This window comes from Ovis aries, chromosome 13 (genome assembly GCF_016772045.2).
Source record: "Ovis aries strain OAR_USU_Benz2616 breed Rambouillet chromosome 13, ARS-UI_Ramb_v3.0, whole genome shotgun sequence".
Classification (NCBI taxonomy): Eukaryota; Metazoa; Chordata; class Mammalia; order Artiodactyla; family Bovidae; genus Ovis; species Ovis aries.
In genome coordinates this window covers 3,055,681-3,127,769 of record NC_056066.1, presented here as the reverse complement: position 1 = coordinate 3,127,769, position 72,089 = coordinate 3,055,681, and the positions used below count along the sequence as shown (strand labels likewise).

The window sequence follows — 72,089 nt, the reverse complement described above, 5'->3', positions numbered from 1 at the left end:
GTTTATAACCCACCATGTCCACTGACAAGTGGCTGTGGGCCCTGTTCCATCAGCTGATGACAGAGTAGTCAGCAGCAAAGAGGAAACCTTGAGAGTCGCAAACCTGTAGCCAGCAAATTTCACTTCTGCTCCCAACTCATTGCTCAGAACTAATCAACTGGCACCGCCCAACCACAAGGGGGCAGGGCAGGGAGTTCAACCCCATGGTGTATCCAGAAGTACTGGGAATAGGAAGTATTTGAAAATGAAAGTGAAGGTCACTCAGTCATGTCCGACCCTTTGTGACCCCATGGACTATACAGTCCATGAAATTCTCCAGGCCAGAATACTGGAGTGGGTAGCCATTACCTTCTCCAGGGGATCTTCCCAACCCAGGGATTGAACTGGGGTCTGTTGCATTGTAGACTGATTCTTTATCAACTGAGCTATGAGGGAAGCCAGAGTGTTTGGTGGATAGTATAACAATAATCGGGCTGCCCTGATGGCTCAGTGGTGAAGAATCTGCCTGCAGTGCAGAAGACACAGGAGATGGCACGGTCCAGTCCCTGGGTGGGGAAGATCCCCTGAGAAGGAAATGGCAACCCACTGCAGTATTCTTGCCTGAAAACATCTGATAGGCAGAGGAGCCAGGCGCTCTGCAGTTCAAAGGGCTGCAAAGAGGAGGACAGAACAGAGCACCAGCACAAAGAAGATAACAATAATCACTACGATGGTACATGTGTGCCCCTATTTTACACAAGGAAGCAGAAGAAAGTCAAGCAACTTGCCAAATCACATAGCTCCTAAGTAAAAGAGCTAAGATGCTATTATTAAAGAATCAAGCATGAAGTGAACAATATGTTTATGGCAAATTCTAAGTCTGTCAATTCTATGTCACCTAGAAAGACACAGGAATATTAGAGAATGAACAGGGATTAGTAGATGTCCCTTGGTTTCACTTTTGTGAACCTGAAATCCTTTGCCTGTATTTCTAGCTGCCTACCTCAAAAGCCAGAGATTTAAAATATTGCTTTTTTTGGTACCAGAGCTGAGTTCCTTATAAAATTGGTATAGCCCTTGGAGTTCTTGGGATAGTTTATTGAAGATAAAAAATGTGACTTTCAAACACTTGGAAAATGTTAGCAATGTGAAGCCAAATAACCTTCAAGAAGAGGCAGTACTCTCAATCCAACTTGCCTCCATGGTGTGCATTTTTCATGAAGATGAATTATAGACATGGCTGACGCATGAATAACTGCAGGGGGTACTCCTAACATAGTATCTTACGTTGATGGTGCCTCCTGGATCTGTAAATGCATCGGCCAAAGAAAATCTTTCCTTCTAGGAGACGAGTATCATACTTTCCCTCCATTTTAGCCCCTCTCTTCAATAGTATTTCACTTCTTATGAGTAGGGTTTGGAAGGGAAATTATCATTAAAACCTTGAGGAATTTACAAAATGTGTACTTCCATTGAGGGTTTGGACTTCCCTGGTGGCTCAGACGGTAAAGCGTCTGTCTACAATGCTGGAGACCTGGGTTCAATCCCTGGGTTGGGAAGATCCCTTGGAGAAGGAAATGGCAATCCACTCCAGTACTCTTGCTTGGAAAATCCCACGGACAGAGGAGCCTGGTAGGCTACAGTCCATGGGGTCGCAAAGAGTTGGACATGACTGAGCGACTTCACTTCACTTTGAGGGTTCAGACGATGGAAGCTCTTCCTGACATTCCCCTTTTAGCATTTGATATCTTGTGGTCTACAGCTCTTGCTCACGGGTACTGAAGAATCTCTACTTCCCTATATATTCTAGCACCCAGTGAATAGCAAATTTACATTGCTTCTACCCAACACTCAGAAATGGTCTTCACCTTGCTGTACATTATTACTCTGGGGTGCTTTCAAACAGTCTGCTTGCCCATTTCCCTCCTTAGGATCTGATTTAATTAATATGGGATAGGGACAGTCTGAGAATATTTTATAAAGCTCCCCAGATGATTCTAATAGTAGCCTAGGACAAGAACCTAGGCTTCCCTGGTGGCTCAAATGGTAAGGAATCTGCCTGCAATGCGAGAGACCTGGGTTCAGTCCTTGGGATGGGAAGATCCCCTGGAGAAGGGAATGGCTAACCATTCCAATATTCTTGCTCAGAGAATTCCATGGACTGAGGAGTCTGGTGGGTTATAGTCCATAGGGTCGTAAAGAGTCAGACATGACTGAGCAACCATCATAACAGGTTGAAAACCACAGATCTAGGAAATAGTTAAAATGCGTCCTAAGACAGGGTCTGTCTAGTCAAGGCTATGGTTTTTCCAGTGGTCATGTATGGATGTGAGAGTTGGACTGTGAAGAAAGCTGAGTGCCAAAGAATTGATGCTTTTGAACTGTGGTGTTGGAGAAGACTCTTGAGAGTCGCTTGGACTGCAAGGAGATCCAGCCAGTCCATTCTGAAGGAGATTAGTTCGAGGTGTTCATTGGAAGGACTAATGCTAAAGCTGAAACTCCAATACTTTGGCCACCTCATGAGAAGAGTTGACTCATTGGAAAAGACTCTGATGCTGGGAAGGATTGGGGGCAGGAGGAGAAGAGGACGATAGAGGATGAGATGGCTGGATGGCATCACCGACTCCGTGGACATGAGTTTGAGTGAACTCCAGGAGTTGGTGATGGACAGGGTGGCCTGGCGTGCTGCGATTCATGGGGTCACAAAGAGTCAGATATGACTGGGCAACTGAACTGAGGTGAACTGAACTAAAGACAAGGTTATTAGCAAAAAGTTCAGTTGATTAGATTAGAAACATGGGAAAACTATAACACTGCTCTATAAAAAGAACCGAAAAAGGTAAATTACAATAGATGATTTGATTCCTCAACCTATGAAATTTGGCTTCTAGCCCACAGTTCTGCCAAGATCTACAAGTATGCCATATCACCAAATCCATCTGATCACTGGTTCTCCATCTTGGACATAAGAATGCCTTGGAAAACTTCTAAAATCCAGACAGTCCATATGCAAGCCCAATTAAGTCAAAAAATTTGGGGGTGGATACCAAAAAATTCAAAAACCAAAAAAAATTCCTGTTTTAGAAAACTTTCTCCAGTTAATTCCAAAATGCAGCCAAAGTTAATAATGACTGTACCAGTTTCTTTTCAGTCAATACTGTACTGAACTTCTCAGTAACTTTTGACAGCAGCTTCTTCCTCCTTCTTGGGAAGCTATTGTCTTGGTTTCTCTGACTCCACGCTTTCTCATTTTCTTCTTTTATTCCAACTTTTCTGGCCATTTTACCCCTCATTCATGTGCGTCCCCTCCTCTTCTAGATTTCTGTCTTCAACAGCTCTTCAGACTTCAGCTCTTGAGGCAGAATCATCATCCTGGTCCAGTGGCTATAATTCTACTCTGATGATTCTAAATACCAGCATGAAGCCCCAAATCCCCAAACTTATATCTCTGGCCTAGATTTTTCTCTCAGCTTGTTTATCCTCTTGCGTGTTTTACAGGCATCTTTGCTGTGCTTAGTCACTCAGTCATGTCTGGCCCCATGGACTGTAGCTAACCTCTGTCCTTGGGGATTCTCCAGGCAAGAATACTGGAGTGGGTTGCCACGCCCTCCTTCAGGAGATCTTCCCAACCCAGGGATCAAACCCAGGTCTCCCACATTGCAGGTGGATTCTTTACAAGCTGAGCCACCAGGGAAGCCCAAGAATATTGGAGTGGGGTAGCCTATCCCTTCTCCAGCAGATCTTCCAGACCCAGGAATCAAACTGGGGTCACCTGCATTGTAGGTAGATTCTTTACCAGGTGAGCTACATACACAGGAGGCCCCTACAGTCTTCTTTACACACTTTCAAAATGGGACTTTTGATCTCAAATGTGTTCCTTTTTAATGCCTTCCTCACTGACAATACAATGCAATCTCTCCAATTTGTACAAGCCAGAAATCTGGGAAGTGTTTTCCATGCTCAAACCCCACCCACAAATCCAAGCCTTACTCACATCTCATCTAGTCTGCCTCCAAATACACTTCAAATCCACCCTCTCCCTTATGTATCCATAACAATTAATAAATTAGTCGTTTCTTGTTGTGTCATGCATGGCCCTAAAACTTAATGCCTTAAAATAATGATGAAGATTTTATATCTCATATAAATTTTATGAATCTAGATTATAGGAGTGGTGTAGCTACACAATTCTGAGTAGGGGTCTCTCTGAGAGTTCACGAACTATGGGCCAGGGCTATAGCAATCTGAAAGCTTAACCAGGGCTGCCAGATCTGTTTCCAACGTGGCTCACTCACACGTGTGGAGAGTTTGCCCTGGTTGTTGGTAGGAGACTTCAGTTCTTCCCTGGAAGGAATTCTCCAGAGGGCTGCTTGAGCATCCTCGCACCATGGCAGCTGCTACCCCATGAGAGTAGTCCATGAGAGAGAAAATAGGAGGCTGCACTCTCCCTTTGGCTTACCTTTGGAAGACACACAGCATCATTTTTGTATGACCTTATCGATTACACAGATCAGCCCTATTTAATGTCGGAGGAAGCTACACCAGGATGTGAAAACCAGGTGGAGAGGCTCAGTGGGGCAAATTTGGAGACTGGTGGACACAACTGCTGCTGCTGCTGCTGCTGCTGCTGCTGCTGCTGCTAAGTCGCGTCAGTCGTGTCCAACTCTGTGCGACCCCATAGACAGCAGCCCACCAGGCTCCCGCATCCCGGGGATTCTCCAGGCAAGAACACTGGAGTGGGTTGCCGTTTCCTTCTCCAATGCATGAAAGTGAAAAGTGAAAAGTGAAAGTGAAGTCTTTCAATCGTGTCTGACTCTTAGCGACCTCATGGACTGCAACCTACCAGTCTCCTCTGCCCATGGGATTTTCCAGACACAACAGACAACACTAAATACACCACAATGATTTCTCACCTAGAATATTACAGCATGCTGGTTAATAACTTCACTTCTAACTCTGTTCTTATCTCAGCCTTTTCCACAAAGCTGTCAGAATGATCTTTTAATAAAGAGAAATGTATCATGTCATTTTTCAGCTTCAATCCTTTTAATGTCATGATATTGGCCTTAGATAGAAATTCACACTCTTTATCCATCTAGACAAGATCTTCGAAAGCTAGTCTCAGCCTCCCGTTCAGCTATCTCCCCCTAGCTGCTTTCTTTGTTCAAGCTACTTCAGTCGCACCAAGCCAGGTTCTTTCCCACTAAAGGGTTTTTGCAGGGTTTTTCCTACTTCTTTGTGTGAAAATTGCATCCCTCCACTCCATCCTTCAGTCTGGAAGTTTCTGCTCATTCTTTAGGTCTTTGACTAGTTACTTCCTCAGAGAGGCCCTCCCAGCCTCCCAAACTAAAACTTCACCCTGTATTTTTCCATGATATTTCATCACAATTTATAGTGAAATTTTGCATTTGTTTTATTACTGTCTGATCACTATGGTGGAAAAGGAAATGGCAACCCACTCCAGTACTCTTGCCTGGAAAATTCCATGGATGGAGGAGCCTGGTAAGGCTACAAGTCCATGGGGTCACAAAGAGTCCGACATGACTGAGCTATTTCACTTTCTTTCTTTCTTTCTATAATTCCTTTTGGAGAAGGACATGGCAACCCGCTCCAATGTTCTTGCCTGGAGAATCCCATGGACAGAGGGTCCTGATGGGCTATGGTCTATGGGGTTGCAAACAGTTGGACGTGTCTAAGCAATTAACACACACACACACACACACACACACACACACACACACACACACCACTGTGGTGGCAAGAGCCAAGGAAACAGCAGCTCTGCTTTGTTTAGCATTCTCCACCAAGCACCTAGGACGCTGATGGGAAGGTAGTAGATCCTCAATATTTATTGAATAAAATGAATGAATGGATGGGTACATGGGTGGATGAATAACAGTCTTTAAGAGGATTTCACTTGAGCTCCCCAAATTTTAATGTATGTTTCTCTTCTTTTAAGCTTTCCAACACTCCCAATGCTAGAGATGAGAAAGCCAGAAACAACCAAAAAAGTTTAGTTTAAAATAGAACTATTTCTTATTGTGTGACATCCCTTATATGTGGAATCTAAAAAGAAATGATACAAATGAATTTACTTACAAAAGAGAGACAGACAGAGAGAGAGGGAACTTATGGTTTCTCGGGGGTGGGAGCAAAAAACTGGTGGAAAGGATAGTTAGGGAGTTTGGGACCCACATGTGCACACTGCTGTATTTAAAATGGATAACCGACAAGGACCAGCTCTATAGCGCAGGTAGCTCTGCTCAATGTTATGTAACAACGTGGATGGGAGATGAGTTTGCAGGAGAATTGACACACGTATATGTATGGCTGAGTCCCTTCACTGTTCACCTAAAACTATCACAGCATTGTTAATTGGTTATACCACAATTCAAAATAAAAGTTTTTGAAAAGTGGAAGTATTTCTCCTCTCTATTCTGATCATTTTTTTCCCAAAAAAAATTTGAAAAGGATTAAATTTTCTGGACTATTGATTTTTAGAATGAGGTTTAAAAATTTAAGAACATTTAGGGTCGCGAGGAGTTGGAAATGACTGAGCAACTTCACTTTCACTTTTCACTTTCATGCATTGGAGAAGGCAATGGCAACCCACTCCAGTGTTCTTGCCTGGAGAATCCCAGAGACAGGGGAGCCTGGTGGGCTGCCGTCTATGGGGTCGCACAGTCAGACACGACTGAAGCGACTTAGCAGCAGCAGTAGCAGCAGCAGCTCTATTCCTATAAGCAGAGAAGATGATATAGAAAACCACCAAATTAATGACTGCTTTGCATCGATAAATATATTTTATATTTTTTGTCGGACATTTCTTACTGATTTATTTGACTGAACAGCTTAGATAATATCATCTGCTCTTGTTTTTTTGTGTGTGTGCATTTCTACTCAGACACATCAAATGAAAATCCCAAGGCCTCACAAAGCAAAGAAGGAATTTTGTTGTCAGCCAGTTTGTGCTACTGCAGTTCTATGGGTCCATGACCCAGAGTAAGATATAAGGCAATGCGCTCTCATTTGCATCACAAAACACATGGTACATTTAGAAATTAGCACAGCAAGGGTAACTTTAATGCTCCAGAACACATTTATTTGCTGTTGTGTGGTCTATGCGTACAGTATTTTCATCCTGTCTGCTCTACATCCCATCTTACCTTCTAAACAGAAAAACTCTTGCAGGGTCATTTGCGAAGAGTTTTTGAGACTATTTGCTTCTTGCTTATTTGACACTAATTCTGAAAAAGTAATGGGATTGCAATTTTTATGAATCCTGGGCCTGAAATGAAGTTGAGACTCAACTAGGAACCAATGGGGTAAGGGAGCCCTGCTACCAGTGAGAACTGATTAGAAGCTTCACACAAATAGCTATGTTTTGAGTGGCAAAATAGAAAGCTAATATAGCCTAGTAGAAAGAAACATTCTAAAGAACAGATGCGACAACTCAGAAGTATAATTGTCAGGGACGAATTAGCACAAGAACAAACCTCTCTCTACATGTGACTGGGCACTAAGATAGCACATGCACACTTTTTAGTCTGTACGATGACTAATTTTAAAACAATTTAAGTTTAGATAATGTTATATTTCAACACAGCAGGAAAATCCCTGAAGGGATTGTTAAGATAATCATATGGATTTCGGGAACTGATGGTCTTCTACTTGATTCTGCTGATTCCTCCACCATCCTAGGAATTTCCTTGACTTCAGTAATGCTACAGTTCCTGGTAATTCTCAATATCCTTTGTAGGTCTTTTCTTTTTGTATTAGGACATTTAATGTAATAGGAAGAACAGATTTGATTCCAGATTAGATCTGTTTTGGAGAAGGGAATGGCAAATCACTTCAGTATTCTTGCCTTGAGAACCCCATGAACAGTATGAAAAGGCAAAAATATAGGACACTGAAAGATGAACTCCCCAGGTGGGTAGGTGCCTAATATGCTACTGGAGATCAGTGGAGAAATAACTCCGGAAAGAATGAAGAGACTGAGCCAAAGTAAGTTTTGCCAAGAGAACGCACTGGTCTTGGCAAATACCCTCTTCCAACAACACAAGAGAAGACTCTACATATGGACATCACCAGATGGTCAATACTGAAATCAGATTGATTTTATTCTTTGCAGCCAAAGATGGAGAAGCTCTATACAGTCAGCATAAATAAGACTGAGAGCTGAATGTGGCTCAGATCACGAACTCCTTATTGCCAAATTAAAACTTAAATTGAAGAAAGTAGGGAAAATCGCTAGACCATTCAGTTCAGTTCAGTCGCTCAGTCATGTCCAGCTCTTTGTAACCCCTTGGACAGCAGCAGGCCAGGCCTCCCTGTCCATAAACAACTTTGGGAGTTTACTCAAACCCATGTCCATCGAGTTGGTGATGCCATCCAACCATCTCATCCTCTCCTGTCCCCTTCTCCTCCTGCCGTCATCTTTCACAGCATCAGCGTCTTTTCAAATGAGTCAGCTCTTCGCATCAGGTATGACCTAAATCAGGCACAGACCATTCAGGTATGACCTAAATCAAATCCTTTACGATTATACAATAGAAGTGACAAATAGATTCAAGGGACTAGATCTGATAGACAGAGTGCCTGATGAACTATGGATGGAGTTTCGTGACATTGTAAGGAATCAAGACCATCCCCAAGAAAAACAAATGCAAAAAAAGCAAAATGGCTGTCTGAGGAGGCCTTACAAATAGCTGTGAAGAGAAGCCAAAAGCAAAGGTGAAAAGGAAAGATATACCCATTTGAATGCTGAGTTCCAAAGAATAGAACAGAGAGATAAGAAAGCCTTCCTCAGTGATCAATGCAAGGAAATAGAGGAAAACAATAGAATGGGAAAGACTAGAGATCTCTTCAAGAAAATTAGAGACACCAAGGGAACATTTCATGAAAAGATGGGATCAATAAAGGATAGAAATGGTATGGACCTAACAGAAGCAGAAAATTTTAAGAAGATGTGGCAAGAATACACAGAAGAACTGTACAAAAAAGATCTTCATGACCCAGATAATCATGATGGTGTAATCACTCATCTAGAGCCAGACATCCTGGAATCTGAAGTCAAGTGGGCCTTAGGAAGAATCACTATGAACAAAGCTAGTGGAGATGATGGAATTCCAGTTGAGCTATTTCAAATCCTGAAAGACGATGCTGTGAAAATGCTGCACTCAATATGCCAGCAAATTCGGAAAACTCTGCAGTGGCCACAGGACTGGAAAAGGTTAGCTTTCATCCCAATCCTAAAGAAAGGCAATGCCAAAGAATGCTCAAACTACTGCACAATTGCACTCATCTCACATGCTAGTAAAGTAATGCTCAAAATTCTCCAAGCCAGGCTTCAACAATACGTGAACCATGAACTTCCAGATGTTCAAGCTGGTTTTAGAAAAGGCAGAGGAACCATAGATCAATTTGCCCACATCTGCTGGATCATCAGAAAAGCAAGAGAGTTCCAGGAAAACATCTATTTCTGCTTTATTGACTATGCCAAAGCCTTTGACTGCGTGGATCACAATAAACTGTGGAAAATTCTGAGAGAGATGGGAATACCAGACCACCTGATCTGCCTCCTGAGAAATCTGTATGCAGGTCAAGAAGCAACAGTTAGAACTGGTCATGGAACAACAGACTGGTTCCAAATCAGGAAAGGAGTACATCGAGGCTGTATATTGTCACCCTGCTTATTTAACTTATATACAGAGTACATCATGAGAAACGCTGGGCTGGATGAAGAGCAAGCTGAAATCAAGATTGGAGAGAGAAATATCAATAACCTCATATGTAGATGACACCACCCTTATGGCAAAAAGTGAAGAAGAACTGAAGAGTCTCTTGATGAAAGTGAAAGAGAAGAGTGAAAAAGTTGGCTTAAATCTCAACATTCAGCAACCTAAGATCATGGCATCTGATCCCATCACTTCATGGAAAATAGATGGGGAAACAGTGGAAACAGTGTAGACTTTATTTTAGGGGGCTCCAAAATCACTGCTGGAGAAGGAAATGGCAACCTACTCCAGTACTCTTGCCTGGAAAATCCCATGGACAGAGGAGCCAGGTAGGCTGCAGTCCATGGGGTCGCAAAGAGTCGGACACGACTGAGCGATTTCACTTCACTTCACTTCAAAATCACTGCAGATGGTGATTGCAGCCATGAAATTTAAAGATGCTTACTCCTTGGAAGAAAAGTTATGACCAACCTAGATAGCATATTGAAAAGCAGAGACATTACTTTGCCAATAAAATTTCATTTGGTCAAGGGTTTGGTTTTTCCAGTAGTCATGTATGGATGTGAGAGTTGGACTATAAAGAAAGCTGAATGCCAAAGAATTGATGCTTTTGAACTGTGGAGAAGACCCTTGCAAGTCCCTTGGACTGCAAGGAGATCCAACCAATCCATCCTAAAGCAAATCAGTCCTGAATATTCGTTGGAAGAACTGATATTGAAGTTGAAACTCCAATCTTTGGCCACCTGATGGGAAAATCTGACTCATTTGAAAAGACTTTAATGCTGGGAAAGATTGAAGGCAGGAGCAGAAGGGGATATCAGAGGATAAGATGGTTGGATGGCATCACTGACTCAATGGACATGAGTTTGTGTAAACTCTAGGAGTTGGTGATGGACAGGGAGGCCTGGTGTGCTGTGATTCATGGGGTCACAAAGAGTCAGACATGACTGAGCAGCTGAACTGAACGGACTAGATCTGTTTGCCATTCCCTTCTCCAGGGGATTTTCCTGACCTGGGGATCGAACCTAGGTCTCCCTCATTGCAAGTAGATTCTCTACCATCTGAGCCACCAGGGAAGCCCTCTGTTGCTTTAACTTTTGTATTCTGCTGCTTTTGCTACAAGTCAAGAATGTTTCCTGTAGCCTGAAATATACAGTATAGCCCATTCTTTAGGCTCCGACCTTTAAGGGTATAGCATTTTCCCATCCAAATAGAGATTTAAAGTTGCAGAAGAGAATAACACTTGTGTTGCTGGAGGTTTATAGGAACTGTGTAACCTGACCTAGGTGGATAGCTACAAGAACAAAGGATTCCTACACCAATAAGTTTGCAATAATCAACCATCACTTACCTTGACTTTAAAAAGGACTTGCTGTATCCTTTTGGGAAATCTGGGGCTTTTGGAGGGCATAAGCCACCTGCTCTCCTTGCTTGGCCCTACAATAAAGCTTCCTCTGCTCCAAACTCCAATATTCTTGTATTGTTTGGCTTTACTCTGCATCAGGCACAGAAACTTGCATTCATTAACAGTAACAAAAACCAATTTAATAAAAAGGTAATGTGATGACTCCTAAAGCTTAGAATTTCAGGAGGTGGACTGAGCAAGCTTGGATCTGAGACAGAACTGTTCTCTCTGCTGTGCTTTCTGGCGTTCTCCTCCAGCTCCTTGCTCTATCAGCTCTGCTGTCATTTGTGTGAACTGGAGTTTCCCCATAAAGTAGAAAAGCTGTCCACCAGCAGCTCCAGTCTTATATCCTGCTGAAATCCCAAACAAAGAGTGAATCGCCTCTCTGATTGGTCCAGTAAGAACTCTACTAGAACTCTCAGTGGACCTAGCTTTGACCTCTTCCCCTGCCAAAATTTCTATTTACTGTTTTAATCACACTACATTTTTTCCATTTGTTGGATTGGGTCTTTCCTGAAAAATGCTGTTCTTTCCACTAGACTCTTCCCTTCCATCAGGGCCAATTTAATTTTTTCCTCATCCTTCAGATCTCTGCTAAAATGCTATTGCATTTCCCTGATTCTGGAGCACACACTGTAAGTTTACACGTTGTGTAAGGAAAGGGTTAATCTTGCAGCTATACAGGGTAACTCTGTACTTATCTGCTGGGATGTCTACAAGTCTCATCAAGGGAAGAATGAAATATACTAGCTACAACTTTATAGTGTGTGTTTAAAGTCTGAAATTCCCCTAGAGGCAACCTGTATTAGTTTGTCTGCACGTTTTAGGGATGCGCAGATTGGCAGTTTGTATCTGGTTTGGCAGGTGATCCAGCCTGGGTTTTTACAGAGCCAGTGCTATAAAATAGCCCTCAACAAATGTGCATCTGGGCTCAGAGTTATCTTGCTGGTGTATAATCTGAAGATGAAGTGTGCCCTGTTCTGAGAAATAAGAAATGACCTCGGGGAGTTATACCTAGAAGTCTTAGACCCAAATATACCCTCTGTCCTATTGTATCATTTACTTGTATTAGAGACTTCCTTAACTATATTCTATGGAATCTTTTGAATCTTGTGATAATCTTCAATTATCTAAATGTGTGATAGTCACATATGTATTTTGTGATTATTCTATTAATCATTATTTATAAAGGATGAGATGATTGGATGGCATCACCAATGCAATGGATACGAACTTGGGCAAATTGTGGGAGATGGTGAGGGACAGGGAAGCCTGGCATGCTTCAGTCTATGGGGTCATGAAGAGTTGGACATTACTTGGCAACTGAACAACAAAATCAGGGTCCAACCAGGGAAGCAAAAACCACTCTGAATTCTTCAGAAGGGAAGTTAATGCAAGGATTTGGTGTACAGATGATAGAAGAGTTTGAGGAGTCAACCAGGGCACAGTGAGGTGGCCCAGACATTAACAAAAACAAAGGAAGTTGGTATCACCCCCAGGCTAAAGTGACATAGGGAGGAGGTGGTGCCACCAGAGCAGAGGGGCCAGAGTCAGACAGCGGGAGCTGGAACCAGGGCAGGATAGTCAGTTGGCAACTGGACCCACGGGGGAGACAGACACAGCAATCACCTGGGATGCTGTCAAGGCAAAGAGGGAAAAGAAGAACTAGCCTGGCTTCTCTTCTTACTAAGAACAAAGCTGGTGGAGGTGATGGAATTCCAGGTGAGCTATTTCAAATCCTAAAAGATGATGCTGTTAAAGTACTGCACTCAGCATGCCAGCAAATATGGAAAACTCAGCAGTGGCCACAACACTGGAAAAGGTCAGTTTTCATTCCAATCCCAAAGAAGGATAGTGCCAAAGAATATTCAAACTACCGCACAATTGTATTCATTTTACATGCTAGCAAGGTAATGCTCAAAATCCTTCAAGTTAGGCTTCAACAGTATGTGAACCAAGAACTTTCAGATGTTCAAGTTGGATTTAGAAAAGGCAGAGGAACCTGAGATCAAATTGCCAACATTTATTGGATCACAGAAAAAACAGGGGAATTTCAGGGAAACATCTGCTTCACTGACTACACTAAAGCCTTTGACTGTGTGGATCACAACAAAATGTGGAAAATTATTAAAGACATGGGAATACCAGACTATCTTACTTGCCTCCTTAGAAACCTGTATGCAGGTCAAGAAGCAACAATTAGAACTGGACATGGAATAACAGACTGGTTGAAAATTGGGAAAGGAGTATGTCAAGGCTGTATATTGTCACCCTGCTTATTTAACTTTTATGTAGAGTACATCATGCGAAATGCTGGGCTGGATGAAGTTCAAACTGGAGTCTAGATTCCCAGGAGGAATCCCAGCAACCCCAGATAGGCAGATTACAACATCCTATGGCAGAAAGTGAAGAGGAACTAAAGAACCTATTGATGAAAGTGAAAGAAGAGAGTAAAAAAAGCTGGCTTAAAACTCCACACACACAAAAAATAAGATCATGGCATCTGGTCCCATCACTTCATGGCAAATAGATGGGGAAAAATGGAAACAGTGAGAGACTTTATCTTCTTGCACTCCAAAATCACTGCAGATGGTGACTGCAGCCGTGAAATTAAAAGATGCTTGCTCCTTGGAAGAAAAGCTATGACAAACCTAGACAGCATATTAAAAGCAGACACATTACTTTGCCGACAAAGGTCTATCTAGTCAAAGCTATGGTTTTTCCAGTAGTCATGTATGGATGTGAGAGTTGGACCATAAAGATGGCTAAGTGCTGAAGAATTGATGCTTTCAAACTGTGGTGCTGAAGCATATTCTTGAGAGTCCCTTGGACTGCAAGGAGATCAAACCAGTCAATCCTAAAGGAAATCAAACTTGAATATTCATTGAAAGGGCTGATGAAGCTGAAGCCCCAATACTTTGGCCACCTGATGTGAAGAACTGACTCATTGGAAAAGACCCTGATGCTGGGAAAGATTGAGGGCAGGAGGAGAAGGGGAGGACAGAGGATGCGATGGTTGGATGGCATCACCGACTCAATGGACATGAGTTTGAGCAAGCTCTGAGAGATAGTGAAGGGCAGGGAAGCCCGGTGTGCTGCAGTCCATGGGGTCACAAAGAGTCAGATACGACTGAGCAGCTGAACGACTCCTCTCCTTCCTCTCCATTCCAGCATCTGCCATTGTCCTTAATCTACCTGGAAGCCAGATTATCCTGAAAACATGGAAAGACAATCTGAATGGGTCACAGTCCAGGGAGACACCACAGAAGAAGAGCAAGGAACAACCCCAGGATCATCATTATCAGTGCTCAACAGATACACACTGCATGAATAAAACCAAACTATGTACAGGACGAGTATCACTGGTTGATTCAAAATTGTGGTGGTACCAGCCTGGGAAGGTCTAGATCTATAACAAAACGCATGTGTTACATAGACCAGAGGTCCCTGCCCAGAGGAGAACCTGGAGAGACACAGTCAGTTGGCCTGGCTTCTGTCATTTAGGGATGATTCTGTTGCTGATCAATTCTCCTCCAGGTTAAGCCTTTCCTTAGCTATGCAACACACTGCCTTAGCTAGGGATGAATTACTGGTAAATCTTTATCAGTGATCCTGTCTATTGGCCATTTCATTTGTTCTGTGTTGATTTCAGAATTTACTTTTTATGAGGTGAGGAAAACACTTATCTTACTCCCAACTCTCTTAGGAGGGAAACACACTGGAGCCTGTGTGACCCAATAACAAAGAATATAATAATCTCCCAAATGTAAAGAATACATGGATATTTCACCTCATCTTGTAAAAAACTAAATCTATGTAAATTAAATTGTCTTTTGTGTATTAGTTCTTCTTCAGAGCCTTTTTTGCTGAAGATACAGAGGAAAGACAATTATTCTAAATTCTAAATAAAACACATACACCACACAATACTCAACTACTTATCTAGGATAAAAAATCTTCAGTGACTTCTACAATGTTAACAGAATATTAAGTTCTTCCTTATTGCCCAGATAAAATTCATGATATGGTAACAGTTACCTAATGATCTAAGTATATTAGCATGAGCTTATTTGATTTTCACAAATGCCCCATCTACCTTCATTTGTAAATTTCCCCCAGGATCCATTGTTACATAAATACAATTTCAGGAAAAATATATACCTTAGGCAAATATATACCTTAGGAAAATAATAATGCAGTACAGATGACTATTTACTTCAAATTTATGCCTTTTTGTAGAAGCCTGAATTCTCTTTTCATACTGCTTTCTTAAAAACAGACTGTTGGCTGAGTGGTTCTCTTGGGGACCTTCATGCTTATAGTGAATCTGCCTAGTTGTGAATTCAGTAAAAACTGCTAAGCTAACAGCACTGGGGTTGGTTCATTTGTACCAGTTAGACATGACCATATCCTGAGCATGAGGTTGAATACATTCTTCTGTCTCTCCTGTTTATAATTTTCAGTGACTGATAACACCAATTCAAGTGTGAAGAATGAGACACTGCCTGTGGGATATGTGAGCTTTCTCTTTTTAAGTTGCTGCTGAATTGGCTCTCACTGCTATTCTTCCTTGTTCTTTGTAATTAAGGATGATTTAGACAAGTTTTCTCCTTTCTTTTCAAGGAGAAAGCATGTAGTACAAAATGAACCTCAAGGCATCACCATCTAAAACTTTGCAGACAAAAGCATGCCATTTACAGCAGATGCTACAGAGCTACCCAGATTTCCTCTGACTCCTGGAGTAACCATTGCTCAGCTCCTGTGGTTGGTGGCTGCTTTTAGCTCAGAGTTACCCTCTCCTCTGGAGGACTGCCCTTGGTTGATTCGAGGCAACTTGTCAGTGAGCAAGGTGAAAGATCTGAGGTTTCTAATAGCTAGCCTCCTTCCTTCTGGGCAGGGCAAACTCTGTGCTACAATTCATCCTCCAGAGTGCTCTATGGAATCAGGCTAGGGCTAGCTTTCTGTTTTTTAGGTTCTCCTTCTGGTTTATCCTGCTCCCATCATCTCTTACAAGTTTCTCGGGAACACTCCCTCAATAAGACACATACAAGAGTCTTCAGCTCCCTGTTTCTAGGGAGCTCAGCCTAAGACACTACTTGCATTAGCTAATTCTTTAGACTCTATAAAAATTCAATTAGGCTCTGTAAACCAAAAAAGTGAACACTGGCTCACTATCCACTAGAATGACTATGACTAAGAATTAGTAACTATTTCTATAGCAAATGTGCACTGCTCATCTTTGTCTGATTATCAAAAACTAAACAAAAGGTCTACGGGTTTAAGTCACTTTAGTCGACAGCCTGAAAGTGAATCTTTCACTCTTCTGATTGCCTAGGTTGGAATCCACATCCCTGTGCCTCCTTTTGTTTACTTTGCAGCCAAGATTGAAAGAAATTTAAAAACAAATCATTTACGGAGCATGAACCATGCCGAGGCACAGAACTAGAAACCTTATCGATGTTATTCCATTTGATTCTCACAACAGTTTATTAAGGGGCATATAATTATCCTTTCTTCGTAGATGATGAAATTGAGGCTCAGAGACAATTTGTAACTTGATCCAAAGACATGACACTAGTAAATGGCAGAGTGAGGATTCACACATACTGACCACAAAACCACGCTCTTAACCAGTTCAGTCAAGTGTACATTTAAAGGTCAGCAGAGAGGAGGGTGAGCTTCCCAGGTGGCGTTAGTGGTAAAGAACCCACCTGCCAATGCAGGAGACGCAAGAGACCCAGGTTCAGACTTTGGGTTGGGAACATCCGCTGGAGTAGAAAGGGGTAACCCATTCTAGTATTCTTGCCTGGAAGATTTCACAGACAGAGGAGCCTGGCAGGCTACAGTCCATGGGCTGGCAAAGACTTGGACATGACCGACTGACTGGGCACATAAGAAGAGGGCATAGAGAACGGTATTTTCCCCTCAATTTCGGCTGCTGTGTATACATTCCTGGAGCACATTCTGTTGGTGACCACCTGGAAGCCTGGGGTTTCCTTTCCTGTGTTGTGTACCCAATCCAGCTACTTCCCACTTTCCAGCCAGTCGTTCACACCGTGACCCACCAACTCAATTGGTGGGGCTGCCCTTGAGCACTGGAATAGCCTCACAGGCACTCCCTCTAGGCTGCAACTGATTGGCCTGGGAATCCAAAAGCCCGGCGCCTTTCCCTGGCGCTCCGCAGCTCCCCGAGGGCTCCAAGGAAGTTGGGATTTCATCAGAAAGCTCCCTCCTGCTTGGCTTCTTTTCCCTTCCTGGCCCGCTTCCCTCATCTGGCCCCCCAGGAACCATTTCCTTAACAAACCGCCTGTATCTAAATTCTTGGCTCAGTGTTTCTTTTTTAAAAAGTTTCATTTTATTTTTTTTAGGGTATAGTTGCTTTACAATGTTGCATTAGTTTCTGCTGTACAGCAAAGTGAATCAGCTGTATATAGAGATAGCCCCTGTTTTGGGGACTTCCTTCCCATTCAGGTCGCTACAGAGCATTAAGGAGAGTTTTCCTGTGCTTGAAATAGGTTATTCGTTTTATACACACTAGCGTATACATGTCAATCGCAATCACCCAGTTTATTCCACCTCTCCTTTCCCTTCTTGGTGTCCTTTTGTTCCTCTATGCCTGTCTCTCTATTTTTGCCTCACCAACAGGTTCAGCCATAACATTTTTGTAGATTCCACATATATGCCTTAATATACATCTGTTTTTCTCTTTCTGACTTACTTCACGCTGTATGACAATCTCTAGGTTCTGAGAGAATCTTAACTAAGTTAATATATATACATATATGTATACTTAATAGGAATAAAAGAGGCAAATACTACTGATAAAATCACTTGCATATGCTGGACTTCTGGATCAGATTTTTTTTTAATTTTGTTGTTGTTTTATTGTAAATTAATGCATATCTTTTGTAAGAATGAAAAATAAAAAACGGATGAACTACATAGACAACCAATGCATAATTCTAAAACCCAGAAAATTGCTATTTTACATGTTGCATATTTACAAGTTTTACATCACTGTTCATACTATTTATAATACTTTAATATTTTTAAGTTTGACAGATGGTCTTTCTAAGTCAGCAAAATGTCCTCTACAAAATATTTTATGCTTATATGGAATTCTATACGATAATTTGGTAGGAGTGGGGCCAAGCTCCCAGGTGATATTGATGCTGCTGATCAATGGACCACTCTTTGAAGAGCACTGATGGCCTTATGGGACATCAAAGACCTTTGGCTTTGCTCTGTTTGAGTTTAGAGTTAAACTCAAAATAAACTACGCCACTTGAATGTCCCCTCACACAAGTCCCATTCAAACATGTTGGTGAGTCGTTTGAGTATAAACAGTTCATATATACAAGAGAGAATTAATAGGATGTGACATTAACACATTCTCACAATTTACATTTGCAAACGGTTGAGGGTGATCACAGAACAGCACTATCTGTGAAACTGGCATTGGGAAACTGTTGTATTCACCAGAGTGATCGCAGAGAATGAAAGACTCTGAAAATCTGTTGCAGGCTTATTTTTCTTGTTCTTGAATGAAACCATGGATAGGCATCTCCCTTTACATTCAAGAAAGAAAAAACCCTCCAGTTACTGTGGGAAATAAAATGTCATGTCTTCAAGAGCTAGCTCGAAGGAGCTTTCACTGACCAACTCAAGAACAATTTGAGCACCAAGATACACAATAACAGTACAGGATTATAACCTTTTGAGTGAAAAAGCAAAGCATGAGTTCAGACCGATTACATAATCAACACATAAACTAATGAGGAAGAAGAGAAAGCTCTGACCAGCAATACAGAACCAACTAATAAATGCAGAAAAAATCATAGGATTAGAAAATAATCTTATGGCAACCATCACTGTAACAATTATTCCAGGCAAAAGTCATCCATGCATGCTAAAATCATTGGAATAACAGGAAATTTATGTAGTTTCAAAGGATATATCCATAAGATTCTTATTAAGTACAAAAGTAAAAAGAAGAACTCTACAGAGGAGAAACAAGGTAGGTACCATTTTTAACCAAGGGATGCAAGTTGACTGTTTACAGCATCAGCATCATGGACCTCATGATGCGATGTACTGAAAAGAACACAGTATTACTTCTGTGGTACTCCTGCCTAAGGTGCATCACTTAAATCTATTCTAGAGGAGATAAAAGACAAATCAAAATCAGTTAAGGACCAATTTTACAAAATAACTAGCCTGTTTTCTTCTAATATACCAATGCCATTAAAAAAAGAAAGAAAGATAGAGAAACAGTTCTAAGCCAAAAGAAACCAAAGAGATGTGACAACTGAATATAGCCCATGATCTGGTACTTTTTTTCTAGAAAGGATCGTAGTGGGACAAACAACAAAATATGAATAGGGCACTTATATTAAATAGTTTATTGAAATTTTAATTTCCTAATTTTGGCAATTACAGCATGGCTATGTAAACAATGTTCTTGTTATTCTGGGAAATACATATTGAAGTATTTATAGGTACAGGCATCATGTCTTCAACTGACAAATAGTTCAGAAAAAAAATTACACACACATATACACATCGCAAAAGGAGATAAAGCAATATGATAAATAACATTTAGGTAGTTTGGGTGAAGAATATTCAGGAATTTTGGTAAAATTCTTGCAACTTTCCTCTAAGACTCACGTTAAATCAAAATGTTTAAATGAAAAAACAAATTCTCCCAAAAAACTCATAAAACAAACAAAATTTAGTTCTGCCTAAGAACAAATATCTAGGCTCCATATTATAAAACTTGTAAGTAACCAGCTCAAGCTGCCTCAGGGAAGGTGGGCCTGGTTAGCTACTTCACTCCCCCATCCTGCCTCCTCCCTGACTCTCCAGCTATTGTTTGAAGATTTTCCACCTGCAGAAAGTGAGCGATTGGACTGAAGGAGAGGGGGCTGCATGGCGTACATATATTTATGTATGCACACACACACGTGTGTAAGTATGTGTGGGTGACGGAGTTATAGACTAGAATTGGTGTCCTCTGTTACGGCAGATTCTAAAATAGACTCTGTCAATGGGGCTTTTGTGTATATTTTTGGAGTTCCTGCCCAGCACCCATTGCATTTCCTGGTGCAGATAATGCTTCCACTAGTTTTTTTTTTTTTTTTTTTTACCTGGTAGAATGCTTCTAGCAATGGTCAGTTTTATGTCTTAATTATGAGAACCAGGTTACTTAATCATACACTAATTGTAGGTGTTGCTGTAAAGGAACTGGGTAGGTGCAATTAATATCTACAGTTAGTTGACTTTACATAAAGATTATTTTCAATAGTCTGGGTGAGTCTGATGCTATTGGTTGAAAGACCTTAAGAGCAGAATTTAGATTTTCCTGAGGAAGAAATTCCACAGTGAACTTCAAGGGTGACTCTCGCCCAGGACTATCCAGCCTGCCTTTCCTGATGACGGGCTGCCATGTCAGCCCCATAATCATGTAAGTCAACTCCTTGCACAAATCTCTTTATCTACCCCCCTACCTGTCTATGCCACCTATCCATCTACACTACTCCTATTTCTCTGCTAGAATCCTGACATACCTTTTTTCCAAGTATGAGTAAGGCCCCAGACCCAGATCTCAGTGGACATTTGTGAAGTTTCCCGGTAGGTCCCTATATCCACCCTCCCCTTTGCCCCATACATACTTGCCTTAAGGAAAAGTCACATACGGTATCTAGTCCTCTGTCACATATATGTTTTTATCTGGCATCTGGAAATTTTGTCCAGAGTATCGGCTACTGCATGAATACCACTTGAACTGCTTCTCAATTGCACAAGACACTGGGGGCAAATCCCCCTTGCTGGGGAAATGTTTATTTTGTAGCAAACAGAATACAAGTGAGTGCCCTCTTAAATGTTTTGCTAGAGGACTCAGTCATAGATATTACCTTCGTTTTGGTCCTTCTGGAAGCAACCTCGGACCAGGATTTTGGCGTAAGTTTCTGGGAGGTAACCCAGAAAAGGCCAGGGTGAGTGAGGGCAGGTGAGAGCACAGGGAAGGGGCGGTGCCCAGTGAAGGGCACATTATCAAATTACCACCATGGGCAACTTGATCCTCATCTCTCTGGGGAGCTCTAGCTGACAGTGAGAATGTGCACCAGAATAATCTCGCCAGAATGATGAGGGAGCTGGGGTGTTGATGCACTGAATCTGTTTGGTCATTGAGGGCTGCTTCCAAGGAAGTACTAATTCTCACGTACTTCAGCCCTATGGTACAAGTTGAAGTGTCAGAGGCATCTTACAGCATCCGGAAGTCATGCCTGAGAGTGCTATGATTCCAAAACAGAGGAGAAATGGGCGAAGTGCCAACAGTGTCTACTGGAGGCATCAGTGTTTATTTGACCCAAAGTATCTAATGCATATCATTTACGATGATGTGTGAGAAGACAACTGCTTCCTTAGTGTATTAAAAAGGGCTTCTCTTCCCTAGTATTAAATAGCTTTCATTCAGTTCCAGTAAAAGGATATCTTTAACAAACATAATGATGTACATCTTGTAAATTCTTTGATGATGACACTATTTATAACCAAATATGCCATTGTTCTAAAACATTCTTGAAGAAGATTGAGGAATTTATCCAGAATGACATGCAATTCATTGCAAAATAAAACATGACTTCTCTAGACAGCTCAGAATATTTATAGTTGTTAAAGCAAAGACAAATATTTTGTTACAGTGCTTAACTTGTGAGTTGCTTTGACTTTGATGGGAATCTACTTTCTCCAACATTTGGTCCCTGGGCCTCAAAATGTTTATTCTGAGATGCAACCGCTGTGATTTACGTCTTGAAGCTAGCTTCCACTGCTTGTGCTCTCTCTGTGATGTGCTTCTGAAAGGGCATCATGAAGTCCTCAAAATCTACCTCATATGTGAATCTCTCCCGGCGCAGTTCCCGCATTCTGATCAGCTCTGCTGTCGTGGCCTCGGGACTCCAGATCTTAAACAAACAACCACATCCAGAGTGAACGTTAGCATGGCAGCCAATAAACATGCCAATATCCAGACAACCTTCAATCTGGTCAGTTTAAAACTATCCGATTTACTTCTGGCAAGAGGAGAAGGGACGACAGAGGATGAGCTGCTTGGATGGCATCACCGACTCAATGGGCATGAGTCTGAGCAAGCTCCGGGAGATGGTGAAGGACAGGGAAGCCTGGCGTGCTGCAGCCCTTGGGGTCACAAAGAGTCGGACACAGCTCAGCAACTGAACAACAACAACAAATTTACTTCTAAGTCTATTTTAACTTTTATCTCTTACGTGACATTAGTGGTTACATGGGCATCACTATTTCTGATGGTGACTATTTGAACAACTGAAATACCCTTCAATGACCTCTCTGATGGCCCTGAGGCCAGCTGTTGTTCATTCTCAGGATGTCAAAACCAGGAAGCAATGGAATTAATAGACAGCCTTTACGTCTTGTGGGGAAGTCAAAATTATTTTCACAGTACTGGGCAGAAAGAGCTGGTGGTCTATTATTCAGCATGGTTTGATGAGCATTAGAAGACCACTCTTGTTCTCCAAATATGTCTTCATCTCTTTACTTGTAGATGTTTAAGGAAGCTATTTAATAAATCCAGTCCTGATCAGTATAAAACTCCCAAGTAAGATGGCGATAGTGTGTACAAAGAGGAAGGGTCGGACTTTAAGAACCGATGGTTCCAGAGGAACCATCTATAAAATTCAGTGACTACATGGCTACAGGGAATGGCACTGACCAAAGACAACTTCAACTGTTCAAGGAAAATTAAGAAGTCACTATAGAAAGTAAAAATACAAGATAGTGGAAGCCTTACAAATTGGACTGACTTAGTTGTAAGCAGCAGGATCTAGAAAAAGGACAACTTCAAATAACAACTTATCAAGAACAAAGCTTATCAAAAGATAAGCTTTGGACAGTTGTTTGAGTGCTCTGCATAAAAAGTATTTGAAAAAAGCTGTTAGGAGTTTATACCATGTTACGATCTTTCTAAAGTACTTACCCTCTGTGGGATAAATGTGATATCCACTTTCTTGGTATAACCACTGGTAATCAATGAATTGAGATAAACTACATTATCTTTACGCATCTTCTTGTCCTCCACTATGGCTGGTACAGTGTACATTGCTGAAAGTGTTTCCTGGAAATGAGCAAAACCCCAAAAAACAACTATCAATTTCAAAAACCTGTGTATACTTTCTAATATTCTGAAGTTGAAAAAATGCTACTATACAAATTATAATTTGAAATGAAATAGAATATTATTATAACTTTGGGTGGGGTGAGATAACTCTTTTGCCTTGTTTAACTTAATTAGTATTAGTGACAGATCACAAAAGTCTTCAAGATCCATCCTTGATCTGTGGCCGTTATTAATAAGAAGGATGTATTGCTACTAAAATGATAATGGTGCCTGTGTTAGGAGCTGTAACTGATCAATCTTCCTTCACATCTGGCTATCCTTACTCTCTTCCTTCATGCTTGCTACTCTCTACCGTCTGCCGATCATCCCTCCAACTGTTTGCTTCCTATCACCTCTAACCATTTCCAATTTGATAATGTTAAAACTTTTCCTTCCTGAACTTCATCCCCTATCCTGTGTCAGCCAAAGATCTTGAGGGATCCATCTGTTTCCCTAAAAGAAGCTTCTAGCTTAGAAATGTACTTAGAGCTTCCTGCTAAGGACAAATTCTTGATGTCTGGGAAACCCCCATAAACAACAATCTTCTGCTGATAATTTAGAGGGACCCAAACCACTCCAGATTACCAGGAACAATCTGGCATGTTTAAAGCCTTCTAGAGTCATTTTTCAGGAGTATCCAAGTTACATATCCTAGGGTTCATAATAAAAAAATTCCTTGGGAGTTGGGTGGTAAGGTGGATAGTGAAAGATTATGAAATCAAAATGAATGAAAATCATGCTTTACTTCTTTTCTCATAAATGTTACCCTACACTTCCCTTTTGGGATATCTCATCAAATCTGTATAATTCAGGTCTATGTGTGTACACTTCTAATATAAGTCCTTTCTTCAACATTCTGACAGTGTTTGGTTCAACCAACTTGTTTTTTGTGTGGATTCTGTTTGCAATGACAACTTTTAGACTTTTTAGTAATAGTAAATTTCTTGCTAGGTATTTCTTAGAACTATTGGTACTGAAAACATGGACTGCATATTATTTGCCCATGAACTGTGACAATAAGTAAGTGGTGCTGCAGCCCCACCCGGCACTCATGAGGGGCCAATTGCTCTTCATACCTCTTCCTTCTTAATCTCGGGGCCTTCAGTCTTTGCTTTGGGTGGTGGCTTGCCTTTTGGTTTTTGATTTTCTGCTGGTTTGGGCAAGTTATCCAGCTTTTCTTTAATCAAACCAATTATTCTACTGTCAGCATAAGCTTTTGCAACATCCATGGCACTATGCCCTGTTTAAAACATAAATTTAGAGTTTCATTAAACAGATTAATAATAAACCAGGTAGCAAAATCTCAGCTCATCAGCTCTAAGCATATGGAACTAAGGGTGATTAATGAAGCCAGTGCTACGTATAAAAGTCACAGATCAGTTCAGATATTCTCTAAAGTGGTCCCAGCTCTACAATTTTATCATTTAAAGTGTCATTTACGAGCAAATCCATTTCTTCTTGTTAATTATTCTGAGCGTGTCTGATAGGAAAGAGTGCTAGATCGCACATTGAATACCTGAGTGCTAGTTCTCTTCCCAGAGTGAGCACATTCCTCCATGCGTGACAGTTTTATGCTTTCCCCCTTCCTGTGACGGAAGGAGGTACATTCAAAAAGTCTGGGGAAGCTGGAAGTCACAAGTACTCTATGCAGATGGCTGGCTATTATGACCCCTGTAACATTCGCAGGCAAGCCTAACAATACTACCTGTGGCTCAGAGGCAGCCTGAAGCAGCCAAAGCTATTAAAGCTCCTTCAGATCAAAAAGCAGTGAGTCCCACTCTTAAAGCACCTCTACTTTTTCATGCAGAAAATTTATGACATAAAGTAGGCTTCCCATTTACTTCCTAGAAGGAGTCTTATTTCAGGAATTACTGTTTAGCTGTAGAAGGGATCTAAAGTCTACAGGGGCTTCAAACTATGCCAATTATTAGAAACTGCCAGCTAAAACACTGTGATGGCTCAAAATGTGATCTGCATACTGATGTCAGTCTACATATTAATGGTATGGGCTCACAGTGAAGTAAGTACAGGAATTCAAGGGTAAATGTTTAGAAATATTTATAGCAATTTTATAGAATTTTTGTCATTTGAATCCAAAGATTTTAAAAAGCTTGGGTTTGTATTTCATAGGGTTCTTTTTCCTCTTCATCTTTCTAGTAAATAATTTTCCATTGTATTTTACAAAAGTCTCAGTCTACAATGAATTACCAACATAGAGAACTGATTCTTTAACACTAGTGATTCGAGAAGCGCTATGTACAAGACAAAGCTCCATAACATTTAACTCAGGTTAGTGACTGCAACAGTAACTTAAGGGAAAATGTGGTCCTGTAAGAATAGATTTAGAAGGCTTGGGAATCTAACATAAATCCTCCTTTTCTAGCCCTGATCACCTGTAATGAAACTCATACCTTTCCTATTCTCCAGCTGGAATTTAGCACCGATGTCAAGTAGGTATTTTACAGTATCCAGTCTGCAGCTCTCTATCGCTCTACTTAAGGGAGTTGAGTTGTTGAGTGAGAGGGCATCTACCACGGCTCCAGATTTAACAAGAAGCTCAACAATATCTTGCTGGCCAGCATGGCATGCAAAATGAAGTGGAGTCCACAGAAAATTATCTGTTGCATTAACGTTAGCCCTGTAAAATGAGATGGATACAGAAGCTAAAAATATGGGTTGATCCAAGCACTGGAGGCTAAAAATTCTAAGATTTCATAGCTTTATTAAGTTGTTCAAATGTAAACCAAGAAAGATTTGGGAAGGAAATGACAACCCATTCCAGTGTTCTTGCCTGGAGAATCCCAGGGACGGTGGAGCCTGGTGGGCTGCTGTCTATGGGGTTGCACAGAGTTGCACACGACTGAAGTGACTTAGCAGCAGCAGCAGCAGCAGCAAGCTCTGTGCCATAATTTTTCTTAAACTGTGTTCTGCATCCGATAGTCAACTTTCTTTGTGTATATATATACATTTTGTTTAGTTTAGAAGCTGCTTGGATCCTAGGGGTTACAATTTTTGTTAGACGTTAATATCAGGGAAAACTATAAAACTGGATCCAGTGAAGGTCAAAGTTGACAGGAAATAGAAAAGCTACATGATTTAATTTTGTATCTGCTTCCTCTGTATGTTATGAATTTATAAATGCACCATCATTGTTAAAATTCTCAGTAATAAAATCTATCAAAAATTTTGTATCAAAAGTGGTACAAATGAACTTATTTACAAAACATAAACAGACTCATCAGTTCAGTTCCGTTGCTCAGTCGTGTCTGACTCTTTGCGACCGCATGAACTGCAGTGTGCCAGGCCTCCCTGTCCATCACAACTCCCAGAGTCTACCCAAACCCATGTCCATCGAGTTGGTGATGCCATCCAACCATCTCATCCTCTCCCGTTCCCTTCTCCTCCTGCCCTCAATCTTTCCCAGCATCAGGGTATTTTCCAGAGTCAGCTCTTCGCATCAGCTGGCCAAAGTATTGGAGTTTCAGCTTCAACATCAGTCCTTCCAGTGAACACCTAGGACTGATCTCCTTTAGGATGGACTGGTTGGATCTTCTTGCAGTCTAACAGACTCTCAAGAGTCTTCTCCAACACCACAGTTCAAAAGCATCAATTCTTCAATGCTCAGCTTTCTTTATAGTCCAACTCTTACATCTATACATGACTACTGGAAAAACCATAGCCTTGACTAGACAGACTTTGGTGGCAAAGTAATGTCTCTGCTTTTTAATATGCTGTCTAGGTTGGTCATAACTTTCCTTCCAAGGAGTAAGCGTCTTTTAATCTCATGGCTGAAGTCACCATCTGCAGTGATTTTGGAGCCCAGAAAAATAAAGCCAGCCACTGTTTCCCCATCTATTTGCCATGAAGTGATGGGACCAGATGCCATGATCTTTGTTTTCTGAATGTTGAGCTTTAAGGCAACTTTTTTACTCTCCTCTTTCACTTTCATCAGAGAATTTTTAGTTCTTCTTCACTTTCTGCCATAAGGGTGGAGTTATCTGCATATATGAGGTTATTGATATTTCTCCCGGCAATCTTGATTCCAGCTTGTGCTTCCTCCAGCCCACGATGTACTTCTCATGATGTACTCTGCATATATGTTAAATAAGCAGGGTGACAGTATACAGCCTTGACGTACTCCTCATAGACTCATAGACTTCGAAAACAAACTTCTGGTTGCCAAAGGAGAATGGATAAATTGGAAGTTTGGGATCAGTATATAATATATACTACTATATATAAAATAGATAACCAGTAAGGACCTACTGTGTAGCATAGGGAACTGTACTCAATATCCTGTAATAATCTATACGGGAAAAGAATATGAAAAAGAAAGGATATATGTGTGTGTATAATACACCTAAAACTAGCACAACACTCTAAATCAACTATGCTCCAACACAAAATAAAGATGAAATGAAAAAATAAAAAGCAAAAAAAGAAAGTGAATTCTTTCAATTTCGTTAAAAGCAATTTATCATTCAGAAACTATAAAAATAAAATAAAATTTTAGTCCTATTTAAAAGTCACTGCCCCAAACTTCAAATTATCATTAGTTGCTTTATTTTACCACTTGATAATAAACACTTAAATCTTTCTTTGACATTAAACATTATAGTAATAATAACAATATCTTTTATCAAGTCTGCAACTACTGGGCTACTAAGTGCTTTACATATTTTAACTCATTTAATCTTCAAGAAATTCTGTGAGCTGAGTTCCATTATAGCCCCATTATTAAAGTGAGAAAACTGAGGCACAAAAAGGTTAAGAAAGTTACACCAGGTTATTCAAGAATGGTAAAAAAGAAGGACTTAAACCAGAGAAATTGCTTCTGGTTAAAAAGTTAAATAAAATGTCATGCTTTGTTATCTTAAAGATATTTACAAATGAACCAAGGAAAAGGGGATGAAACATGCCTAGTCATTTACTCATTACATGCATGCTAAGTCACTTCAGTCATGTCTGACTCTTTGCAACCCTATGGACATTGTCTGCCAGGCTCCTCTGTCCATGGGATTCTCCAGGCAAGAGCACTGGAGTGAGTTGCCATGCCCTCCTCCAGGGGATCTTCCCAACCCAGGGATTCAACTGGGTCTCTTATGTCTCCTGTACTGATAGGTGGGTCTTTTCCACTAGTGCCACCTGGGAAGCCCACTTAGTTTTATGGCCACCATCAAATTACTTGATTTGTTGGGATGCCCTCAAAAACAAAACAAAACAAAAAGCAGATTTAAAAATGACTCCATGTAAAATGAATACATTCTAAAAATCTGCTCTACAATATTTTGTTTGTAGTTAACAATATCTCACCGTACACTTAAAATTTGTTAAGAGGGTAGATGACATGCTTTTTTTGACCACAGTAAATATTTTTAATTTAAAATAAAATGAAAAGCACTCCACATCATCTAGGTAAAGCTCTGAGACCAAATTAAAATTGTTTGGGGAGGCCAAGAATACCCGATCACAAGGCTTCTTCCACTCCTAGAGTGAAAACTTCTCAGCTTTCACTTTGGCATTATTATACATACTCTTAATGTTCCTATTAGCCTGGTTGGCAGTATAAGGTCTATTTGTGGTCTAGACTTCAGGAATGAAGCCCTTTCTTGCCACTATTTAAATTCTAGAGTTGAATGTTTCTTAGCCTTCCTTTCACTTCCTTGAAATGTGAAGGCTCCCAAAAATCTAAATTGCACTCAACCAAAAGACATACCCTTTTTCAAGAAGAAACTTGACTGCATCAATGTTTCCAGTGGCACATGCAGTCATTAGCGGTGTCTTGTAGTAATTATCTTTCATATCCACAGGTATTCCTGATTCAAAAGCCTTTTTCAGAGAAGCCAGGTCTCCCGCCTTGGTGGCAAAATTAATGTTTGAAAAGACCCTCCCTGGATCATCAATATACCAAGCAGAGTCATCCTGAATGGGATGTTCCGGGGGGTGATCTCTGTTAAAGCGGTTGCAATCAGTTACATTCTTGTAGGTTTCGATCATGTAATAGGGCGGCCCACCGTCACTGCGGCGTGGAAACACGTGGTCGGGGATGATACAGATGGGGAGCGGTAAAACAAACTTGCCCATTCTGGCTCTTTTGGCCATCCCCTTTTTCTTCTTCTTAGGCCCAAAGGATCCCAAGACATAAGACTTACTTAAATATCTGGTCCCTTTAAAGAACTCGTTAATATCGACCCCTCCACCCCGGACTTTTTCGTGCATTTGCGCGATAGCAGCCAGCTGCTCTGAGTTCACAAAATCTTGCCTCTCCTCCAGGGTCAGCACAAAGTCCTCCTTGGTGACTGTCCCATCACCCCTGTCCACAAACGAGAAGGCTTCCCGAAGGAAAGTCTCGTGTTCTGTTGACCAATCGTGAAGTCTCAGGAACAAGCGCGGATTCGGATTTTTGACCCCTGGCCTGGCCAGTTTATTAGCGATTTGCTCCGCTCGCCGTATTTCTTTGCTGGCTCCTTTGAAGCCACCTTCCTTAGCCAAGTTCCTGGGCGTTTTATGCTCCAGATTCTTCCATTTTAGGTCACATCCTAAAATAGGAAACATCATGATTATGAATGGTGCTGGGTTATCTGCCTGGGTTCACAAATGACATGCATCTGTTGTTGATTTTTAAATTTCCAGTGAATAATCAAAAGTCAGTCCCCAAATTATTTGTATATAGAGGTGAGCAGTTAGTTATTATAATTACAGAATTAACCTATGGTTACTCTGCTCAAGGTTATGCAGCAACCTGGTTGGAGGGGAGTTTGGGGGAGAATGGATAATACATTTATATGTATGGCTGAGTCCCTTTGCAGTACATCTGAAACTATGATAACATTGTTAATAGGCTATACTCTAAGATAAAAGTGATTCCCTGTGGCTCAGTGGTAAAGAATCTGCCTGCCAGTGCAGGAGATGCAAGGGACTTGGGTTGGATCCTTGGGTTGGGAAGATCTCCTGGAGAAGGAAATGGCAACCTGTTCCAGTATTCTTGCCCAGAAAATTCCATGGACAGAGGAGCCTGGTGGGCTGTAGTCTGTGGGGTCACAAGAGTTGGACAGGACTGAGCATATGCACACTCAACTCATATATAAATTTAAAACTTTTAAAAATTTAATAAATAAAAATTATTATTAACTAATATGCAGAGTACATCATGCAAAATGTTGGGTTAGATGAAGCACAAGCTGGAATTAAGACTGTAGGGAGAAATATCAATAACCTCAGATATGCAGATGATACCATCCTTATGGCAGAAAACAAAGAGGATCTAAAGAGCCTCTTGATGAAGGTGAAAGAGGAGAGTGAAAAAGCTGGCTTAAAATTCAACATTCAAAAAACTAAGATCATGGCATCTGGTCCCATCACTTCATGGCAAATAGATTGGGAAACAATGGAAACAGTGACAGACTTTATTTTCTTCTCCAAAATCACTGCAGATGGTGACTGCAGCCATGAAATCAAAAGATGCTTGCTCCTTGGAAGAAAAGCTATGACAAATCTAGACAGCATATTAAAAAGCAGAGACATTACTTTGCCAACAAAAGTCTGTCTAGTCAAAGCTATGGTTTTTCCAGTAGTCATGTATGGATGTAAGAGTTGGACCATAAAGAATGCTGAGCGCTGAAGAATTAATGCTTTTGAACTGTGGTGTTGGAGAACATTCTTGAGAGTCCCTTGGACCACAAGGAGATCAAACCAGTCAATCCTAAAGGAAACCAACCTTGACTATTCATTGGAAGGACTGATGAAGCTGAAGCCCCAATACTTTGACCACCTGATGCAAAGAGCCGACTCATTGGAAAAGACCCTGATACTGGGGAAGACTGAAGGCAGAAGGGGATGACAGATGATGAGATGGTTGGATGGCATCACCAAATCAAGGAACATGAGCCTGAGCAAGCTCTGGGAGATGGTGAAAGGCAGGGAAGCCTGGAGTGCTGCAGTCCGTGGGTCACATAGAGTCAGACACGACTGAGTGACTGACTGAACAACACTGTGAACACAAAAAATTAAGCTATAATTGTTTTCTTTCTGTGAGCTTCAGTTTGGTGAATTTTGAGGAAGATATTTTTCCAGTGAATAGTATCTATCCCCTACGGATTAAGAAATCAATTTCTGTAGATATTTGAAACAAATATCGTATTAGAATACTTGCTAAAGAGTCTTCATGCCAAGTGGGAAAGAGTAAAGATGACATTTAAATTTGGAAAGAACCTGGATTCAAACAGCTTAAGGAGGACTTTAGGCATCTAAGATGCTAACTGACTCTTGCTTCTTTTGAACGATTATGACTGTCAATCTGTGTAAAATCTTAAACTATGTTTTATCTGTATTCTCCATGAAATTCATGTAATTTATATTTACCTGCTGTTTTGCAGTAAGGTCATACGAACAGCCTGTAAAAGTAATCTGCTCATCAAATCTGAAAGAATTCCAGTGTAAGAGTTGTGCAATTAGGCATTAAAATTCATTTTCCTTTTTTAGTCTCTGACTTAAAATGATGAGACCAACATTATATGTAAGCATTCTCCAAATAAATAAGCTTTTCTGAATGCATCAGGGAGTCTACTTAGTGGTATCAAGAAGGCTGTGTTGTCTGTAATAAGTGTCTTGAGACACTAAAAACCCATTATAAGTCAGACTATGAAGATATTCGTTCTAGTGTTTTGAATCTATGAGGCTCTTTTGTTGCCTTGCCAATATCACATAATCAAAAAAGATTCTCTAGCAATCAGTATCTCTAGCATCCAAAATGTAAAGGCAGCTGCATGTGAAAATACAACATCCCCCTCTAACACTTTATAATTTTATTCCTTATCAAAAAGAAAAATGATTTCAGCATTAATAGTCCTGGCATTGTCAAAAATTAAAACTTTATTTGAAGGCTGGTATATTTACTAGTGATAGGAAAACTCAAAGAGGGTACTTGGGACAAAAAAATTCTACAATTTTTATATTGGACAGTTTGAAGAATAGTGTGACTTATTGGGAAAAGGACCTGAGCCTTGTCTCCACAGTATAATAACTCAATAGTGTAATTCCATAGTCATCTTGAGTATGCTACTTTTACTTAGCTTTTTCACTTACTCGGGATGTCTGGGGTTTATCTGCCATCTCCCAATTCACTCCTGTATTCACCCCAGCACCAAGGATCAAAGGGTTTTAAAGTTGCTTTATCTTGCCGCCTTCTTCTCCTAGTTTCCTCCCAGTTAGCAATTTTGTGTGGAATAAAGACCCCCACATCCCAGCTTAAAGACATGAAGCCACTTTCCTGTCCTTTTGACTTTTGTCTTCTCTTTTATCGTTAGTAAATACAGACTGATTCATGCCCTCTGTGACGTATGCTCCTCTGTTGCCGAGATACGTGCCTTTCGGCTGACTGCTGTCAAAAGCCCCGTCAGGAGATCCCTCCACAGGGGCTTCAGGAGAGCTAATCCAACCTCCCCTCCACTCCCCTGGACATGGCCTCACACTGCCTACAGGGAGGTGTAAATTACTCCAGGGACAAGATCAGGAACAAAAGTGGAGCGTATTGAGGAAGTAGTAGTCGGAAGTAGTGGGAAAAGAATCCAGCCTTCATATTTAAGGATAGAAGAGGCTACATCCAGGGAGTTTACTCAGAAATGAGCATTTCGTGGCTAATGGTTTCCAGTTGCTCTGACTCGCTTAGATCCAGGCTTCTAAAGGTGGAAACATAACTGATAGCATTCTCCTGTGGAACTGGGCCACCCACAGAGCACCTGGCGAAGCAGCTGTACTTCCAAAGATGCTGGGAAACTCAAAACATTTTCAGACATTCATTTCAGAAACAGTCTAGTCTTATGAGTCTGCCAGGAGGATCAATCTTTTCTGCATCACCAGGCAAGGCCTTTGGCAAGCTCTGGCCCTGTACATCTTCATTTGCTTTCTCTGACTTTATCCCAGAAGGACATAAATGGTAGAGTATATATTGAGGGATGTTTGTCCCAATAAGAAAAGAGCCAACATATTAAAGTTGAAGAAGCTTGTCTCAATCTGGGCAGATCTCTAGTTGTCAGAAATACACAACGTGAAAAATGAAGTGTCAGAATAACCTGCTGGTGTTGAGAGATTTGGAAACAAGATTTGAAACCTGTCTCTTCAGAGACAGTTGATGAGGGCAAAAATTGCATTTGGTACATTTTCCATTATCTCTATTTTAGGGGGATGGGGAAAGAATGTGAGCTATGTATAAGGTAAGAAAAAATCAAAGTGAATCAGTTACTACATCAGTTACGCAGGCATATTAGTCTTATTTATAATGTTAGTGGTTAGAGTATAGGCTCTCTCGGGTCCCAGTGACTTCAAAATTTCTGTGCCTACATAGAAGACAGGAAAATGAAAGTACTTTTTCTGCTCTATTATAGAGCTGCTGAACTTTAAGTTTCTATTTCTCATAAGCTGGAAAAAAATAAGTCACTACCATAACATTCAGCAGCATGCAGTTCCCTCTCTAACAAAGAGTCAATAACTTTGAATGTACGTTTAACTCAGTTCAGTTCAGTCGCTCAGTCGTGTCCGACTCTTTGCAACCCCATGGACTGCAGCACGCCAGGCCTCCCTGTCCATCACCAACTCCCAGAGTTTACTCAGACTCATGTCCATTGAGTCGGTGATGCCATCCAACCATCTCATCCTCTGTCAACACCCTTCTCCTCCCGCCTTCAATCTTTTCCAGCATCAGGATCTTTTCAAATGAGTCAGTTCTTCACATCAGGTGGCCAAAGTATTGGAGTTTCAGCTTCAACATCAGTCCTTCCAATGAATATTCAGGACTGATTTCCTTAAGGCATGTAATTAACACAAAATTAGTAAAAATATTTAAACTTAATTGGCTAATATTGCTATTTAAAATTTTTTAAAATATTACTATTCTAAGGAATTGTTGCTGTTTAGATGCTAAGTCATGTCTGACTCTTTTGTTATCCCATAGACTGTAGCCCGCCATCAAGGTATTTTCCCAGCAAGAATGCTGGAGTGGATTGCCATTTCCTTTTCCAGGGGATCTGCCCAGTGCAGGTATCGAACCTGTGTCTCCTGCTTGACAGGTGGGTTTTTTACCACTAAGCCATGTGAGAAGCCCATTTTAAGGAATATATTAAGCTATGCATAATATAAAGGAAGCCCCAGTGGCTCAGTGCTAAAGAATCTGCCTGCAATGTGGGAGGCACAGGAGACCCAGGTTCAATCCCTGAGTTGGGGAGATCCCCTGAAAGAGGAAAGTATCACATGGACAGAGGAGCCTGGCAGGCTACTGTCCATAGCATCTCACGATTGAGCGACTGAGCACATACAACATACATAACATAGTTTATATTCTCAAATTAACAGTTACTTAAAATATACAGGAAAATCTAAAGTAATAAATATTACTTATATCTCAAATGTTCCATTAAAGTTTTCATTTTATTTAATGCTTCTCCCCCAAATATTTCCCCCATAATTTAAAATTACCCAAAATGTTATCTTTGCACTTGACATGATAGTATATTTTCAAAAATAAAATAATTGAGAATTCAGACTGCTGCTGCTAAGTCGCTTCAGTTGTGTCCAACTCTGTGTGACCCCTTAGACGGCAGCTCACCAGGCTCCTCTGTCCCTGAGATTCTCCAGGCAAGAATACTAGAGTGGGTTGCCATTTCCTTCTCCAATGCTTGCATGCATGCTAAGTCGCTTCAGTCGTGTCCGACTCTGTGTGACTTCAAAGATGGCAGCCCACCAGGCTCCTCTGTCCACGGGATTCTCCAGGCAAGAATACTGGAGTGGGTTGCCATTTCCTTCTCCATTTTAGAGTGATATTTACATTTTAAAAAATAAGCATCGTAGTAATTGGTTGACTCATAAATAATTCTCTTTAGATTTTTAATAATGATCTAAAAATACTTGAGAAATGAATTTTTATTACTTTCTAGATGAGATATATGATTTAACAGAAGGTAAATAAGAAAAAAATTAAATTTTCTTTCTACGTATTTATGTGAGATAAGCATCTGATGTTGACACACTGAAATTCTCTGCTCATCTACAATGTGGGAAAATCGTTAAGTTCTTTAGACATGAAATTGGTAGACCATTTACCTCGCTGAGCTATATATTTACAGCAATCTGTAAAACCACCCATGGCAGCATAATGAAGTGGTGTGTTGCCATTCATTGCAATCAACCCCATGTCTCCGTCGTATGCAAAAAGAAGCTTCAATATCTGCAAAATAAATAGTGGATATTGTAGAGGAATAAGAATGTATGTTTACTGGCTGAAAACTCAGACCTAGACCTGTGCTATCCAGAGGTCAGTTTGAATTAAATTGAAATGAATTAAATAGAAAACAAATTTTAAAAATTCAGTTCCTTACTTCCACTAGCCATAGTTTAAGGACTCAAAAACCACATGTGTACTGTAATTGTACCATATTATACAGCCAGATACAGAACATTTCCATCACTGTCAGAAGTTCTAGAGCAAGGATCCTCAACCTCCAGGATCTAATGCCTGATGATCTGAGGTGGAGTTGATGTAACAATAATAGAAATAAAGTGCACAATAAATGTAAAGTGCTTGAATTATCTTGAAACCACAGCCACCCCCCGCTCCTCCCACAAGTCTGTGGAAAAATTATCTTCCATGAAAGCAGTCCCTGGCGCCAAAAAGGTTGGGGACCATCTATCTAGAGTGTAGAAAACTCTATACTCAGCTGGGGCACTATCATTTTGGTAAATTTAGGCAACTTTAGAAAGCATCTGCTGCTGCTGCTGCCAAGTTGCTTCAGTCGTGTCCGACTCTGTGCGACCCCATAGACGGCAGCCCACCAGGCTCCCCTGTCCTTGGGATCTCCAGGCAAGAACACTCAGACTGTGGCAAATCAGGGGAGCAAATGCTTTTCCAGACAGATGTGATTTCTACTGTCATGTATACTTTTAGTGCAGGTAAGAGACCCAGTGACAAAAGCAAAGATAATGTTAGAACTCAGAAAAATTTTAGATATAATTCAGAATTTTTTAAAATAGGATAGCATTGAGTTCTAGTTTGTTTCTGCAGTATCACTATATGTATGAGTTATCTCTGGCTGATATATCCAGATAATCAGAATACTTAAGAGTTAAAAACTTAGGTGAGTCATTAGATGTACTTAAACATCAAGGAGATGAGATTAGGTCTTGTTCTCCCCCAAATTAGATCATACTGTATTGTAAAAATTCTCTTATGTAATGGAGTCATTAAAATAGGGTAGTAGCATGTGCCAAAACTTTTCAGTTGTTATAACTGAAAGAAAAAAGTGAAAGTGTCATTCCCTCAGTTGTGCCTGACTCTTTGCAACCCCATGGACTATAGTCTGCCAGGCTCCTCTGTCCATGGAATTCTCCAGGCAAGAATACTAGAATAGGTTGCTATTTCCTTCTATGGGGATCTTCTTGACCCAGGGCTCGAACCCAGGTCTCCCACATTGCAGGCAGATTCTTTAGGGTCTGAGCCACTAGGGAAGCCCAGTTAAGAATATAGAAAAACATTATTAGTAATATTAAAAGAGTAAATTAGCAAGCAGACAAAACTGAATAAAGAGCTAAAATAAGCCTTGAAGGATAATATCTGGTATAAAATACAATTCTGGAATTATTTTGGAAAATCAAAATGCAGAAAAAAATCTATCAGTGTAACTTACACTATATTTTAAGATGCTGAGGAAAAGGAGAATATTTTTAGCAACAAATTTTAAAGAATAGAGTAGATTATTACATCAAAAAAGCCTCCTTTGGCAGCAAAGTGTGCGGCATGGTGTCTGTCATTGTCAAATGCATTCACGTCCCCTCCTCTTTCCAGTATCCCTCGGACTAGTTCTGTGACTCCCTCTCTCGATGCTTCCATTAAAGCCGTGCGACCTGTGGACTGGACAGGAAACAGACCAGATGCTGTTTATCCCTGTTATACTACATGACACGTTCAGTATAAATATGGTCTAAATCCATCTGGCCTTAGAGTTACACTGACATTGTCAGTTTTGTACAGTTTTATTGGTTTCATGTAACAAACAGGAAACATGAAGTCAGTAAAATGGGTCAGTGTCCAAAATGTAGAATTCTATAATCAGAGTCAAGGTCACACCAGATTTTCGTATGAGAACACCATGCTAAAAAGTGCTGTTTCTTGCCAAGAGAGTAGAGCAAAAAGGGAGAAGAGAGGGTAAAACATACGCTAACTTAGGCTACAGGTGTTTTCTAATGAGAAGAAAATCTGTTTTTATTGTCGGGAAATGACAATTAAAAGAAAACTCAATAAAATTAGCCAAGTGAGTAGAGGGAGCAAAATAATTAAGGGAAACAGCAGAACTACATATTTTCTTTAGACGATAAATTTTTATTAAGCATCAGGAATATCTTTTCTATTTCCTGTAATGATCTTTTAATATTGTACATAATAAATACCAATTTTTCAAACATAATTAGGAAACAGACCATAGAATCATGGCCGTGCTATACTAAGATAATGAAAGTCTATAATTTTAAAGCACTTTGAACAGAAATGAAAAGTCTATAAGCTAACAGGATAATTTCACCATATTCAAGTGAAAAATACAATAACAGGATTCTGTAATTGAAAAAAAGGAATATTCATAATCACAGAAATAGTCTTACTGCGTTGATAGCATTTGGATTGGCTCCTTTTTCCAAAAACGTCAGGCACACATCCTTAACATCATGTGCTTCTTCACAAGCTCTAAGGAATATTGGCTTTCCTTCACAGGTAGAGTTGTTGACATCCGCACCATGTTCCAAGGCAATCAGTGCACACCGATAATGCCGCTTGGTAGGCAGAATGCAGTAAAACAAAACACCTGCAGAGAAATAGAATCCCCAAAGAACAGTTAACCAGTAGTCTCTCTACATTTGAGTCAGATAGGAAGGAACAAAGAATAATTTTAAAATTCATAATTAGCGAGTTGAAGGTGAGACAGAGCAAAGGCATTTATGCCTTGGTTTTCTCTCTGAAAGCAACTGAAACACCAAGACAGAGAAACCAAAAAGGAACCCCAACCTCTGATAAGAGCTAGAAAACAGTCATAAGCAAAACGTGACAGGATCTTGTTTGAGAAGAATCTGAGTGCTGGAGTGTGAGCCCCTGTTGACCGTGGGTATTTGGCATCCTGTAATCTATGCGCCAGTGCCCTCCTTAGAATATGCAGGAGTGCGTGTGCCCGAGGCTTACTGGTGGGTCCCTGGACCCCCTTCGAAACTGCAGAGTGGCAAGGGAGGGAGTACTGAGTGATGGAACGCGTACACCAGCCACGTTTACAGGGAGCAGGCTGCCTGTGCAGTTGCACAGAAGAAAAAGTAGCACTGCAAAGAGAAAAATGCTAACTTCTCATATCTGGTATCCGTGACATACAGACCCTCAACATAATCCATGTTAAAGATGTACTACAGACAGGGGTACTGTTTATAAACCCCGGTCAGAATTTTCTTAAGACACTCAAGTCAACGGCAGACAAACTCCAAACTGACTTTGTAATGACTTCACTCTAAAAACAGACTTCATTCAAATAGGAACAGTAACCAATAAAAAACCAGCATGCGATCTATGAAAAAAGTTACTGAAAGAAAAGGAAAGGAAGCTGACAAACACCAGGCAAAAATTGTAAACTCAAATAACTATACCACATGAAAATTACTGACTGATCCATTACTGATAACAAAACAAAACCAAAAAGATAAATAGAAGGAAAAGATGAATTTGAGCAAGTATATCTTATAAAAGAAATGGTAGAGAAAACTAAAACCACTAAAGACATGAAAGTCACATGGAAGCAGGGAAAAGGAGAGCAGACATTGCCAAAACCATAGGCAGGGACATGAAGGAAAAAGTGGAAAGAACTTGAAAAAAATCCAAGAGTTTAAATGGTCTAGAAAGGCAAATAATATTTAACATGTATGTAATTGGCATTCAATAAAAGACCAAATGGAACAGAAAAATGGAGAGATATAATAAAGGAAAACCCTCTTGAAGTAAAAACCTAGATCTAACACAAATATGTTGGAGCTCAGGAAAAACTGATTAGAAACAATCCATAATATGTGCCTCGGAGAAGGCAATGGCACCCCACTCCAGTACTCTTGCCTGGAAAATCCCATGGACGGAGGAGCCTGGTAGGCTGCAGTCCATGGGGTCACGAAGAGTCGGACATGACTGAGCGACTTCATTTTCACTTTTCACTTTCATGCATCGGAGAAGGAAATGGCAACCCTCTCCAGTGTTCTTGCCTGGAGAATCCCAGGGACGGGGGTGCCTGGTGGGCTGCTGTCTACGGGGCCGCACAGAGTTGGATACGACTGAAGCGACTTAGCAGTAGCATAATATGTGCCTAGACAAAACTAGATAAAGAAGGTGTCCTGTGAGCAGTCAGTTAAAAATTCAAGCCGTCTCTAAAGAGGAAATGTCAAGTTTGGCTGCAAGACTTTGGCATAGCAACTTTCAGTGCTAGAAAATAAGCAAAGGAGTTTTACAATGTCACTTGGGAAAGAAAACAGGGAATTCTTAATACTCAGTCAAGCAACTGTTCACATATAAAAGAGATGAACATATGAATTTAAAGATGCAAGAAATCAAAGTATATAAGCCCAAAGGAGTAAGCTAAACTACTCAATGACAAAAAGGATTCTAACAGGAGATCAACAGGGAATATGTGACTAAAAGACCCATGATAGATGCTGGATCCCTTCAATCACTGAATCAAAGCTCAATCACTTTGGGGATTCTAGATACAGAAAAGAAAACTGTAGTTCACAATAATGTAGAAATAATAAGGAAATTTAACAAGACTTGTAGGGAAGAGAGGAAAGAGAGTTTAAACGTTCACTTTTCTTTATCTTTTATTGCTGGAGTTTTGAGATATTATTAAAAGCAGACAAAATATATGAAAAGAATCATTGAAAGAACTAAAATGATTATAATTTACTAAAATTAGATACTGGAAGGGAGGTGACAGGAAGAATTCTTGTACCAATCTCATCTTTCATAGAAAAATATCAATGAATACTGTTTAGAGTGCTGATTTGATAAACAGTGGTTTATGTATATGTAAAGCTGTCAAGTTAGCCATTAAAATAACTAGAAACAGACCATTAATTTTAGAAAATATGAGAAGGAAGATATACACACATGTAACAAAACAAAGATCATACGGACCATAGAGAAAATTATTTTTATATGTATTTATCTGTGTATTTATATAAAGTAAATATATTATGCTTTTATAGAATAAAATAAATGACAGTTCTGTGGAGCATCTAGATAAATGTAAATTGGATAAACTCTACCATTAAAATAAAAATACAGTTTATGTGAAAATCAAAACTGAAATATATCTCATATAAACATGTATCTGAAATAGTTGCTCAAACAGTTAAAAACAGAAAGACGGTCAAGGATATGTTGAAAATCAAAGACAGAGAAGTCATAGCAGGCAAGAGTGAACCAACACAACAACAATGCGACGATTCCAGATTTTGTTGTTGTCGTCGTTGTTGTTTTGGTTCACTTTTGCCTGCTACGACTTCTCTGTCTTTGATTGTACATTTTCAACATGTCCCTGACCATCTTTCTATTTTTAATTGTTTGAGTAACTCTCATTTTTAAATTTGCATTTCATGTATTTTTATTTTAATGGTAGAGTTTATCCAGTTTACATTTATCTAGATGCTCCGTAGAACTGTCATTTGTTTTATACTATGAAAGCATCACTTGCACCGTTCTCCCACCTCCCCAGTAGACAGAAAAATGGTCTTCCATGAAATCAGTCCCTGGTGCCAAAAATATTGGGGACTACTGTTGTATAGGGCTTTGAAAGGCTGCTGGGTTTTTTTTTTAATAAAAACATTAAAAAATACATTTGACTCATGTGTGCATTAAATAATTGAATAGTTGTTTTCTTTGTCCTCTTCTCTTTGATAAGTAAGCAAGTCACTTATCAAATACCATGTCCACAGAGAGTTATGAAAGCAGATTCTGTTCCTGTCAGAAAACATTAATTAATGGTATAAAATGGGATTCATTTCTCTAATGTGGGACTGATGTTAATGGCTTTGTACTTGAAGAAATTCTTTTGGAACCACTGATTAAATCTACCAGTTTATATTCAGCCTGGTGGTAATTTTCTTAGTAATTTTCATAAGGCTGCATCACCTCCTCCCAGAACCTTGAGTTATTTGAACAAGAAGCTCCCAGATCGTGGTCTTAAGATGGGATTTCGTAGGGAAAGAGTGAGACAGTGTTGTCTCACCTGAATAATCAATCACAGACATGACATATTTCTATGATTAAGTCATATTTCCAAATACATTTTTAAAACAACTAATAGAAAGTTGGAGCTTATGTCAGAATCAGCCTTAGTTCTTCAAGTTTCCAAATGCAACTACTTTCTCTTGAGAGCAAAACCCTAGCTCAAGTATTACTTGAGGTTCTAACATGTCAAATTCTAAATGGATTTTATAGTTTATAATAAGTGATTATGATTATGGAAATATCAGTGTGTCATGTTGAAAGTTCTCCACATTAAAAAAAAGATTAATTCTAATATTTTTTCTCAATGAGAAAGTTCTCAGAACTGGTTTTCCCAAGAAATATCTACACTGTTTTCAAAGTATGGGAAGATGTAAGAGTGAGAATCTAGCCTCTTACTACTACATGCCATGAGTAACTCCCTTCTAAAGTCTGAAAGCAAACAATGCATTATATTGACTTCTAAAGTTCATAAGAAAAAATGCAAATCAAATTGCATTTACTAGATAGAATGCTAAGAGTTTTTACCTTTTCCTTCGTTATCAACAATAGTCATATCAGCTTTTGCTTTGGCTAATATTTCCATGGACAATTCATGGCCCAATTCTGCAGCCCTCATAGTCGGAGTACAGCCCATTTTGTCTTGCACATCAGGGTGAGCACCAAGGCTCAGGAGAAAGCTGACCATGTCGATGTCATTGGAAACTGAGGCTAAGTGCAGAGCACTGTTTCCATTGACCGGGTCTGTGAAATTGATGAGTTCAGGATATCCGAGCCTGATCAACTTCTCTATCTGCTTCTTGTCTTTGTTCCGAACACACTGAAGAACTTTGTAGATCTGCAGGTTCTCAAGTCTCTTATCTGCTAAAGCCATATTTGACCAGCTTCTTGCAAATGCCTTTGTGGGCCAAACCAAAAACTACAGCAGCAAAAATCAAAACAAAACATAGAATTCAGAGTTATTTTTTTTCATCTTGACTTTGACTTAACAGTATTCTAAGGCTTCCCTAAGAAGAGATGCTGTTTCTTATGAAACATTATTACCATAATTTAGTGCAACTAATTTCATGAAAGCAGAAATTACACATAAGCACAAAAATACTCAGCTAGCATAATGTTAAAATATTTCAAAACAAATCTCCCATCATAAAGTAAACTGGATATGCAGTTTTCTTATTATTTCATTTATTCATCCCTCCTTGATATAGCCTTACTGTTTACCCATGAAGAAGGTGAGGTCAACTAAACTGCCTAGCTTCCCTCTATAATGCTCTGTTATCAGTACATCTCTCACAATGTAGAGAACACACAGATTTCAGCAGTTTAAAAATGCTGTAAAGATTGTGTAGAAATGTGAGCTGCTCATTATAAACAGGAATCTCTTGAGCTCTGTGAAATACCAAAGATGTGATGGATGATTCCTATTTTATCTTATGTGGGAATGAGGCAGGTAAATGATTGAGACACAACTGTAAATTTTCATAAATAATCCCACTAAGTTGCAATGAGCCTTCTAATACATAATTTATCTCTTATTGCTTATTCAATTCCAAAACACAACATTTTGAGTCAAGTAGTAGACCATGTTGTTGTTGTTCCGTTGCTCGTGTCCAAAGTTTTGTGATCCCACAGACCGCAGCATGCCAGACTTCCCAATCCTTCCCCATCTCCTAGAGCTTGCTCAAACTCATGTCCATTGAGTCGGTGATGCCATCCAACCAACTTGTCCTCTGTTGTCGCTTTCTCCACCTGCCTTCTATCTTTCCCAGCATCAGGATCTTTTCCAGTGAGTCGACTCTTCACACCAGGTGGCTAAAGTATTGGAGCTTCAGTTTCAGCATCAGTCCTTACAATGAATATTCAGGACTGATCTCCTTTAGGATGGACTTGTTGGATCTCCTTGCAGTCCAAGGGATTCTCAAGAGTCTTCTCCAACACCACAGTTCAAAAGCATCAATTCTTCGGCATTCAGCCTTCTTCACAGTCCAACTCTCACATCCATTCATGACTACTGGAAAAACCATAGCTTTGACTAGATGGACCTTTGTTGGCAAAGTAATGTCTCTGCTTTTTAATACACCATCTAGGTGTGTCATAGCTTTTCTTCTGAGGAGCAAGCGTCTTTTAATTTCATGGCTGCAGTCACCATCTGCTGTGATTTTGGGACTCAAAAAAAAAAAATCCGTCACTGTTTCCATTGTTTCCCCATCTATTTGCCATGAAGTGATGGGACCAGATACTATGATCTTAGTTTTTTTAATGTTGAGTTTTAAGCCAGGTTCTTCACTCACCTCTTTCACCTTCATCAAGAGATTTAGTTCCTCTTCACTTTCTGCCGTAACGGTGGTGTCATCTGCATATCTGAAGTTATTGATATTTCTCCCTGCAATCTTGATTCCAGCTTGTGCTTCATCCAGCCCAGTATTTCATATGATATACTCTGCATGTAAGTTAAATGAGCAGGGCGACAATATGTACTCCTTTCCCCATTTTGAACCAGTCTGTCATTTCATGTCCCATTCTAACTGTTGCTTCTTGACCTGCAAACAGGTTTTGCAGGAAGGAGGTAAGGTGGTCTGGTTTTCCATCTCTTTCAGAATTTTCCACAGTTGTGATCCACACAGTCAAAGGCTTTAACGTAGTCAATGAAGCATAAGTAGATGTTTTTCTGTAATTCTCTTGCTTTATCTATGATCCATTGGATATTGGCAATTTGATCTCTGGTTCCTCTGCCTTTTCTAAATCCAGCTTGTACATCTGAAATTTCTTGGTTCACGTGTGGTTGAAGCCTAGCTTGGAGGACTTTGAGCATGACCTTACCAAGCCTGTGAAATGAGTGCAATTGTTAGGTATGAAATTAAAAGACTCTTGCTCCTTGGAAGAAAAGCTATGATCAACCTAGACAGCACATTATAAAGAAGAGACATTACTTTGCCACCAAAGGTTATACAGTCCAAGCTATGGTTTTTCCAGCAGTCATGTATGGATGTGAGAGTTGGACCATAAAGAAGGTTGAGCACTGAAGAACTGATGCTTTCAAACTAGGGTGTTGAAGAAGACTCTTCAGAACCCCTTGGACAGCAAGGAGATCAAACCAGTCAATCCTAAAGAAAATCAACTTTGAATATTCATTGGGAGAACTGATGCTGAAGTTGAAGCTCCAATACTCTGGCCACCTGATGTGAAGAGCCGACTCACTGGACAAGACCCTAATGCTGGGAAAGATAGAAGGCAGGTGGAGAAGGGGATGACAGAGGATGAGATGACTGGATGGCATCACCGACTCAATGGACATTAGTTTAAACAAACTCTGGGAGGTAGTGAAGAACAGGGAAGCCTGGTGAGCTGCAGTCTGTGGGGTTGTAAAGAATCAGACATGACTGAGGGACTTCTACTTCTCTTCACTTCCGGCCCCTGGAACATCTTGTTCCCTCTGCCTACAGTGTTCTTTGCTCAGAATTTCTGTTGGCTGGCATTCTCACCACTCAAATTGCAGCCACAATGTTACATCATCCTTTTGGTTTATTTTCTTCACAATATTAAGTAAAACATTTCTATATATATAACATCTAGAGACCTTAAAATATAGATATATTCAATTTATGTACTGTTTGTCTCTCCCACTAGTAGCCAGTGTTAATGGCATAGAAGCTTTATATTTTGATTATCATTGTCTCTCCATCACCCAGAACCTGACTTCTATGAGGCAGTCAATAAATATTTGCTCAATAAATGATGACTGAAGGTTAAAAACTTGTGTGGAAGAAACAAAGAAAACACCTAAGTTTCTGGTTTGAGCAACCTGCGTCTGAGAGGGAGTACTCAGGATAGGATCCAGATTGGTTAGGGAGTATAGACGGCTAGGCTTTGAACATGCTGAGTTAGACTTCACAAGGGGATGGGAAACCTTATTCAGGCAGAGATCTGGGCCTGGTGCATGGGAATGATGAGGTTTTGGGCAGGTGCAGTCAGCCCACGACTGGGTGAGGGCAAGGAGGAAGATGTTCCAGTAAGTGACCACCACAATCAGATTTGTGCCGGGGCCCTTTCTTTCTTCCTCCTCTCCTGCCTGCTGTTTATGCTTTGTGCTTCCTCTTTTGCTGTGGAAAACATCAGCTATCACGCGGCATGTGGCTTTAATGTTCTGCTTGCTGTAGCCCCTCTGTTCCCTTCTAATCTGTTTACAATGTGTGATGGACTAGGAATTGATGAGGCAGTTTGTTAGCACCATGTGTATAAATAGGCTCCGATTAAGTCCCAAGCTGCTTGAGAACTCATCCTCTTGGCCTTTGAGGCTTGGCTTGGTGACATTTATTTTCGCTGGCATTTAAGGCTTGTTGCATTATTATTAGTCTTTTCTGGTTAGGTGCAGGGTCGTCTTACCTCATACATACATCACATACAGAATAGGATAAAATGCTCCTCTAAAGCTTATTGCTTACACTGAGTTGATGCAACCTCATTTGTGAAGATAGAGACAAGCTTTAGGGTTGTCTCTGAGTGCAATGCCCCTACAAATAACTAGCAGCATATGGCCTTGTCCAATTAAAATACAAGGATGAATTAAGCAGCCCATAGGTCAGTTTTATGGCTTGCATCTCTTGGCGAAAGCTTGGAGATGCTGAGGAGAGAGCAAATGCCTTGTGTAGTGCTCTTTGCTACCAACTGATAAGACTGACCCCCTTGGGGGAAACAGAAATCCTGCTCTCTTAGTCCTGGGTTGCTCGTAGATTGTACAGCATCTCTGATCCTCAGGAGGGTCACAACATCCGCACACATCTCAGTACGTATGTGTGGCCCTGGAACATCTTGGCAAACCCCTATCTAAACATCCCTGTGGACAATCTCAAAAGGTAGTGGAAATAATGGAATTCCTCAAATTGAAGTTCATGTTTGAAGTCTGGATATTCTGAAATCATATGGAAATCTACAGGGTGTGTGTGTCCAGGTGCATTTTTCCCTTGTAGGGAGAGATCCACAGAGCTCATGAACTTCTCAAAGGAGCCTATGAGGCAAGAGTGATTGGTTAGAAAGAGGAGAGGTAGTGAAAAGGGTGTACCATTGGAAACCAGATCTGTTGCCCACCCCCCCCCCCACCTTGTATTTCCTCCTCCTTTGCAACAATTATCTATACAAAGGAGTTGAATAAACCTTGACAAGTCACCTACCTAGTTTGTGCCTTGGTCTCTTCATCTGTGAAATGGGGATAAGAATACTGCATACTTTACCGACTGCGTGAAGCAGACATGAGATCAGCTTTGTAAAGAATTTAGCCAAGTCTCTCCACATAGGCTGGCCATGAACAAATCAAACATCTGTGGGTTTCAGCTCATCCATAAGCCAAGGTTTACATTTCGGGTGTTCTTTACTGTCCCCTACAATTTTAAGTCTCAGAAAAATCTAGAAGGGAGGGAGGGTATGATGTAATTTCAAAAGAAAGTCCAGGTGACAGGGACGACGGTGCCGAGCGAGCTCACCTCTTAGTCGCCCCGAGGATCAGGAGCCAAGGGTGTCATCGCCCCGACGCGCCTCCTCTCGAGGGGGCGGGTTTGGGCGCGGGTCCCAGACGCGACCCCGGGCTCCCCCAGCCCGGCTTGGGCGGCCAGTCGTGAACGGTGTCCCTTTGGGCAGAGCAGGCTAGCAGGCGCGCGGGGCAGCGGGGCAGCGAGTGTGTGTGTCCGTGGGCTCAGGACCCGCCGAGGGCGAGCGCGCGGCCAGGTCTCCGCAGGGGGCGGGGGAGGGGCTGGCGGCCCCCGCCGATTGTGAGGTCCCGCCGAGCGGGAGAGGCCTGCTGCCACGGCAACCGGCCAGGTGCGCGGGGCGGGGCGGCCGGGGCTCGTCTCCGCCCACCGCCCGCCTCCCGGCCCACGTGGCGGCCGGGCCCTGGGGGGGGGGGCCCGACGAAGATGCGGGAGGGGGTCCGCGCTCACAGAGCGGATGGCGGGGGCGCTGCGGCCCTTGCTGCCGTCTCCAGGAGGCCTCCCTGCTTAGCCTCTTCTCCCACCTCCTGCCCTCATTCAAAAAGTAATTTAATCAGAAAGCATGTTAGGCGCTCAGTCGTGTCCGACACTTTGCGACCGCATGGACTGTGGCTCCTCTCTCCGTGGAGATCTCCAGGCAAGAATACTGAAGTGGATTGCCATTCCCTTCTCCAGGGGATCTTACCGACTCAGGTTTGGAACCCAGGTCTCCTGCACTGCAAGCAGATTCTTTACTGTCTGAGCTACAGGGAAGCCCCAAAGCTCATATAGCATTGAGTAATTAAATTAGTTAATTAAACAGTAAAGTTAAATGAAAATACAAGAAATTATACAATAAAATGAAAAGGGAATCTGCCTGTCAGAGGAGACAACTGCTTTAGATTCTTACAAATATTCTTTCTCATGGATCCTAGAAATGTTCTTTTCATACTCTAAGAAATATATATATATACACACACACACATATACTTTAAAAGATTTATATACAAATGGGATAAAATATATCATGGAGATAATTTTATTTCAGGGCCTACAAAGTTGCTGTAATATCCCTGCCCATCCCCCAACCTTCTGACATACACACTATTTTGGAGGAAAATTCTGAAAGTTTTATTTGTTCATGTGAATATAAAATATGTATGCTTTTTAAAATAGTATGTAATAGCTTCTGATTAAAAGCAATAGTTCCTTACCCCATCTATCTTCTAGTTAACACTTTATTTAAAAATATGATTGAGGACTATTCCATGAACACAAGAGAGCAAGCAATTAATATATAACACATGAAAAGTATGAAGAAAGAAACCATACCATGGCTAAAGAGGAAGCAGTCTGCCTCGATAGCCTGGGTTTTTTTCTGCTATACTGCATCTGCCCTTTTCTGACCTCAGAGGTAACCACTATTGTGAGTTTTGTACCGATCATCCCCTGGCTTTTTAAAAAATGTGTTGCTTTATATGAAAACTTCCCTAAATAATATGTATTCAATATTGCATGTTTTCAGAATGTATAAAAATGGTACAGAATAGTGTATTATTGTTTTGATGATTTTTTTCAACATCTTATATTTGAAATGTATATTTTTTGATAGGTTTAATTGTAGCTCCTTTATCTTAACAGCTGTAAACTCTTCATTGTATAACCGTTCCATTCCCCTTCTAAATCTTTTCCACTACTGTTGCGTATTTAGGCTGTCTCCAGTATTTATTATTAAAAGCAATGATGTTATAATCATGTTTGTACATGTCTTTAGATTCTCAAGTTCAACAGTGTCTTTAAGGTATATACCTAAGAGTGAAATTTCTGGGTCATAGGTCATTTATAATGTCAAGATAATGTCAACTTGTTTTCCAGGTGTGTATAACAATTTAGACTCCAGTTACAAGTATGTGTCTTAGCCAAAATTTGCTTTTGTTACACTTTTAACTTTTTGCCAGTCTGTTTCATGATTTTATTTTGTATGCTCTGATTACTAGTCTAAAAAGCTTGATTGTGTTAGTCTAAAAGCTTGATTGTGTGTATCTATTTATTGGAAAGCTACACTATTCACCCTCAAGCAGGCACCACACAACTCAGATTATTTTGATAGAATCAGGACACCATTTCTTTTATTACCGTTTCTCAATGTAGGGAAACCTCACATTTGGGTTTGACTTGTTGATCTAGCGGGGTTTGACAGTGAAGAGGAAGTCACTCACTTGGGTCTCAGTTTGTAAAACCAGAATATTATGAGCTACCCTTACAAGCCATAACGGAAGTAGGCTTAACATGAATGATCTCAGGAATTCCCTGGCAGTCCAGTGGTTAGGACTCGTGTGTTCATTGCCAAGGGTGAAAGTTTGATCCTGGCAGGGCACAAGCCACAAGATGTGGCCAAATATGAAAAGCAAACAAACAAAACAAAAAGCAACGAATGAGCTCATCTTGGCTCTGGTGGACAAGTGTGACTGATTCTTGGGGAATACTTCAGTAGATGAGCAATTCAAACTCTCTGTTACAAGTCATCAGTGGATTTTTACCACAGTAGTATTCCTCATTCTGGAGACAAAGTTGATGTTGATGTTCAGCTCTGGAGAAGGTTCCTAAAGTTATTTGAGGATTTGGTAGGTTTGGGAACAGACACACCTAGAAGTCCAAGGGGACAGACTAGTCATGTGTAAACTGTGCTTGGATTTATCAGAACTCTTGGTGCAAATATTCTGAGTAGAAGTTGGGCAAATGTTTGTTAGTTGATTGAGACCTTGGAGATAAACAAAGCAGTCTGACTCACTCTTATAAGATGGTTTCAGGGAACATTTTCCCCTGAAAGGGTAATCTCTGGGTTCAATAAAAATTCTCTTTGATTTTATGAGCAGGTAGCTGAAAAGTAGCTTGGCAATGGATAATCACGTTTGATTGTAACCTTTTTGTAGCCTAGGGAGGTTAGTTTGGCTGGGTAGTATATTGATAAATACCAGCTTCCTCTAATGAGGCAGCAGGCATACAAGGGTAAAATTTTAGAAATCCCATATGTTAGCAAATAGACAACCTTTCCCCCTCTTTCACCAGAGATCTTAAAACACAGAAAAGTTCTTAACTTGAACTTTATTTTTTTTCTGCTTAGCCATTTGGCAGCAGAGTTATCAGAACTTGGGCAACACAAAGAAAAAAATGAGAGGAAAGGGCATTAATAGAATATAAACTAATGAAAACTTGACAGAAAAGTTTATGGCGTTGTTACTGTTAGGTAGGAAAAGCCTTTCCTCTACACTTCTATGGAGAAGGCAATGGCACCCCACTCCAGTACTCTTGCCTGAAAAATCCCATGAACGGAGGAGCCTGGTAGGCTGCAGTCAATGGGGTCGCTAAGAGTCGGACACGACTGAGCGACTTCACTTTCACTTTTCACTTTCATGCACTGGAGAAGGAAATGGCAACGCACTCCAGTGTTCTTGCCTGGAGAATCCCAGGGACGGGGGAGCCTGGTGGGCTGCCGTCTATGGGGTTGCACAGAGTCAGACATGACTGAAGCGACTTAGCAGCAACAGCAGCAGCTACCCTTCTAGGTCCTTCTGAGTGGTCTGAGAATTAAATTGACATGAGACAGATTAACAGGAGAAAATCAAACAAAAGTTTAGTGACATGTATACAGGAGAGAGACCCACGAAAACCGAGCTAACTTGCCAACTTGCCAGGAGCCCTCACCTTAAGCTCTGTCTTCAGCCAAAGACAAAAGAGGTTGTTGGGAATAGGGGTTTGGGGCTTCAAAGGGGAGAGAATTCAAGTGGTGATGAAAGAGCAAATATTTGGTAAACAAAATGTTTGTTTGAAGAAACAAGATAAAGAACAGGCCCTTCATCAAATTATTCAGTCTATGAAAAGAGTGAAAGTATTAGTCGTTCAGTCCTGTCTGACTCCTTGTGACCCCATGGACTGTAGCCCACCAGGCTCCTCTGTCCATGGAATTCTCCAGGCAAGAGAACTGGAGTGGGTTGCCATTCCCTTCTCTAGGGACTCTTCCCAACCCGGGTCTCCTGCATTGCAGGCGCATTCTTTAGCGTCTGAGTCAGAATGGGGAGGTCAAAAGAAAGATGCCCTGACTCTTGAGGCCTTGATTGCTTTTATCTCAAAACAATCTACCTGACAGAAAGATACTTGAGGTGACAAATTTTGCTACCCTATGCCTGAAGCCATGCCGCATAGAGTTAACAGAAGGTGATAAGCTAACAGAAATTCTTGAGCTTGTCTTACAGAATAAGAGATAATCTAAGGAACAGCTGGTTAAAACCCCTGTGCTTATAAACTGCCTTCATTAATTAAGCTCGCTTTAGTTATTTTCCTTCTTTTTTTCTCTTTGATTGCATTCCTTTCCAGCTTCACACAGCCCACTTGCCTATAGAAACTTGGATCTGGCCCAGTGCTAGGCAGCTAGTTGGGGTCATCAACCCTAAAACAGTCCCTGGGCAGGTGTCTGATGGTGGCTTATTGACCTCAGACGACGGGAAATCACTCTCACATGCCGAGTGGCTACATTTTAAATACACAGAAACATGTAACCCAAATGCACAGGCTCAGAACATCAATTACCTCACCTTTCCTCCTCCTTCCAAAAATCATACCCTGTGGCCTACTTCCTCCATAAATATCCCCAACCCCTTGCCTTCAAGGAGATGGATCTGAGACTAGTTCTCCTCTCTTTTCACGTGGCTGCCTCATGAATAAGCTCAGTTACAAACCTCTGTGTCTCAGCCTTTGGCTTGTTGAGAATCGAGCACACAGATCTGGTTTGGTAACACACCTCCATTCCCAACACAAACTGGGAGACAGACGGGTGCATGGGCTAAATTCTCTGTCCATAGTCTAACTTGTGCTTCACTCTTTATCTGATATTAAATAAAACTTAATCATTAAATTACAACTATGTAATTTAGTACTTCTTACATAGTCCCAGGCTTTCTGCAAAATGCTTGATAAATAAAAGTGATTCTACTGAATTATCTCACACATCTTTATTAAAGCAGACCATAGAGTAGTCATTCCATAGATACAATTATATCAATTAAATTAAATGTGAAAAATATTGAAATATGAATTAGTAATCTGTATGGCATGCCAGAGGGTGATAGAACATTTAATTGGGAATAAAATTTACTGAATCATTGTGGATCTTTTCATAAGATGAAAACAAAGTAGAGTTTGTTGTTATTCTTATATTTTCACAAATATTTACAAATTTCATCTTTTATCACATCCATGTGTTAATATTTTTCCCCTCTAAAAATACTAAACCTCTCAGGGTACTTCTGTGTTGTGGGGAAGGTTATTTACTATTTTACACTGCAGATTTAAAATGTTTATGTTATACAAGTAAATGATGGATTGATAACAGGTATTTAGTTGTTTCCTTCCAAAAGGGAAATGAAAACATGTCACATAGCTCTGAAATGGAAAATAAATTAGTTGACAATGTAGAATTCTGTTTAATGCTTCTGGAACCAAGTCCGCCTAAACCTGAGCTCCTCTGCTGAGTTTATGATTAACCTCTGTCCAAAACTGTATTCACTTTCTTGCTGTGACCCTGTTCCCCTTGGGATTGAGGAGAATCAAAGAAAAGAGGGGTTTGAAATTGAGCAGGACCTTGAAGGGCCCCCCTACAAAAGTCCCTTTTTGTCCTCCATTTCTTGTTTGTTGAAAGCAATAACAACAAATTCCTCTAAGCTTTATCTGAGTTCCAGACAACAGTCCAAAGCAGTGAAGGAGCACACAAACAAAAGAAAAGCAGGTAAGCAAGAAAAGTAGTGAGAGCTTAAACAACAGCTTAAGCAACAATTTGACTGCAAAACAGAGTTCCAGTTCCTCCTCAGGAGACAGACATAGCATGCCTTATCTTTGAATGGTTCTGCAGAAACTAAGCCCCCTCCCTTCCCACCAAGGTGGAGGATGGTGGCTTCCTGCTGACCACAGCACATAGACCCCAGACCGTTTGGCATCAGAAAGCTGATTATTAAGATTCCTGAACATCACCTTGTTACCTCACCACCAACCAATCAGAAGAAAGTCCATGAACTGCCATGTGGTACATGTGTGTGTGCTCCATGAACCTCCCTGCCTGTGTGCTCAGTCATGTATGACTCTTTGCAGCCCTATGGACTGTAGCCCACCAGGCTCCTCTGTCCATGGAATTTTCTAGACTAGAATACTGGAGTGGGTTGCCATTTCCTTCTCCAGGGGATCTTCTCAACCCAGGGACTGAACCTGCGTCTCGTCTCTAGCGTTGCAGAATTCTTTACCACTGTGCCACCTAGGAAGCCTTTTTCGTTGCTTCAGTTCAGTTCAGTTGCTCAATTGTGTCCAGCTCTATGTGACCCCATGGACTGCAGCACGCCAGGCTTCCCTGTCCATCACCAACTCCCAGAGTTTGCTCAAACTCATGTCCATCGAGTCGGTGATGCCAACCATCTCATCCTCTGTCATTCCCTTCTCCTCCTGCCTTCAATCTTTCCAGCATCCAGGGTCATTTCAAATGAGTCAGTTCTTTGCATCAGGTGGCCAAAGTACTGGAGTTTTAGCTACAGCATCAGTCCTTCCACTGAATATTCAGGACTGATTTCCTTTAGGATGGACTGATTTCCTTTGGATCTCCTTGCAGTCCAAGGGACTCTCTTTCCTTGCTTGGTACCCTGCAAATAAACACTATATTTTTCTTTGCTACAATCTGATGTCAGTAGATTGGCCTTGCTTTGTGGTGGCAAGTGGACCTGACCCAAGTTGGGTCTGTCAGTGCTTCCATTAAGAATTTAGATGATCCATGTACATTATAGCAATTAGCAAACAATCCCTGAGTTGAAATATTGAGCAACTCTCCTTTAGAATATGAGCAGTTTGTGGATAAATGTATTTATATCAGGATCTGTACTTTTCTCTGACATAAAACCTAAGATCATATGTGGAAATGATTGTGAATCTGAAATAAACACCTCAAAAATTCTCTTGATCCACAGTGAAGAAAGAAGAGGAAAAGGATGTTCCTTACCCCTTGACTGTATTAGGGGTAAGATATAATCCACTGCAGTTGCCCACCAACAGTGCACTCTGAGAGGAGTTCAGGATGAAATATAAGACAAGACACTCTGCTTTGGATAAGTAATCCTCCTAGATAGTTTGATGTATATTTGAGGAAGAATGATAATGAACCTAGATTCTTGCATCTTCCCATACATAGGACAACACTAAAATCATTAACTCCACATATCTGTTCTTTGTGATTAGCAATAATCTTTCACCAAGGTGTATGCTTGACTGCATGGGTTCCCTAGCCACGAATCATATATGAACTTGCTTACTCCCTGTCTCTTTGGAGCAATTTCTTTGGGACTAACTGAGTCATTGTCTCCTAGGTTATAGTCCTCAGTAGGATTCTTAATAAAACTTAAACTCACAACTTTTATGTTGTGCATTTTAATTTGATACCAGCATATTTTCATTATCCATAGGCTACTAGTGTACTAAATTTTTAAAGAGACAGGAATATCTGACCACCTTACCTGTCTTCTGAGACGCCTATATGCAGGTCAAGAAGCAACAGTTAGAACTGGACATGGAACAACAGACTGATTCCAACTTGGGAGAGGAGTTCATCAAGGCTGTATATTGTCACTTGCTTGTTTAACTTATGCAGAGTACATCATGCAAATGCAAGGCTGAATGAATCACATGTTGGTATCAATGCCAGGAGAAATATCAACAACCTCACATATGCAGATGATACCACTTTAAGAGCAGACAGAAAAGAGAAACTGAAAAGCCTCCTGATGGAGGAGAAGGAGAGTGAAAAAGCTGGCTCAAAACTCAGCATTCAAAAACGAAGATCATGACATCTGGTCCCATCACTTCATGGCAAATAAATGGGGGAAATAATGGAAATAGTGACAGATTTTAATTTCTTGGGCTCCAAATTCAGTGCGTATGGTGACTGCAGCCACAAAATTAAGATGCTTGCTCCTTGGAAGAAAGGCTATGACAACCTAGACAACATGTTAAAAAGCAAAGACATCAAAAATGAAGGCAATGGTATAATTAAGGTCGAAATTAAGTAATATGTGTAGAAAGAATATTTCCATATTCATTTTTGAGAAAAGTCATAGTAAAACAGAAGGATTATCTTACAGTTCTAGGGTGGGGATGTTAAGTTATTTAACTCATTTGTGTTTATTAAGGATTACTTAACATATAATCTAAATGACACATATACGAAGCTTTTCACATATATTTTATGTACATATATGTGTATGTGTGTCCATATACATCTATATATACCTATGAAAACAAAATTGTATTTCAGAATCTGTTAGTGCCTTTGTTCTGAAATTTTACCTGGAAGAAAATACAGCTCATATTTTATCCTTGTAACAATAATAGACGTTGATGCAAATAATGACAATTTTTAACAGACATTAAAAAAAGAGAGAGGGAAAAAAAAAAAAGCAAAGGCATCACTTTGTTGACAAATGTCCACGTAGTCAAAGCTATGGTTTTTCCAGTAGTCATGTATGGATGTGAGAGTTGGACCATAAAGAAGACTGAGTAGTGAAGAATTGATGCTTTCAAACTGTTGTGTTGGAGAAATGCTTGAGAGTCCCTTGGACAGCAAGGAGATCAAACCAGTCAATCTTAAAGGAAATCAACCCTGAATGTTCATTGGAAGGACTGATGCTGAAGCTCCAATACTTTGGCCACCTGATGTGAAGTCAATTCATTGGAAAAGACCCTGATGCTGGGGACAGGAGGAGAAGGGGGTGACAGAGGATGAGATGGTTGGGTGGCATCATGACTCAATGGACACAAGTTTGAGCAAACTTGGGAGATAGTGAAGGACAGAGAAGCCTGGAGTGCTGCAGTTCATGGTGTGGCAAAGAGTCGGACATGACAGCGACTGAACAACAGCTGGTATTACTTAGCTCCTACTGTTGGAGGGAAAAAAAATTTTCCTCACCCCTCTAAGTTCTTCTGAATGATCTAAGAATTAAATTGATATGATACAGATTAACAGTAGAATATACATTTGATTTAATATATGTGGGAACTACCCATACATGAGAGGGTCAGAGAACCTCACATATATCAGAGGATCAGAAACAGAACTGTAAAATGAGTTCTATATGCCATCCTGAGCTAAGGAATGGGATAGGGGCTTGGGGCTTCTGAGGACAGAAGGGTCTTTCACAGGATGATAAGAGAAAGAACAGATGTTAATTAAAATGCCCTGCTATATAGATGAGGCCACTTAGATAGAATATATCTGTAGTAATAACTCTTTCCTGAGAAGGAGTCCCAGCTTAAATTCATCTAGGTAGTTAAAGGAAGAGCAGCAGTTTCTCTTAAACCCTCAGGATCTTGATTCCTTTTAGCTCAAAATAATCTTCATCCAAAAGTACATGTTTTAAGGGAAGTTCATTCTGAACCTCTACACCATGTATTTGGTTATTTTTAAGTTCACTGTATTGATCTTTTAGAATATATTAAATTTCTTGCATAAGTATATTTTTATCATTTGTCTTATATTCCTATTAATTTTTGCTTAATGTATTTAGCTGCCATACTGTTTGTTCATATAAATTTATGACATATCTGATGCCTAACTTTGCCTTTTATTGTTAAATGATGTCCCTTCTTTTCTTAGATGGTGTTCATAATTTTTCCTTCTTCCTAGTTCAATATTCATTTCTTTTTTGTTTGCTATATGTCAATCTCTTATTTTTAAACTTTTGTTATCAATGTATTTGGTTTATTCTGCTATGATATCTTTTTCTTTATTTTTCTGGTTTACTCAAATTCCTCCATGCTAACGTATGAAATCTGATAGGCTTTTTAGGCTTTTCTATCTGATTAATAACCGCCTTCCATTTTTAGTCACTAATAATCAATTTTTTTAAACTAAAATAGTATATCTTTCCCCCACTTATCTCCATATGTTATGTTTGCCTATGCTTCCTTTAATCTAAAAACAATTTCACTTCCCCATTTTACTTTTCCACCCCTAGATGAGAGCTTGGGAATGATCTTATTATATCCCTCCAGTCTTCTTAGAGAGATCTCTCCAAGCTCAGTTGCAGCTCTTGAGTTGGCCAAGATAATTCAGAGTTTTAAATCTCAGACAGTTGTATTATTGACAGTATGAATCTTCTATGTCAACACATATGACATAGTCTCAAGAAATCAATCTTTTCTCACTGAAAGGCCAGTTTCATGGGCACCAGAATCATTATCTGGGCTTGTGTCTCAGCTTCTTTGCCTGCTAACTATGTGTGATATTGTGATTTATATTAATATCTTTGGTCTTCATCCCCATTTCTGGCACAGAGCTCCTGAAACCATTGGCATTCCTAAATGAGAGAAACAAAGATGTCTTTTTGTTGTATTAATGCAGTGACTTTTGAACCCCACCTAAGGATGGGGACTGGTTTTCAGGAGAACCAACCTTGTGATTAGCAGGTTGGATCTTCTAGTCCCAACCCCCCACCTCCAGAGAGGGAAGAGGGGTTGGAGGATGAATCAGTCACCAATGGCCAATTAGTTAATCAGTCACAACTATGTGATAAAGCCTCCATAAAACCCCAAAAGGATGAGAATCAAAGAGTTTCCAGGTAGAACCAGAAAGTTTCCATGTGCCGCTGTGCAGGTTTTCAGACTCCACAAAAACAATAACTCATCTGTCAGGACTCAGGACTTTGCCTTATGGATCTCTTTATCTGGCTATTGATTAATATCCCTTAATATTGTTTGTAATAAACCAACAATGTAGTGAGCAGACAGGTTTCCTGAGTCTTTTGAGCTATTCAAGCAAATTAACCAAATCCAAAGAAGGGATCATGGGAACCTCCAATGTACAGCAGTTTTGTCAGAAATCTAGGTGACAACCTTGACTTATTATTGGCATCTGAAGTGAAGGGAAGTCTTGTGGGAATGAGCCCTCTATCCTGATGCTAACATGGGTAGATAGTATCAGAATTGAGTTGAATTGTAGAACATCCATTGGATTCTCTTGTTTTTTCTATGATCCAGTGATGTTGGCAATTTGATCTGGTTCCTCTGCCTTTTCTAAATCCAGCTTGAACATCTGGAAGTTCTCAGTTCACGTACTACTGAGGCCTCACTTGGAGGATTTTGAGCATTACTTAGCTAGCTTGTGAGATGAGTGTAACTGTGTGGTAGTTTGAAGATTTTTGGCATTGCCTTTCTTTGGGATTGGAATGAAAACAGAGCTTTTTCAGTCCTGTGGCCACTGCTGAGTTTTCCAAATTTGCTGGCATATTGAGTGCAGCACTTTCATAGCATCACCTTTTAGGATTAGCAATTGCTCAACTAGAATCCTTCCATTACCTCCCCTAGCTTTATTCATAGTGATGCTTCCTAAGGCCCACTTGACTTCACACTCCAGGATGTCTGACTCTAGGTAAGTGATCACACCATCGTGGTTATTTGGGTCATTAAGATATTTTTTGTATAGTTCTTCTGTGTATCCTTGCCACCTCTTCTTAATATCTTCTGCATCCATTAGGTTGGGAAAGGAGTACATCAAAGCTGAAAATTGTCACCCTGCTTATTTAACTTATACACAGCGTACATCATGAGAAACACTGGGCTGGATGAAGCACAAACTGGAATTAAGATTGCCGGGAGAAATATCAATAACCTCAAATATGCAGAAGACACCACCCTTATGGCAGAAAGCAAAGAAGAACTAAAGAACCAAGATGAAAGTGAAAGAGGAGAGTGAAAAAGTTGGCATAAAACTCAACATTCAGAAAACTAAGATCATGGCATCTGGTCCCATCACTTCATGACAAATAGATGGGGAAACAGTGGAAACAGTGAGAGACTTTATTATTTGGGGCTCCGAAATCACTGTAAATGTTGACTGCAGCCATAAAATTAAAAGATGCTTGCTCCTTGGGAAAAAAGTTATGACAAATCTAGACAGCATATTAAAAAGCAGAGACATTACCAGTAAAAGTCCATCTAGTCAAAGCTATGGTTTTTCCAGTAAGTCATGTATGGATGTGAGAGTTGGACCATGAAGAAAGCTGAGCACCAAAGAATTGATGCTTTTGAACTGTGGTGTTGGAGAAGACTCTTGGGAGTCCCTTGTACTGCAAAGGAGATCAAACTAGTCAATCCTAAAGGAAATCAGTCCTGTATATTCATTGGAAGGACTGATGCTGAAGTTGAAGCTCCAATACTTTGGCCACCTGATGTGAAGAACTGACTCACTGGAAAAGCCCCTGATGCTGGGAAAGATTGAAGGCATGAGAAGGGGACAACAGAGGATGAGATGGTTGAATGGCATCATTGACTCAATGGACATTAGTTTGAGCAAGCTCTGGGAGTTGGTGATGGACAGGGAAGCGTGGTGTGCTGCAGTCCATGGGGTCACAAAGAGTCAGATGTGACTGAGTGACTGACTGAGAACTGCTTGGTGGTAGCAAAGTAACCCATCCGACCCCAATACATACACACATGCACACACACACACATTCGAGTCAGAACCTTTACCATGTAATGTAAGGTTAGTCAACTTAAATTTATTTTCTGTACCTCAGTGAAAAGAATAAAAATGTTGTGGTGCTTTAAAGTGTCCTCTTGTTCTTTGACCCTCACTTTAAAAAAAGTAGAGCTGAATTCCCCTCCCCTTTCACAGATCCAGGATTTGATCTTGTAATGACTAGAATATAGTGACTGTGAGTGTCTGACATCTAAGATGAGGTCATAAAAGACATTGTGGTTTCTGATACGCTCCTCTTCAGAACATTCCAATTTCTGTAGACCAAGTCAGCTGCTCTGTTACAAGGACACTTGGGAAGCCTGGGATGGGGCCTGTGTGGCAAAGACCTGGGGCCTCCAGCCAGCAGCCCTGTGAGTAAATGATCTAGGAAGTGGCTCCTTCAGCTCCAATTAAAACTTCAGATGCCTGAAGCCCTGCCTGCTGCTTCCAGGCTTTTTCCTCTGTTAAGATCATCCCCCAGCCATATGCCTCATGGCCAGTTTTAATGGAGACTTTGCTGTAAAATGCTTGATCTGTTCCTATCCCACCCCCAATCATGCCACAGGAGGTGTAAACAGGAGATCGTGGAGAGGAAAATACACTAATGGAGGCAGAATTTGGGGAAATCAGAATTTGGTACCTGAACACTTCCTACATCCAAGTGGATCAGTCAAGATGGATAGAGGCCTGAGCATAAAACTTTTGAAATTTGCATGTGTGCTGGACCATATGAATGATATCTGCTTCTCATAATCAGGACATTTCTAAAGGCAAGAGGCCCCTTGCCATATCTCGAGCCAACGGGACATGGCAGGATCATAGGGGTAAACAGAATCACCCACCCTCTCTTCTTTCCCCAAGCTCTCAAAGGACAGTGAATAAGACCCCACAAGTTTCTCCGCTTCCAAAGGAGAGAGATGTCTCAGATTAGCCAATGGGCAGAAGTTATGAGCCAGCCTGGAAGAGTGGGACACACACTTAAGGGAGTGTGCGGGATTTATGGGCTCCAAAGGGAAACAGCTGAGATTCGGCTAAAAGGGCAGGGGGAGTGACTAGAAAAATATGTCCACCAGCTATGTTGAAACCATCACATCAATAATTACTAAAACATCAGATTATCCCTACATGCCAAGCAGCTGGTGATCCCAGCAGAAGACAGCGTGGTCCAGGTTTGTCCACGAGGAAACCGTCAGTCACCATCACTTACAAGCAGCTTCTCTTTTCTGCCTTCCCTTCCTTCCCATCAGCACATACTAGTAATGGACAACGTGCTAATACTGATTACTTGGATTTCATTAACTACTTGTGACTGCTATCACGACTGAATTAGACAGAAAATCCCAGATTAGACTAGATTATTGAATGGAAAAACATTCAATTTTTCCATCACCAAGCAAGAATGCGGGCTTTGCAAAGAATCTGACTGTTTATGGAAAGGGTGAACACGCGCCAGTGGTTTGACTGGACAAGCAGGTTTATGCCTTGTGTTAGGTTTCACCGTTAGGAGGTGCTGCAGCATCTTCTGGCCATGAGGGAGCAACCTTCTGCGCAAAAGCCAACCAGCTAAGATTAGCAGACAGAATTATAAGAACTTGAAGCTTTAATGCACCTGAATTAACCTGAGCTTGCCCTGCTTCTGACTTCAGACTGAGATAATAGCTTCTATATTTTTGAGCCACGTTGAGGTGATAAAAATAACCTGATGCTGCGTCCCGACAGCAACATTTGTCGTGTTTATCCAATAAATCTTGATGTCTTATCTTTCTGTGTAATGTAAATATGGTCTGAATATCCAGCCAGAAATTACAGCTGGTTTGCAGTATATAATTGTTATGTGGCCTATATTTGTAGTTATTCTTAACTCTCTTTTACTGTTCCATATACACACACAGAGTAAATCTACATTGCTTTGTTGATTAGACAAAACATAGCAGAAATCAACTGTTAGGAAAATTAAAAGGGAGGAAGTCGTGTTCAGGCTTCAGAGACCAGAAAGCAGAGCAGGCCTCTGACCTTGGTTTTGACCTGCCCGGAGCCCTGACTACATGCCTGCTCATGAGTGCACCAATTATTACCAGTAAGCTGAATGGCACTATAGGAAGTGAGTCTTGGAATTTTCTTGAGCCCCTGGAGATTTGTCCAACCCCTGGGGTCTGGAAAATCTCACCACTCAGGAGATAAAACCAACAGCATTGTAAAAAGATTAACATGAAACCAGCCTGGGATTATAAGTGGGAGCCCCCAAATTGCAATTTGAAACCTCACTGTGGGTGGATGCACTGCCTGAGACCCTTTCACAGCTGAGACTTCAGATTGCTGTTACAAGGGACTTCCCAGCGCTGTTTGGATCTCTTTGTTAGTTGGCCCAATTCTGTGATGTGTGTGCTGTTAATTTCCTCTACTGTTTCTGTCTCTTTTCTTTTAATGACTGTATATTGAAAGTAAGTTAAATAATCCTCTATTAAATACCAAAATTGTTTACTTATGTATCACAAGTGGTTTCTTTTGTTAACAAATCCTTTGAAACTGAAACAAAAATTAAAACTTTCAGCAAAACATCAGTTCACTGTACCTTTATTTCAATTATGGGAAAATCCAAACCTTTCTCTCCTGTTTAATGTGTCCCTAGGTAAGCAGATGAAATAAACTAGTGCAATTCTAAGTTGATTTGTGCAATAGATAGATCAGAGTTACAGAGATGAACCTCCAAAAGATACAGGCATGACTTTTCTGCAGATTAGGTCTTCATTAAAAACCAAACTTAAATGATTAACCTCAAGCCAATTAATTATTTTTATGAATTGCATCCTGAGCCAATGTTTCATTTCACCGCTGCAATAATTAAAATATAATACATATTCAAATATGTAATTGAATTAGTTAAAAGAGCATGCTCAGTTCAGTGAAGACTTTTGAATAAATAGAATTCAAGTATTATATTTTCAGGATTCATAATACTTTCTTTATCTTAGTTTTAAAGACTGCCATGTCTGGCACTATAAGAAAATCTAATTTAGAATTTATTTTGCAGTATTCACAAGCTCATATACCTGGATTACAGCCTGTGTATGGACAACAGCCTGAGAATTTGGTAACTACACTTGAGATGAGAAAGTCTGTAGACACGGTCTGATTGGTTTTGCACACTTTCATGTTTTCTACCTGTCGAGCTTTGCCAGTAAGACCCATAATATTGGTGGTTTTTTTCTTTCTTTCTTATAACCAAGCAGTGAAATGACTAATGCATTGGGAATCTTGTTTTCCTGTGCTAAGTTCTTAAAATAACTCATGTTCAGTACAAGGAAGACGTTTATAAGATGGTTTGAAAAAGAAACTTTTTTTTATCTTGCTATTCTCAACATGTTAGTAATTTTAAAGTGCCTTTTAGGAATGAATATGGATAATGGAGGTGGAAATTGAATCCAAATTCATTTAACTTTCATTGGTATTACAGAAATTCATTCTTCATTCATTTTTTTCTAAGGGCTCTTGAATACTTCAACTATTTTAAACAAAATTTTCTATTCAAAAGGATTTTAAAATTTTATTCCATTAAAAATCATTATTAAGCACATATCTATTATATGCCAGGCACAGTTCTAGATGCTGTAATTACTTCTACTAATGGTTCACAGGTGCCTTTCTCCTGAAACTTCCCTGAGCTATGGAGTCCATGTACCAGGAGATACCTAGGAGGCTACAGCCCACCACTCACCCATCAAATGGGTGTACACTTGTGCAACTCTGTGGCGCTCTTCACACTCCAGAGCTGTTCCTGTGCTCAGGCTGAAGCTAGATTTTAGCTACATTTCCAGATGCTTAGCTTCCTTTTTGGGCACTCTGCCCCTTTCCTTGGTCTCTTACGGGTCGCTTCTGAGAGCACTCCCTCAATAAATCACCTGAATAAGAATCCCTGGATCACACTCGGTTTCTAGGAAACCTGAAATAAAACATGAGGCATCAAAGTGCTGAATACTAAGTACTTGCTGAGTACTCTTAGGCCAGTGATACCATAGAGAGATATGTCTTATTATTGTTATTATTATTTATATATTCAGATAACTGACTTCATTTATCAGATAACTAATGTGTGTCATGGGTGTATTATCCATCCCATAGGTACACTGAGAAAAGCAAGCAATACAATCTCTTCAATGATTAATGATATCAAATGAAATAATTTTTATAGTTTTCTGAAAATAGATTTTGTCAAAGGCAAGAATTGTTAGCAAAAATCTTGAGATGCTTACTATATAGTAAACTGTTACTAAGTTGGCCTGGGTAAGAAAGCTAACCTGAATTAATAGGCAGGAAAGACAAGTATGATTAAATGCTTCCTGTTTGAAGGCTTCTTATCAAAACATTCACTTCATCTTTGGAAAGCATCCTGTTAGTTCTTCATGTTAATACAGTAATTTACACATTGATTCTTATTAAATTATTAGAGTGAATTCGGGGAAATGAAAACAAACATTAAATATAGTGGAAAGGGTTAATTTGGGGAAGGCATGTGTAAATAAGTATTTTAAAATAACTTCAAATGACTCTAAGTACAAGTTCTTTGAACTGCATTTTGTTTAATTTGTTTGATTAACTGTTGCTGCTGCTGCTGCTAAGTCGCTTCAGTCGTGTCCGACTCTGTGCGACCCCATAGACGGCAATCCACCAGGCTCCGCCATCGCTGGGATTCTCTAGGCAAGAATACTGGAGTGGGTTGCCATTTCCTTCTCCAATGCATGGAAGTGAAAAGTAAAAGTGAAGTCACTCAGTCGTGTCCGACTCTTAGCGACCCCATGGACTGCAGCCTACCAGGCTCCTCCGTCCATGGGATTTTCCAGGCAAGAGTACTGGAGTGGGGTGCCATTAACTGCTGTTTGCTAAAAGCACATTACAAGTGGAGAGAATATATTATGATTATAAATGTTGTGTTGAACTTTATCTACAGCTGTATCTGTCTATAAAAATGTCAGACCACAGAGCCTTCATTCTGAATCATACTTTACATTATTCATAAATGACTGACTGTAATACACTGTTCATGAAATTAAATGGTATGTTCAGACATGAGAGAAGTTCAGTTATCTAGTGTAGCTGCCCAAAGAGTGAGATACTAGAGAAATTCCTACAATTTCTTCATTTTTCACTTGAGGAAATTGCAAGTTGGAAGAGTTAAGGGATTTACTGAAAGTCATAGAGGTGGTTAGCGTCATATCCAGAACCAGAGGGCTTCCCAGGTGGCACTAGTGGTGAAGAGCCCACCTGACAGTGCAGGCGACTTAAGAGGTGTGGGTTCAGGCCCTGGGTCGGGAAGATCCCCTGGAGGAGGGCGTGGTAATCCACTCCAGGATTCTTGCCTGGAGAATCCCATGGACAGAGAAGCCTGGTGGGCTGCCTTCCATAGGGTCGCAGAGTCGGATACAACCGAGTGACTTAGCACACAAGCATGCTATAATCAGAACACAGAGCAGCATGCAGCAAACATACTCATTATAAGGTATAACTGCTGCAATTGTTGCTATTATTGAAAAAAGAATGGAAAATACATGAAATGGAGAATTGATAATTATCAATATAATTATTTCAAGTGGTTCATCTATCCACATAACTCAGGCAAGTCAACATTGTAGTTTCCTTCTAAATTAAATGGATATTTAATACTAGTTTTTCATAGCATAGAAATTAAAGCAGAAAATTCTGTATTATTTAGTTACTTCCTCTTATTTAAAACATTTAATTCACTTAGTTAAGTAGTATCTTTGGACCTGCCTCTGTTTCCCCTAAACAATGCTGCTTTATGTCACTTCTTATAGGAGAGCTAGCAGCTTTAGGAGACAGAATGTGGCAGTGTTGGATAGAACATTATTTAGGCTGAGTTTCTTAAACAGAATAGCAGTTCACAAACTGTCAAATACATAAGAATCATTTGGAGGGCTTGCTAAAAATGCAGATTTTTAAAGTGCAAGGTCAGGAAATGAAATTAACAATTCAATTTACAATAAAATAAAAAATTAATACAGTTTGGAAAATTTTAACAAAAAAAGTGCAAAACTTGTAACTGAAAAGTACAAAATATTGTAGGCAGAAATTAAAAACCTAAATAAGTGCTAAGAAAGCCCATGTTCGTGGTTGGAATATTTAATATTGTTAATATGGTGGTGCTGTCCAAACTGATTTACAGATTCAACATGATCCTTATCAAAATCACAACTCTCTTTTTCTCAGAAATTGACAAACTCATCCAAAAATTCATTTAGAAATGCAAGGGACACAGAATAGCCAAAGTAATCTTGAACAAGTACAGAGTTGGAGAACAATTTTAAAACTTACTACAGAGCTACAGGAAACAGAAGGGTATGATGTGTGTGAGTGTGCTCAGTCACTCAGTCATGTTTGACTCTTTGTGACCCCTTGGACTGTAGCCCACCAGGCTCCTTGTAAGGACAGACAAATAGATCAATGGAATAAAAAATGAAAGTCCAGAAATAAACCAGTACATCTATGGTCAGATGATTTTTTTAACAAGGTTACCAAAACATATCAAGGGAAATAGTCTTTTAGTAAATGATACTGGTACAGCTGGATATCTATATACAAAAGAATGCATTCTGCCTCACATCTTATACATAAAGCTAATTCAAAATGGATCAAAGACCTAAATATAAGAGGTAAAACTATAAAACTTTTAGCAAAAGCTTCAGCTGTCACGGGAGCCCAGGAAACAGCTTATGAGTGTCAACCCTTGGAAATGTGCCGCCTAGAACAGGGGAAGGAGACAAAAGGAAGGGAGGGAAAATAGACTCAAGACTGGCATGAGACCTTAAGGGAAGTGTACATTTGTAATTTATCATCATGAATGCCAAAGAATAACAAAAATAGCAGAGTGAGGAAGTCCTGCCTGAAAAGGTATTACCTTTCATGCATCCCAACTGCCTGCACATTAGGATCACTGAGAAGATTTCTAAAATCCTCTGCCAGGCTGCATCTCAGGCTGATTACATCAGAATCTCTGAGAATGAGACCCAAACATTAGTGTTTTTTTAAACTACTTGGGAGATTCCAACACACAGATAAGCTTAAGAACCACAACTTTAGGAAAAAGGATTGGGCAGACGACGTTATGTAGCTTTCTATTAGAAATTATGATAACAGAGGGCATCATTTTTCTATTATCCTTATATTATTACAGTAGCAAATAATTATAGCAAGAGAAGAAAGGAAGGAAATAAGGCAGATGAGGAAATTTTATAAATGGGGTTATTTTAATGGTGAATATACTATTTTAGACAGACATCTAAAACGAGAAGAAAATATTGAGCTGGCTGTCTTGACCAGAGTGGGCAATTCAAAGGGAGAATCTGATTAAGGGGAAGGAAAGTATCAACATTAGGTAAGGGAAATAAGAGATAATGTAGTAAATCCAAGACAAATGAGACAAATCAGCTGTTCACTGCAGAGAGCCACAAAGCAAGAAATGAGGCAGAATGTCAGAAAGGATTGCATTCTTTCAACCATAAAAGTGAGAACATTCAAGAATGTAAAAGAAAAAACATAAGTAGGGCCCAGTCACCACACATAGTGCACAGTGCTGTTTTTGTTGCCCAGGCAACAGAAACCTGGTCCTCCTGTTAATGAGAGGAAAACACACAGTAAGGGAAAACACATGCAAACACAGTACTAAATAATCAGAGTGGAGTCACACCTGGTGCAGGGGGCTTCCTTTGGGGAAAGCTAGGTAAGAACTGGGGTGGGATTAAAGTGAGAGGTTGTGAAGGGGATGGATTTATGTGTGAAACCAGGAAATTGAAGCTTCTCTAGTGTCTGTTAATGAGGAGCTAAATCGGTAGTTATGCCTCTCGGTGGTGATGTCTCCCTGCTGTCTCTTGATGTACCTTGCAGTTCAGCTGGGAATGGAGAAGCAAGTCAGCTGAGGCTTGGCTGCCTCTCCTCTCAGGAAGGAAGAACACTGATAAACAAAACAAAACAAAACAAAACAAAATATATATATATGGATAATTGCTTTACAGTGTTCTTCTGTTGGTTTCTGCCAAACCTCAACATGAATCAGCCATAGATATATCTATGTCCTCTCCCTCTTGAACCTCCCTCCCTCCCCCCTCCCCATCCCACCCCTCTAGATTGATACATAGTCCCAGTTTGAGTTCCCATATGGTAATGTTAGTTCCCATGTTACTCTCTGCATCAGTTCAGTTCAGTTCAGCCGCTCAGTTGTGTCCTACTCTTTGTGACCCCATGAATCGCAGCACGCCAGGCCTCCCTGTCCATCACCAACTCCTGGAGTTCACTCAGACTTGCGTCCATTGAGTCAGTAATGCCATCCAGCCATCTCATCCTCTGTCATCCCCTTCTTCTCCTGCCCTCAATCCCTCCCAGCATCAAAATCTTTTCCAATGAGTCAACTCTTCGCATGAGGTGGCCAAAGTACTGGAGTTTCAGCTTTAGCATCATTCCTTCCAAAGAAATCCCAGGGTTGATCTCCTTCAGAATGGACTGGTTGGATCTTCTTGCAGTCCAAGGGACACTCTGTATACATCCTACCTTTTCCTTCCTCCCCCACTTCCACTGTGTCCATAAAGCTGTTCTCTGTGTCTATGTCCCCATTGCTGCTATGCAAATAGATTTATCAGTACCAACTTTCTAGACTCCATATATATACATTCAGTTCAGTTCAGTTCAGTCACTCAGTCATGTCTGACTCTTTGCGACCCCATAAATTGCAGCTCGCCAGGCCTCCCTGTCCATCACCATCTCCCGGAGTTCATTCAGACTCACGTCCATCGAGTCTGTGATGCCATCCAGCCATCTCATCCTTGGTCATCCCCTTCTCCTCCTGCCCACAATCCCTCCCAGCATCAGAGTCTTTTCCAATGAGTCAACTCTTCGCATGAGGTGTCCAAAGTACTGGAGCTTCAGCTTTAGCATCATTCCTTCCAAAGAAATCCCAGGGTTGATTTCCTTCAGAATGGACTGGTAGGATCTCCCTGAAGTCCAAGGGACTCTCAAGAGTCTTCTCCAACACCACAGTTCAAAAGCATCAATTCTTCGGCTCTCAGCCTTCTTCACAGTCTAACTCTCACATCCATACAAGACCACAGGAAAAACCATAGCCTTGACTACACGGACCTTAGTCGGCAAAGTAATGTCTCTGCTTTTGAATATGCTGTCGAGGTTGGTCATAACTTTTCTTCCAAAGAGTAAGCATCTTTTAATTTCATGGCTGCAGTCACCATCTGCAGTGATTTTGGAGCCCTAAAAAATAAAGTCTGACACTGTTTCCACTGTTTCCCCATCTATTTGCTGTGAAGTGATGAGACCGGATGCCATGATCTTCGTTTTCTGAATGTTGAGCTTTAAGCCAACTTTTTCACTCTCCTCTTTCACTTTCATCAAAAGGCTAATGAGTTCCTCTTCACTTTCTGCCATAAGGGTGGTGTCATCTGCATATCTGAGGTTATTGATATTCTTCCCAGCAATCTTGATTCTACCTTGTGTTTCTTCCAGTCCAGCATTTCTCATGATGTACTCTGCACAGAAGTTAAATAAGCAGGGTGACAATATACAGCCTTGACGTACTCCTTTTCCTATTTGGAACCAGTCTGTTGTTCCATGTCCAGTTCTAACTGTTGCTTCCTGACCTGCATACAGATTTCTCAAGAGGCAGGTCAGGTGGTCTGGTATTCCCATCTCTTTCAGAATTTTCCACAGTTGATTGTGATCCACACAGTCAAAGGCTTTGGCATAGTCAAGAAAGCAGAAATAGGTGTTTTCCTGGAACTCTCTTGCTTTTTCCATGATCCAGCAGATATTGGCAATTTGATCTCTGGTTCCTCTGCCTTTTCTAAAACCAGCTTGAACATCAGGGAGTTCATGGTTCACATATTACTGAAGCCTGGCTTGGAGAATTTTGAGCATTACTTTACTAGTGTATGAGATGAGTGCAATTGTTCGGTAGTTTGAGCATTCTTTGGCATTGCCTTTCTTTGGAATTGGAATGAAAACTGACCTTTTCCAGTCCTGTGGCCACTGCTGAGTTTTCCAAATTTGCTGGCATATTGAGTGCAGCACTTTCACAGCATCATCTTTCAGGATTTGAAACAGCTCAACTGGAATTCCATCACCTCCACTAGCTTTGTTCGTAGGGATGCTTTCTAACACCCACTTCACTTCACATTCCAGGATGTCTGGCTCTAGATTAGTGATCACATCATCATGATTATCTGGATCGTGAAGATCTTTTTTGTACAGTTCTTCTGTGTATTCTTGCCACCTCTTCTTAATATCTTCTGCTTCTGTTAGCTCCATACCATTTCTGTGCTTTATCGAGCCCATCTTTGCATGAAATGTTCCCTTGGTATCTCTAATTTTCTTGAAGAGATCTCTAGTCTTTCCCATTCTGTTGTTTTCCTCTATTTCTTTGCATTGATCACTGAGGAAGGCTTTCTTATCTCTTCTTGCTATTCTTTGGAACTCTACATTCAGATGCTTATATCTTTCCTTTTCTCCTTTGCTTTTTGCCTCTCTCCTTTTCACAGCTATTTGTAAGGCCTCCCGAGACAGCCATTTTGCTTTTTTGCATTTCTTCTCCATGGGGATGATCTTGATCCCTGTCTCCTGTACAGTGTCACAAACCTCTTTCCATAGTTCATCAGGCACTCTATCTATCAGATCTAGGCCCTTAAATCTATTTCTCACTTCCACTGTATAATCATAAGGGATTTGATTTAGGTCATACCTGAATGGCCTAGCGGTTTTCCCTACTTTCTTCAGTTTAAGTCTGAATTTGGCAATAAGGAGTTCATGATCTAAGCCACAATCAGCTCCTGGTCTCGTTTTTGTTGACTGTGTAGAGCTTCTCCATCTTTGGCTGCAAAGAATATAATCAGTCTGATTCCAGTGTTGACCATCTGGTGATGTCCATGTGTAAAGTCTTCTCTTGTGTTGTTGGAAAAGGGTGTTTGCTATGACCAGTGCATTTTCTTGGCAAAATTCTATTAACCTTTGCCCTGCTTCATTCCGCATTCCAAGGCCAAATTTGCCTGTTACTCCAGGTGTTTCTTGACTTCCTACTTTTACATTCCAGTCCCCTAAAATGAAAAGGACATCTTTTTTGGGTGTTAGTTCTAAAACGTCTTGTAGGTCTTCATAAAACTGTTCAACTTCAGTTTCTTCAGCGTTACTGATTGGGGCATAGGTTTGAATACCTGTGAAATTGAATGGTTTGCTTTGGAAATGAAGAGAGATCATTCTGTCATTTTTGAGATTGCATCCAAGTACTGCATTTCAGACTCTCTTGTTGACCACGATGGCTACTCCATTTCTTCTGAGGGATTCCTGCCCACAGGAGTAGATTTAATGGTCATCTGAGTTAAATTTACCCATTCCAGTCCATTTTAGTTTGCTGATTTCTAGAATGTTGACGTTCACCCTTGCCATCTCTTGTTTGACCACTTCCAATTAGCCTTGATTCATGGACCTAACATTCCAGGTTCCTATGCAATATTGCTCTTTACAGCATAGGATCTTGCTTCTATCACCAGTCACATCCACAGCTGGGTATTGTTTTCTCTTTGGCTCCATCCCTTCATTTTTTCTGGAGTTATTTCTCCACTGATCTTCAGTAGCATATTGGGCACCTAATGACCTAGGTCAGTTTTCATTCCAATTACAAAGAAAGGCAATGCCAAAGAATGCTCAAACTACCAAACAATTGCACTCATCTCACATGCTAGTAAAGTAATGCTCAAAATTCTCCAAGCCAGGCTTCAGCAATATGTGAACCATGAACTCCCTGATGTTCAAGCTGGTTTTAGAAAAGGCAGAGGAACCAGAGATCAAATTGCCAACATCCGCTGGATCATGGAAAAAGCAAGAGAGTTCCAGGAAAACACCTATTTCTGCTTTCTTGACTATGCCAAAGCCTTTGACTATGTGGATCACAATAAACTGTGGAAAATTCTTCAAGAGATGGGAATACAGACCACCTGACCTGCCTCTTGAGAAATCTGTATGCAGGTCAGGAAGCAACAGTTAGAACTGGACATGGAACAACAGACTGGTTCCAAATAGGAAAAGGAGTACGTCAAGGCTGTATATTGTCACCCTGCTTATTTAACTTATATGCAGAGTACATCGTGAGAAATGCTGGGCTGGAAGAAACACAAGCTGGAATCAAGATTGCTGGGGGAAATATCAATAACCTCAGATATGCAGATGACACCACCCTTATGGCAGAAAGTGGAGAGGATCTAAAAAGCCTCTTGATGAAAGTGAAAGAGGAGACCGAAAAATTGGCTTAAAGCTCAACATCAGAAAACAAAGATCATGATATCTGGTCCCATCACTTCATGGGAAATAGATGGGGAAACAGTGGAAACAGTGTCAGACTTTATTTTTTAGGGCTCCAAAATCACTGCAGATGGTGACTGCAGCCATGAAATTAAAAGATGCTTACTCCTTGGAAGAAAAGTTATGACC

The 72,089-nt window shown here is 40.4% G+C and overlaps 1 protein-coding gene across 4 annotated transcripts; it reads right to left on the bottom strand.

Annotated features, from left to right (window-relative positions):
- Positions 1 to 19,503: 19,503 nt before the first annotated feature.
- On the bottom strand, positions 19,504 to 47,412 carry ANKEF1 (ankyrin repeat and EF-hand domain containing 1). 4 transcript variants are annotated; one of them, XM_060397152.1, is made up of 11 exons: positions 47,075 to 47,412; positions 43,889 to 44,422; positions 42,126 to 42,516; positions 37,958 to 38,157; positions 37,062 to 37,211; positions 35,408 to 35,531; positions 29,031 to 29,853; positions 25,726 to 25,952; positions 24,391 to 24,554; positions 23,135 to 23,272; positions 19,504 to 22,088 (listed from the first exon to the last, which is right to left on the bottom strand). In XM_060397152.1, the coding sequence occupies exons 2-11, from the start codon at positions 43,901 to 43,903 to the stop codon at positions 21,930 to 21,932; spliced, it is 2,391 nt and encodes a 796-aa protein (XP_060253135.1). In that variant the 5' UTR covers positions 43,904 to 44,422; positions 47,075 to 47,412; the 3' UTR covers positions 19,504 to 21,929. The 4 variants fall into 4 exon arrangements, with proteins under 4 accessions (XP_060253135.1, XP_060253136.1, XP_027832272.1 ...); XM_060397153.1 differs by lacking the exon at positions 37,062 to 37,211; XM_027976471.3 differs by lacking the exon at positions 43,889 to 44,422.
- Between the last annotated feature and the right edge of the window lie 24,677 nt (positions 47,413 to 72,089).

What these genes read in the sequence shown, in the direction of transcription:
- ANKEF1 (XM_060397152.1), bottom strand. An exon ending in ATCCAAATGCTATCAACGCA is followed by an intron (nt 37,212 to 37,957) that starts GTAAGACTATTT and finishes TTTCCTGTCCAG; the next exon opens with TCCACAGGTCGCACGGCTTT. An exon ending in AAGTTTCTTCTTGAAAAAGG is followed by an intron (nt 25,953 to 29,030) that starts GTATGTCTTTTG and finishes CTCATTTTACAG; the next exon opens with GGCTAACGTTAATGCAACAG.